Consider the following 72,089-nt stretch of genomic DNA (forward strand, 5'->3'; position numbering starts at 1 on the left):
TCAGCCGCCTGCAAGCGAAACAATCGCTGGCTGAGGTCGCTTCGTTCTCAACCTAAAATGGCGGCTTTCCCTAGGCGATTCGTGGCTTGCAACGTACCCTAGTGTGACGTCATCCCCGTCACAACGCGCGAGGTCAAATCACGCGCACCTGTCCAGACGAAATTCACAGCGGCTGGAAATCACGGGTTATAGCGAAAACGGGCACCTCAGCGAGCGAGCTTAGCCTCAATTTTGTAATTGATATCTTTTCCCCGTAAAAACCAAGTCTCGTTCTCAAGTGCGACCTACAAACAGTAAATACAATTTGCTAGCAGAAGACATATTCACTCTCTTGCCTCTGTCAACTGGATAAACAGAGGTTTCTACTAAAACAACTATGTTTTTGTACTTTTATTAGTTTTCCATGTTACGAAATTCATTCACTGAATATTAATGCTTTTCACCTGGGTGATAAGGTTTATTCATTTCATGATGAGGACCATCTTTGATAAAATGTTCCCAACTGTATGCATACCTGACGGGCTGCATGGGCTACCATAATGATACGATGTCTTACATTTTTTCTCAGGAGGAATAACATCATTCCAGCTTTTGTTTCTATTTCCTTTCTGACTTTTTGGATGGCATAAAAGCACATACATTCACAAGATGAAAAATTCTACGAGCGTTTAACGTTTTAAATAATATTAAAGCATACACAAGCCTTATTGGTAAAAAAATGCACTCTTGATATTTTCCACTTGAAAACTCATTAGTTTTAGAGGCGTCAGAATTCCAATATGTTCATACCTTTCTTGACAAATCTCCAGTGGTGTCACTTGGAAGTTGCATCATGATAAGTAGTGTAAACCACTGGTATTCCAAGTGAGTGCCAAGAAACGTAACAGTTGAAACACACAATTATGTAGCCATGATTGAGCATAAAAATGCAATAGCCAAGATATAATCCTAAAGTTATCGTCCACCACAACAGTACCATTAGTAACACTGCTACAGTAGACGATAGGTTTGAGCCAATCATTTTACTGATAGAGGTCACGTGACTAAAATCTTGACTGCTTCCGGTGCCGTGAAGGGTTATTATTCCTAATTAAAACTAACAAACCAATACATATTTGAAATTTAAGTTGTAATTTATTTAAGCGCAAATGTCTGTTCAGTATGATACCACTGACAAACTATGTCCAGACAGCTTAAGACAGAAAGAACCAAATGTCAAACACCACAACCTGTAAACCATCAGTTTAGAAGATGGACGCCAGGCAAGAGTCAGTGTTCGAGCTCAGCCTATGTTACGTACTTGTTATTTTATGTTTCCTATTGCCTGGCGAAAACGGCACCTTATTTTTTTTACCTTGGTCAAATAAATTATATTAAACTTACATTGTAACTTGCAAACACCGATAATTGTGAGATGTTATTAAAAAGAAGCTTGTGGCTTATTATGGATTCACGTACGTCGTTCGGGTAAATATATTTATACTTGTTTTTAAACACAAACATTTATTTATATCTCATAAGAATATGATATAAGTATAATCTAAGTAAGTAAGTGTGTCATATTTTTATTTCATTTGGTGTTTGCAGAAAACTTCAGATACCAGGAACAAGACGACAACCTGTCCGGCATCGGTGATACAGGTGGACGACGCCTGCAATGAAGGGAAACACCGCCATTGTCTAAACGGGCAAGCATGAAGGACACAGCTATGATAAGATTTTTAACGTGCCCTGTCGATCACTTAGGGCATGGCCATTCAATGTTTACGTTTTGATCATGAACTTAAATTTCACGCCCATAAATATACCCTCTACCACCTTAATATTAACGATCGTAGCTAACTTTCCATATCTTAGATTTGAATATTTGTAAATCATCATAAACAGAAACACAATCTGCACTGTCTTTTCGTCTCTATAGCGCCGTGTTAAATCGCCATGGCACACAGTCGATAAACATATGCAATACTTGAACAATAAACTTCCGCTGCGGACTAAACGTTAGTAGTCTTACGACAATAACTGTACAGTGAGGAAAAGTAAATCTTTCTGACCGTTCTGATCAGATTTCATTTTCAAATAGGCTGTCTGATGTCATAAAAGTTGCGTGTATGTGACATGCATGGGTGCATAATAAAAAAAATCGCCGTTATTCGCATGAAGTTCAACATGGCAGAAAAAGTCGAGAAGCGCTGTAACAACTTTACTAATCTCAACATATTTCGCAATGCGTACCACTGTATAAAATATGAGTTACACGATGTTAAAGCTGAGATGATTAGGGTGGTGATTTTTATAATTTTGAGTATGCGCACTCAGTGTTTGACATCTTAATTCACAGTTTAAAAGGGACATTGGCTCTAAGAGAGTGTGAAAAGTGAGGGACCATATATGGTCCCGTGGCACCAAGAGGGTTAAACTCATGTTGTTAACAACTACAACTCAGACTCATGAGATAAAGTCGTATCTCTAAACATAACTGTGTGTGCGTGGTCTTGCTGGGTCAAAGTGAGTCAAAGATTGCAGATGATAAATCTATATGTACCGTAAAGTCCTGATGAAACGCTAGAGTGTAGGCCTAACGAGATACACCATAGGCCTACATCTCAAGATGAACAATGCACACTGGCATACAGCCTATTGCGAAAGGATTGTAGAACGACACATTCCCTACAATCTTACAGTCAACCTTGCAAATAATATTTTCAACGAGCAACAAAATTACATGAAATGTTTACCCCGAAGTTGAAGCGCTCTTAAAACGTTAGCGTTTTGCTTTGCCACTCGTCGTGTCTAATTCTAATATTATATGTACATTTTTTTATATCGGTAAACGAATGAAAGTCCGTTATAGCGCTGGCACGGGTATCGCGATACACCAATATCACAAGCGTCAACGCCAACATTGAATGAACGTCAGGACAGATCCCCTAACTTACCCGTGTATACGACATCCATTTGTACAAGGCTTTCATTTGAACAAAACTACCTGATACTGGTCAATTTCAAATTATGCTTATCAATATAATATTGTATATACCAAGCCTGTCTTGAATAAATGCAAATCAGAACAAGGTTGTGAAAAAACATAATACCAGTGCGATTACTTATAGATGTACGGTAATATAAATCTGCATACAAATCATCTCCTGGATAGTTTGCTTTATACTACACGCTGGCGGTGCTGTTGACCAATCATATCTTAACAGTCTGTGGTTTTGTATGTCAGTCGAGCATCCGTAAAGGGCCGCTCAATGCATATGACCGCATTTGAAAGATTGCTCCGAACACTCACAAACATCCCCGGAGGTGATAGAGCCGATCTTTTCGCATCGGGTGCAGTATCAATCTACACCGGTTAAAATGGCGGCGATGCTGAGAGCGGCTGAAAATGTGCTTTGGAGTGATACATTTTGGTTCGCTAACGGGACATCATGGAAAGATTTGGAAAGCACAGACCCAGATATATATTACCCAAAGTTCTCCGATATGAACAAATCGTTTTTCGTTGGGTTTCTGCTGCTGGGACTCAGATATATTTACGAGAGGTAGGTAACCAAGGCAGCATCAGTCACTGTCATTTAGAGTCATCACCATTCATCCATCGCGATCACGCTGACTCCACGCTCGGTATATATTTAGACCAGTGATTCATCTGATGTTTAGTTATAATATCTCTCAGAAGATAACATTATTTGCTTCAGCATTTGCTACACATTTGCACAGCGGAACCAAATTATTTGACGTTAAATTTAATTCATGAGGCCGAGATGAACACTGATTGCTGATGAAAACCCCAAACCCGTTCTTCAGGGTGTGGCGCATTACGGGGTGGTGTTCGGTGATGTGTGTGGGGGGTGCTGCGCCTGCTGTTATGCATCTGATGATGAGTGTGAGATTTTGTGGGTGGGTGGGTTGTTAATACTATTGACAGTGTGATGAGGAAGAACATTGTTCATCATAATTACGCAAGATTTTTTTTTCTTATTTTCTTTAGTTTAAACTAAGGAAGTCCTTTCCAAAGGACACATTTACATTTCACATTTTACAGGTTGTAAATGCCACTGTTCTTTCCTGTGTTCATGCTACCATCTTCTCATTTGCAATCATGTTGGGTTTGCTTAAATTTGTATCCTTGAGTATTTTATTTATTTAGGTAACTCCTAACCTAATATTTCTCGTGTTAGCTTTATGACAAGGACCCCTTGATTTTATTATCTATTTTGAACACTGACTTGTCCATGTTACCACTTTCTCATCTTCTTTTTCAAGCCAGGTATAAATAAAAATCTAAATTAATTTCAAGATGGAGGTACTGCCCAAGCATTGACAATTACTTATGAAGTAGACATCTTAGTGTAGACATGGTGGAGATAAGCCTGTCTTGATCATCGGTTAAACTAGGGAGCACCTTTAAAAAAACAGTACCACAAATTCTCGTCAGGACGATCTCTGCCGTAGGTCAGGTGTCTCAAAGACACGCAACCAGTTTTTGTGAGAATCCATTGCATGCAAACTGGGATTGTTAGCCTGCCAGCTAACGAATGAGCTACGTCCACTCTGTTAAACTAAGTTCAAATTTACCTAGTCATCCCTACAACGTTACGTAACTGAATGAAAAGGGTCAAATAAGTGACAGGACACTTATGAAGGCCACTGGTGGCCATGGTTTCTCGTGACTTTAGTCTACAGATGCTTAACAGGTGATCCCAATGCCATTTGGCACACTCGTCTCATTCCGTCATCTACAAGATACTGAGTCGTGAGGAATGCGCCGTTATGGTGCGAACTGAAAACGGTTCCAGGCGTCAGACGTCGACCTCACGGGTATGCCAGAATGACATGGTATTTAATAATTTGTCGGGTGATATTTGTGATAGAGAAGTGTGGTAGGGAACACTGTTAGGCTAATGTGGATCAAAGTAAGGAACAAGGGAGGAATAAGCATGGGTAGTGACGCCACAAGGGTGAGTCCGCTTCTGAATCATTACTGAATAAATGTAGCAGGTGAAAGTGGCTAAGGATAGAGTTCGGGGTAACCTACCCTAACACCGGCAACATTTGGATGTGTTCAGCACCAATATAATATACCTAGTAAACTGCCTTCCTGTGCATAATAATGAAAATAAATGAATAAAAAAGATAATATATGTATATTAGTTCACATTTTTAATCATTTTAGCCATTTTAATTGAGAAAAAAAAACGAAATAAAAAATATATTGAAAATAAAAGTGCTTTCATAAACTAGAGCTTGCTATAAAATGTGCTGCCACAGACTATATTTAGTTAACAAATATTCAAAACTCTCAACATCACTGGGCTTAATCAACAACATTGTGTGTGGAGAGAATAGATCACTGAGAGGAGCTTATGCACACTCAATGACCCCTGACGTCACAGGGCATTGTTTCACCATTGTGATTCACCAGAATACTACTAATTACGTCATAGGATGTTGTGACCTGTTTGAAAAGTTTGTGGTGCTGTATTCTAAAGATAGGCCCAAACTAGTGCTTCGCCTTGCCTAACTATGTGCTGTATCAACGTAATGAGGTTATTATGATTATTAATACTTGTTTGCATGGAGAGAAATTGAAATGGTCAAGGGTGGCCTCTATGGTGAACTAAAAGGTTGCAATGATGATCTAAATTTGTTTTCTCTCACTCTGAACATCTCAGTTTCTCTATTCTGCTTAACATGATTCACTCATACCAGGTTAGATACAACAGTAGCAACTGAGAAGAACTTGCAAGATTTAGTGATGTTCCAATATCTAATTAGGAACTACCGTATTCGACATAATAAGCGCCAGGGCGCTCTCCAAATTAGAAATAGGGGGCTCTTATTAGAATATAATTTTAGTGAAAGAGTTGAAAGATCGTAAATTTCGTGGTTTATGCTGATAGCCCGAAATGATACAAAAGAAAAGTATGTGCATATTATACACGACAGATATATTTTTCCAGGATTTAATTGCCCGTAATTAAGGGTGCATATAACACACGAGTGCATATTATACACAAATAAATAAGTCTTGTGTAAGTCTAATTGTCACCAATTAGAGATTCTTTAATGTATTGTATACCAAATTGATGTTCATTGTACACAAAGACTGTGGATGAGCAGGGGCAGTGACTTTCCTTGTACGGGTAAGACACGGCCACTTCTCTATTGGTCAAGTGACAGCCTAGTAGCAACATAAGGACTACCGGTAGGCGTTTTCTCCCCAAATCTGGTTAGGTGACATAAACCACTGGACCTAAAGGAGGTCTCGCTGGATAGAACTGGTGGTGTCTGTTGTAATGTGTTCACCTTGTTTACTCTATCTCTTAGACTTATGTGTTTAACAAGATTTTCTTATTACTGCTGTTGACAAAATACAAAATATTTGAATGAAGTTTAACACATAGGCTAAAGTACACTGATGTAGGTGACAGTTGTCTTTGTATCAACTGTGTGTGTCATTGAGAATTTTGAACACTAGACTATGGGGTGGATGTATCTGAAGTGATTGGGTCATGATAGAAAGACTGACTCGATGATAGACAGGTTATTCAGATTAACTGACTCTTTGGTGACTGAATGTAAGCTACCCATAATAATGCTGATATTCATCAGTAATATTCATTAAGAGTGCGCGGTATTACTATTACCGGTATATCGGCAAATTGAGGTTCATTCTTGCCATGATACATATCACAATATCATATTTTAATGCTCGGTATAATGGGTGATTTCAAACAGTGATTTCTATCATGTGTTTAATGTGATACACTTGCCAAGTACTTGTACCAGTACCTTTGAAATGTTTCTGTAATTCCAAAATACAAGTTCACATTCTGGAGTTCTTCTGTGGCAGTGGTGTAACACCAAGCCATCGCTGTCCCGGAGCGTGCATCCTTACGTGTTTATTTTTAAATGAGTAAACATTATGATGTTCGAGCATCTACTTTTTTTCCATTCATGAAACTTCAATTCTTGCATTGCTTCTGAATTCAAAATGTTTAATTATACAATATCTTTTGATACTTACCACAATAAGGCCTTGTGCATCGTAAAATATTGTGATACATGTTAAACGTCCAATACTACTTTACTATGTTTACTTTACTGTGACAATTCTGAAAATTGTTATTCTTATAAAATCTGATTAAGCTGACACGCCGTTATATAACTGGAAAACTGTTCTAGGCGGCGTTAAAGTTCCAGCGGTAGAAATTAACGGTTTTACTAATTGTTAAGAAAGGCAAATGTCCACCAGTCCTTTTTTATACCTTTGATAACTATTGGTCAGTTTGGCATGGATGCAGTGCTAATTTCTAATGTTGCGTCAATCCAAAATCACTCGCTCTCACTCACTTAAGAGGATGTGGCTTTACTGCTTAGTTTCACATTTCAGGAGTGTAAAAACACCTCAGAATTTACGAAATAAAGAACTTTGACAAATTTTGAACAAAATAATGTAATTTCTTCCCAATTTGCCTGCCAAGGACACTTAGCTTAGAGTCCTAGATAAACCCCTTATATGAAACATGTAAACCCACATTCAGGTACTATGACATTGTGTAAGCCATAAGAAAACAAGTCATGACTGATGGTGTGCCATACCTGGGACACCCGCTGATACCCTGAGAGTGAGCAATGGTGAGTGAGTGTTGTGTTGCATCACAAACATTGTTTGTATACGTTTATGAGCACCTGGGTGCTAGCTTGTAGGCCACTCAAATTGAGATATGGTCACCAATGTTTTGTACTCAATAAGGCAGATGAATGAAATGTTCTTTTGCATGTTAAGATCTATTAAATATCACACAACTCTTTATAAATTAGACTATATAACAGTTTAATCAGGGTTCACCATTGCAGTAGTCATTATTTGTATGTGAACAATTAGGACCCCTACAGTTCACCTAGGACCCCACTGAAGAACAGACCAGGGTCCAAGGCCCCTGAGATTAGGGATGTCATGTTAAACCCTGGCCTGTTCTGCAGAGGCCTATTTCTATGACCTGATGAGTTTTGCTTATATGTCCTTATGTGAGTCACTAATTAAGTCTAGTCAGCTGACACCATCTAACTCCTGGCTGTGGAACGTCATGCTGTCACCCACAGCTTAAAGTTCAGGCTTCATTGTGATACTGTCCAAAGTGGGGCAGCACCAGGCCAGTTCAAAGGTATGTTGGTAGGATGCTGCTAGTAAGCAAAAGAATGAAGGCCACCTGATCTACCTATCTATGTGAGCACTCCTCCTAGTATGTACCTAGCTTAATCTGGATGTCTCAGATTATACAAGACAACTGGTAGCCCCTCACACAACACACTGGTAGCCCCTCACACAACACACTGGTAGCCCCTCACACAACACACTGGTAGCCCCTCACACAACACCTTGGGTAGCCCCTCACACAACACACTGGTAGCCCCTCACACAACACACTGGTAGCCCCTTACACAACACACTGGTAGCCCCTTACACAACACACTGGTAGCCCCTTACACAACACACTGGTAGCCCCTCACACAACACACTGGTAGCCCCTCACACAACACACTGGTAGCCCCTTACACAACACACTGGTAGCCCCTTACACAACACACTGGTAGCCCCTCACACAAAACAACTTGGGAAGCCCCACACACACAACACCCTGGTCAGTCCATTACACACAACACACTGGGTAGCCCCTCACACACAACACCCTGGGTAGCCATTAACACAACACCCTTGGTAGCCATTAACACAACACCCTGGGTAGCCCCTCACACAACACCCTGGGTAGCCATTAACACCACACCCTGGGTAGCCATTCACACACAACACCCTGGGTAGCCATTCACACACAACACACTGGGTAGCCCCTCACACACAACACCCTGGTCAGTCCATTACACACAACACACTGGGTAGCCCCTCACACACAACACCCTGGGTAGCCATTAACACAACACCCTGGGTAGCCCCTCACACACAACACGCTGGGTAGCCCCTCACACAATATGCTGGGTAGCCCCTCACACACAACACCCTGGGTAGCCCCTCACACACAACACCCTGGTCAGTCCATTACACATAACACCCTGGGTAGCCCCTCACACACAACACACTGGTAGCCCCTCACACACAACACCCTGGGTAGCCCCTCACACACAACACGCTGGGTAGCCCCTCACACACAACACCCTGGTCAGTCCATTACACACAACACGCTGGGTAGCCCCTCACACACAACACGCTGGGTAGCCCCTCACACAACACCCTAGGTAGCCCCTCACACACAACACCCTGGGTAGCCCCTCACACACAACACCCTGGTCAGTCCATTACACACAACACGCTGGTCAGTCCATTACACACAACACCCTGGGTAGCCCCTCACACAACATCCTGGTCAGTCCATTACACACAACACACTGGAAGCCATTAACACAACACCCTGGGTAGCCATTCACACACAACACCCTGGATAGCCCCCCACACAACACCCTGTGCAGCCCCTCACACACAACACACTGGTGGCCCCTCACACACAACAACCTATGCAGCCCCTCACACACAACACACTGGTAGCCCCTCACACACAACACCCTGTGTAGCCATTCACACACAACATGCTGCGTAGCCCCTCACACAACACACTGGTAGCCCCTCACACACAACACGCTGGGTAACCCCTCACACAACACGCTGGGTAGCCCCTCGCACACAACACACTGGTAGCCCCTCACACACAACACGCTGGGTAACCCCTCACACAACACGCTGGGTAGTCACTCACACACAACACCCTGGGTAGCCCCTCACACACAACACACTGGGTAGCCCCTCACACAACACACTGGTAGCCCCTCACACAACACACTGGTAGCCCCTCACACACAACACGCTGGGTAGCCCCTCACACAACACCCTGGTAGCCCCTCACACACAACACGCTGGGTAGCCCCTCAAACACACAACACACTGGTAGCCCCTCACACACAACACGCTGGGTAGCCTCTCACACACAACACGCTGGGTAGCCCCTCACACAATATGCTGGGTAGCCCCTCACACACAACACCCTGGGTAGCCCCTCACACACAACACCCTGGTCAGTCCATTACACATAACACCCTGGGTAGCCCCTCACACAACATGCTGGGTAGCCCCTCACACAACATGCTGGGTAGCCCCTCACACACAACACGCTGGGTAGCCCCTCACACACAACACCCTGGTCAGTCCATTACACACAACACGCTGGGTAGCCCCTCACACACAACACGCTGGGTAGCCCCTCACACAACACACTGGGTAGCCCTTCACACAACATGCTGGGTAGCCCCTCACACACAACACCCTGGTCAGTCCATTACACACAACACCCTGTGTAGCCCCTCACACACAACACGCTGGGTAGCCCCTCACACAACCAACTGGGTAGCCCCTCACACACAACACGCTGGGTAGCCCCTCACACAACACGCTGGGTAGCCCCTCACACACAACACGCTGGGTAGCCCCTCACACACAACACGCCTGGGAGCCCCTCACACACAACACCCTGGTAGCCCCTCACACACAACACCCTGGTAGCCCCTCACACACAACACCCTGGTAGCCCCTCACACACAACACCCTGGTAGCCCCTCACACACAACACGCTGGGTAGCCCCTCACACACAACACGCTGGGTAGCCCCTCACGCACAACACGCTGGGTAGCCCCTCACACACAACACGCTGGGTAGCCCCTCACACACAACACGCTGGGTAGCCCCTCACACACAACACGCTGGGTAGCCCCTCACACACAACACGCTGGTAGCCCCTCACTCAACACGCTGGGTATCCCCTCACACACAACACGCTGGGTATCCCCTCACACACAACACGCTGGGTAGCCCCTCACACACAACACGCTGGGTAGCCCCTCACACAACACGCTGGGTAGCCCCTCACACACAACACGCTGGGTAGCCCCTCACACACAACACGCCTGGGAGCCCCTCACACACAACACCCTGGTAGCCCCTCACACACAACACCCTGGTAGCCCCTCACACACAACACCCTGGTAGCCCCTCACACACAACACGCTGGGTAGCCCCTCACACAACAAACTGGGTAGCCCCTCACACACAACACGCTGGGTAGCCCCTCACACAACACGCTTGGTAGCCCCTCACACGCAACACGCTGGGTAGCCCCTCACACACAACACCCTGGTAGCCCCTCACACACAACACCCTGGTAGCCCCTCACACACAACACCCTGGTAGCCCCTCACACACAACACGCTGGGTAGCCCCTCACACACAACACCCTGGTAGCCCCTCACATACAACACCCTGGTAGCCCCTCACGCACAACACGCTGGGTAGCCCCTCACACACAACACGCTGGGTATCCCCTCACACACAACACGCTGGGTAGCCCCTCACTCAACACGCTGGGTATCCCCTCACACACAACACGCTGGGTAGCCCCTCACACACAACACGCTGGGTAGCCCCTCACACACAACACGCTGGGAAGCCCCTCACACACAACACGCTGGTAGCCCCTCACTCAACACGCTGGGTAGCCCCTCACACACAACACGCTGGGTAGCCCCTCACACAACACGCTGGGTATCCCCTCACACACAACACGCTGGGTAGCCCCTCACACACAACACGCCTGGGAGCCCCTCACACACAACACCCTGGTAGCCCCTCACACACAACACCCTGGTAGCCCCTCACACACAACACCCTGGTAGCCCCTCACACACAGCACGCTGGGTAGCCCCTCACGCACAACACGCTGGGTAACCCCCCACTCAACACGCTGGGTAGCCCCTCACACACAACACGCTGGTAGCCCCTCACTCAACACGCTGGGTATCCCCTCACACACAACACGCTGGGTAGCCCCTCACACACAACACGCTGGGTAGCCCCTCACACACAACACGCTGGGTAGCCCCTCACACACAACACGCTGGGTAGCCCCTCACACACAACACGCTGGTAGCCCCATGTTGGATGTCTCCCCATAACCTTGACATAACCATGTGTTGGCTTCGTGATTTTAAGTAGGTGGAATGATGTTGAGGTAAGTTTGTGTTGGTGTTTGAGCATGATAAGGGTGATACAATCGGATGTGTTGGCAAGTGTAGCAGAGTTATTAACTGACAAGCTTTTCAGCGTCAACATTCCATGTCAGATTGAGGCATATCTGTGTCACTATTTGGTTATCCTGGGAGACCTTCACATGTACTTCATCAGAGATGTTCTGTCCCAAATTATGAATTACGAAATGAGATATATGTAGTTTTACATTCTGCTCAATGCTGGGCTTCACAGGAAGCTAGAGTTTTGGCTTTGGTTAAGTTTTGTTATCAGTATCTTGTGGCCTAAAAGTTCAGCTAGTGCATGACTCTTTAAGTCTAAATTGGGCTCAAGTACTGCACTGGTCGTGATCATGATGACTCCCACCTTCATTGTATTGGCTGGGTGAAACCCTTTACATTTACTTATTGTGAAACTTATATGTTCTTATTGAGTTGAATTGATGAACATCCTGTACCCTTCCATGTCTACTGTGGGAGTAGCCTAGGACCATCTCACTCACTTACATCAGGTTACCGTGTTACAGTTGCAGGGTTTACACCACGCACAAATGTGCGTCCAGTGCACACAAATGAAAAAAATGGCCGCAGATCCCAAGGGACGCACAATAATGTTCATTGTACCCAATTCTTGACAAGAAATATAAAGTTCCTGTAATTAAAGTAATTATCAAATCTTACAGTTCAGTACACTACACCATTTCATTTTTTTTACAGGACCCTCATATTTCCTGTAAGGACCATATAAATTTGTAATTGGGTCCGAGATTTGTAGGTCACGGTAAAACCCTGCTGTTCTCTTCAAAGAACTCATGTTTTATGTTAGTAACTTGAGGAACAATGTATTTTGATGCTATGCATATTGATGGACCATGGCACCTGTTATATACTGCCAGGAAGCAGCACGCGAGTAGTGAGGTATGTAATGTACTCCCTCTCCTTGCACGCAACAGAAGCCATCCACCTCAATCACACTAGCAGTAATTGATAATTGATGTATTGAGTCACAGCGAGCTTCTTATCAGCTTCTCCTAATCAGCTTGACATGGATAAAAGGTTGGTAGGTTGATCATGTTTAGTTTCTACTGGTTCAGTTATACAGTGGATGATATTAATGGGATGGCTGGCAAACACTGTGTTAGTTACAGGGCCTTTCAGCTAAAACTTTAGTGTAGTTGGCATTAGGGGTGAAAGGATACAGCAAGGTCACGATACGATATGTATCATGATATGATATGTATCCCAATACACATTTACCTTAAATCGCATGGAATCTTCTTGACCGTAATATTTCAAAAGGAAAACCTAGCTGCAGACACATTTTCGTGGCAGCTATTTTTAGTAGAGAACTAATCAAAGCACATTTCGTAATATTTGACTGACAAGAACGCTGAGGAATCATTCAACAAGTAGTAAGTAATGTATTTTCACGAGTTGTATCAATACAGAAAGAAACGTATTGTCACATGAAAACCCGCAATGCACTGGTACACGGATGTATTGTTTCACCGTCAGTGGGCATGGTCAGCAAGTACTGTTCAAGTTGCATGCATGCCATTAGTGTACCCTTGTAATGTGTATATAGGACTTTTCTCTGTGTATGGACAGTGGCCTTTATACGAATAAAGACTCATCTTCCCGAGGCATGCGTGTTAACTGACTTAAAAAAACAGTTTCCATCTTTGCTGAACGAGGCTGGAGTTATGGAGTTATATTTTGGCTGGACTAATTAGTATATGCATAGTCCAATCAAAATTGACATCCGGTTTGTAAACTGATGTGCAGAATTCAGTTGATTGACGGATTTTTTAAGCATGGGTTCCGCCAACTAGACATCAACAGTTATTTTCCAAATCCTTTCATGTTTCTAATCAAGGTGCTCACATCATTTGATGCACTGAGCGAAGTAAGACCCGTTTTATTACAAGATAGAACTTGACTTGCGTCTTGAATGGGTGACACCATGTCGTTTGAAGTAAATGCAAGTAATATGAGAGGTGGAATCTGATTGGTCAATAGGACGAACATAGAAGGGACATAATCCGTAATAGCATGGTGGCGCTATGCTATTTCCAGATGCATGTACTCGACTTACTGGATAAAGTTGAATTTTAGGGTACTCTGCCGATATAGTCATAACTCCTATACTTTGAGATAGACCTGTGATACGTGTGACTCTTTCACATAGCCTGCATAGCATGCTTGGGACAAGCCAATTAATCGTATAGTTATACATGCTCTTACAATAGTTAATAATTGTCGTCTAATCCTCTTATGTGGTTGTTGCCCATCAGTAGTGTGTAGACGACATTGTGGTTGTTGGAGATTAGATATATTTGCAGCTACAGCTGCAAAATCAGTTATTTTTTTTAATTTTCTCAGACACTTTATTGTTTTCGATAAATCCCAGGCCCCCACATTCCCAATATTATAGCTTCATGGCATGTTTCCCGTTTCTGAGCTGTGTTTGTTGAGCTGTGCTTGCACATTCAGTTAACAGAGGCTATCTGTGGCCATGGTGAGGAAGGTGAAACTGACACTGAATTATAAACCCTGCGTGTAGTCAGTCCTTCGTCTGTGGTGTTGGGTGAATGATTGAAGAAACAATGAATCAGCTGTAGAATTGTTGTAGAACCAACCCCTCATCATGCTGTTGTACATGACTTAAGTATACCTAGAGGAATTGATTGTCACTACATGGTACTATTCATATGTTCATCATGGATAAGGGTACTGCTTGAAATGAGGTTATCAACTGCATGAGATAGTTGTCTGAGTTGAGAGGATGACTACTTAAGTGTTTTTGTCATGGAACTTGTATCACAATCGCTTGTCATATGATCTCTGTCTGATGAGATGTACTTGACCTGTTGTAAGCATCACTGTGCTCCGTGCAGTATTGTGTAACAGTGCATCACAGTAGTTGAACTATATACTCAGTTGAAAATACATAATAGTCACTGAGTCACTGCACAGTCTTAAATCAATGTCCGGGTACAATTACTGTGGGATAATATCCAGTTCACCAGGATAGAAATACAGTGTGATATAGGTACAGTGTGATATAGAGGTTATCACGCGAGTGTGTTTGGGGATGGTAAATATCCTGCATTAGGAATAACCATTGTATTTAGCGAGCCTTGGCGAGCTAAATACATAGTGTTTATTCCCAAAAAAGAGGATATTTACCATTTCCCAACACACAAGCGTGATAACCTCTTTATAATATAATGTCATTCTTTAATTCTGTGCTTCAAAATCGCTTTCCATCTCTCACAAACATTACCGAAACATCGCGAGTTTTCCTGGAATGCGAGCATTAATATTTATTACGTCACAGGGTAAGTGATGTGTCAGTTGGACAGTGACAGTAGCCAATATAGTTCCAACTGAAATCTGTTTCTTATACAGTGGCGATGCAACATATACGCAAAACAACAATTGTTTTTAATTGCCTTTCGCGGCAATCCATCTGTCCGTCTGCTAGAGTAACTGCCCTTTGTCAAAGGGAAGCTACTCTAACCCTAGTCTATGAGATGTCACGGCCGCGGTCAGAGGTTGTTGACAGTCGGTCTGTCCTGTCATAACGTTAAGAAGTGTAGTCAGATGTACACACAGCGACAAAACGAAACAAGGTAACAATTCAAACATATTTTGGCCAAATCCAACTATTTTAATTTGTGGAGAAGGTTTCAAGCCGCAGAGGTCTACAAGCACAGATATGGCTTCTGATCCCGCTTTGCTAGGCCTCGTGCCCTCGCAAAATTGTTTCTAAATTTATTGTCTCCAAAGTTGCCAAACGTTGCCAAATGCCACAGTTAGACACTGATTTTCAGTATATTAGACTGTTCTTTTGATAATGATAGCAATTATCCCTGTAGTTTCTCCAGATTCACGATGGTTAATTCTGACTCGATCACCGAATGACAAGGGTGACGCCATGTTTGTTTATAAACACTGAAAGTAGTCCCTACTTGACCTTTGATATTTGCATCTCTATCCGCATATGACCCCATCGGATATCGTTTTTAACCGTTGGCTTTATCCTGCCGAGAAACCTACCCATTATATGATAAAAGAGTATATCCACTTTAATCAAGATACAGTTAGAGTGGAATAAAAATCCATGTCTATTTTAATCATCATAGATCATAGGCAACTGCAAAAAACTCAAGGATGTGACATTTCCAAGTAAATATGTCAATAATACAGGTTTGAGATTCCTGAGTGTCACGAGTGGATTATCCATCTTGGAGTAGAGTAGACATTTCCAGGGTACAGTTACACAGTGACACCGATGTACTCATTCAAATGACCAGCTGCAGTCTGGTTCGCTGGGTATGCTGCGCTGGCACTATCAGATTATTCTCGCTGACAATTACTGACAAACAACGTCAACATCTGCACCCCTTTTGATAATAATTCATATTACCAGTATTACTTACCCATGAATACATCTCCTAGTTAATAACACTACACCTTTATTAAACAGTGTTTAATAACATAATGTGCTGACAGGACTATTTTGGGCATCAGCTGGTCATCAGCCTGGTTCCCTGGGTATGTTGCGCTGGCGATACACTGACCCAGGCAATGACTGCACAATGGCCGCCTCTACTAGACGAACAAACATGGCGGACACGATATGTATTTACTATAGAAAAACACTACGGGTAGTTAAAAAAAAAATCTTAGCATTTTCATAACTGCTCTTGCATTGTATAAGTAACAAGAATAACGTCCATTGTTACTTTTAGTGAAGGAAAACATTATTCAAGCTGTTTTGAGACTCGAAAGTGGTCGTCACATCGGTGAAATGTAAACAATGACACACACACCATTTTCAACAGTGATATGTGCGTTAATATTTCGTGTCAACTCACTGTTGTCACAAAATTGTATACATAATTGATAATACATGGAATTAAACGACCATGTTAATGAAATAGGGGGTGCATCTTCATTTTAGCACTTTTTTTCTTGACGCAAATTTCACCGATTATGCCCCTTTTTCTCCCATTGTAAAATGGTGGGTTTAGCTGAATTATTGAACGCCCAGTATAAATTACTATATAAAACAAACACATTTGATCCATAATAATAGAATTTAATGACAGGGTCTGTCATTGGTTTTGATATTTGGCCTCTGGATTTTATTCACATGAAAAGCCATTTATTTGGCATTTGTTTTCTTATTACACAATGAAATTAATCATAAATAGATCTAATAATTTTGGAAAATAATTGATTAATTCCAGTCTAGTGTTTTTTAACTGTGTGTGCTTGTAAAAATGTATGGCATAATAATAAAAAATATGTTCATTATTTTGAATTAATTTGGTACAGTGGCATACATGTACATGTGTTTTCTCTTTTTCACAGGATGAAAAAAAAGAAAAATATAAGAGTAGTCATGGTGTGGCAATTAATCAATTGAACATGCTGAAGACACTTCAGCGTGAAGTTGTAGAAAACTTTATTACAAATTACACCACTGGCAGGTATTCTTGTGGATATGGAAAATCACTATGCCATGAAATTCTACCAGATATCATCGCCTTGTTTGAGATCCAAACACCCAAACACCCCGAAAGTGCCCACTGATTTTGTCAAGAAAACCAGAGGAATCCATGTGTGAAACACACACTTTTAAGAGCTGTAGTTTATCAAAGACATATTTGATAAAAAGCAAAGCAGTTGTTAAAATTTAATAATGTTCCCCTCTGTCTATTGTCCTAAACATGATATTTGGGGTGGGGGAGGTGGGGTGTCACCAAGTTATGATGGTACATATTATATATTATCAAAATTCAAATAATTCATTCTAAGGAACACACATGCAAGTAACAAATTTAAATAACCATAACTTTCATGCAAATTAAAAATAATTGTAATTTAAAATGTATCTATCTATCTTAATGTACCAATCTACATTAACTCCAAAAGGTTTTCAACAATCAGATATCTGAGAAAATTCCATCTTGTTTTTTTTACTGCAAAATGAACAATCTAAAAGTATCTTTAGTATGTAAATTACAATGCCAAATTGGTCAACAAGTTCAATAAAAATTCTCCTGAATTCAAAGCAAAATCAGTGATTGTGTGTTGAACCAGGTATGGAAGCAGTACTGTTAAATCATATGAGTGTGAAGCAAACAGATTCAAATGCATCATTTTATCCACTGGCTGAATAAATGATGACATCATATTACATGTATGTGATTTATTACTTTTGTCATATCTACATGTGTATCATGCTCTGAATTACGTCAGTATATGCGTTGATACTGGCTTTAAGCCCTCAAAATTGTGGTACTCTAGTCAAGACAGATTTCCTAGGTAATCATCAGCCTTAACTCAACAGTTCACAAATAAACAGTGGAAAGTACACATGTCTCCAGCTTTCTTCCTTAAACATATATTTTCTGTGCACCTGTAATGTTATGTGTTACAATCATGATCATACTGGGTTTTTTTTTCCCTATGTTTGAACAGTAATGTAACTTAACTTCTTTTATTGAGTACTTTATTTGTAGATAATTTCGACCACATATATTTCATCTAACATGATGATTATGATCATAAATATTTTTCAATAATAATGCCACTGTATCAAATTAATTCAAAATTATGAACATATTCTTTATTATTATCCCCGACTTGTTTACAAGCACACACATAGTTAAAAACACTAGGTTGGAATCAGGGGTCCGGAAACCGTCATATGCGCCGGACATGTCCGATTGGGAATCTCAAATGTCCGGTTTAAAATATTGCTTACCGGACATTTAAATTTTTCTGTCCGGACATTTTAAAAAGTTTTGTCCGGACATTCTTAAATTTTGACCGGACATGATCAACAGTTAGGACTGAGCAGTTTCTGTCTGCAGTTGTAACACAATGAAGATTATCTACACTGACAAGCTTTGTTTGTTTTGATTGTTGTAAATGCTAATGTCCGATTGGGATTATAAATTTTCCGGACCCCTGGTTGGAATGAATCAGTTATTTTTCCAAATATATCAGATCTATTTATGATTAATTTCATTGTGTAATAAGAAAAAAAATGACAAATAATTGGCTTTTCATTGGATTGAATAAAATCAGGAGGCCAAATATCAAAACCAATGACAAACCCTATCCATTTTTACGAATCAAAAGTGTTAGTTCTTTCTAGTTATTATACTGGGCGTTCAATAATTCCACTAAACCCACCATTTTTACAATGGGAGAAAAAGGGCATAATTGGTGACATTTGCGTCATCAAATTTGCTAAAATAAAGATGCTAACGGTGTTTCATTAATGTGGTCATTTAATTCATTGTATTATCAATTATGTATACAATTTTGTGACAACAGTGAGTTGACACAAAATATTAACACACATATCACTGTTAAAAATGGGGCGTGTGTCATAGTTTACATTTCACCGATGTGACGACCACTTTCGAGTCTCGTAACAGCTTAAATAATGTTTTCCTTCACTAAAAGTAACAATGGACGTTATTCTTGTTACCTATACAATGCAAGAGCAGTTATGAAAATGCTAAGAACATTTTTTAACTACCCGTTCTAGCGTTTTTCTATAGTAAATACATATCGTGTCCGCCATGTTTGTTCGTCTAGTAGAGGCGGCCATTGTGCAGTCATTGCCTGGGTCAGTGTATCGCCAGCGCAACATACCCAGGGAACCAGGCTGATGACCAGCTGATGCCCAAAATAGTCCTGTCAGCACATTATGTTATTAAACACTGTTTAATAAAGGTGTAGTGTTATTAACTAGGAGATGTATTCATGGGTAAGTAATACTGGTAATATGAATTATTATCAATAGGGGTGCAGATGTTGACGTTGTTTGTCAGTAATTGTCAGCGAGAATAATCTGATAACTGTGTTGTTCTTCACTCTGACCTGCTACTTAACAACTAGTGTTTTAGTGGTTTGTTTGTGTGCCAACAATGGGCCAGGACTCACAATCTAGGTAAAATTGACATGAAACATTATCCATGATTCTCTCAAAAATATTTTTTAAGACTTGAAATGGTTTAATCATGGAAATAAACTGTTTCCTATATTGGCTAGTGAACAATCCCAATTAGCACCCCTTCCAATTGTTCAATGTACACAAGACTTATTTATTTGTGTTTAATACGTGTGTTATATGCATCCTTAATTATGGGAAATTAAATACTGGACAAATATCATGAATATATCTGTCGTATATAAACATTTCAGGCTGTCAGCATAAACCACGAAATTTACGATCTTTCACCAAAATAATATTCTAATAAGAGCCCCCTATTTCTAATTTTGAGAGCGCCATGGGTGCTTGTTATGTCGAATACGGTAAATATTTTCCCACACATTTTATGGAGTGTTGGAAAATATGTCGATGCTTTGTAACTGATAAAGCAACACTTCATCACTGTCCATGTCATTGTATACTGGGAGTGAAACAGCCACTAGTCCTCCCGCCATAGACTAGACAGCCGAATGTTGAAAGGACTACTGGTGTAGATGTTTATTGAAAAGGTTGCACTGCATACCTGTGTAACATTCAGAATGCTTTGAATGAGTAGCCTTGACATAACGTTATTTTTGTTGTGTAACTGCTTCATGTGTGTTAGCAGAAGGCTTGTAACTGTTTAGTAATCAAATACTAACTTAACAATGAACTTGTTTCCTTGTTTAAGTTTGTGGGTCCAGCAGCGAGAATGTATGTTGAGATGATGGAGGTGAACTTCTCTATCATGTTTATAAATGTACAGGACCTTTCAGGGAAGATGGGGTTTCTTGACCTGAGTGACCGGGGCGTGACCGCCATGGTTTATTCACCAGGTAAACATGCTACAGGGTATGCCATCTGCCTGGAAGTCTGGTGAATCAACAAAGTTCACTTTCCTACATCCTTATACCTAATCACAGGCATCATACACTGCATGACTGAAGAAATGTTTATAATGTTCATGAAGCATTTATCTTGCTTGAAATACAGGATATTTGGGGGACCAGAAATGGTCTATGACCAATAGCCGTTACCATTATGGTCACTGACACACTTCTGAGAGATAAGTACTGATGGCACTAAGTGTTGGTACGTTTACCTGAGGTTTGACATGCCCACTGTACAGGGATTCAGATCTCCTCCGGTCATCGGCCATGGTTAGATAGTTATTTTACATGTCCACTGTATGTACTACACACAGGACGTTATGACAAGTTGACAATTGCACTTCAGTTTGTACTGTTGATAAAACATTACCCAATACAGTATCATGATTTACAGTTTCAGTTACATCCTGTTTTTCAGTTTGATGAGATACTGTGCAAGAATCAACAGTCAGTGATATATATATATGCGCTTCCTGCAGTGGTTGCTGAAAAAAACCATTGAGGTGCTGCGATCTGCAGATCAGTTCACAAGATTTGGCCGAAATTAATCAATGTAAATAATATTTACTAAAACTGATTAAAGACAAGCCAGATATACAATGAACTCTTTCTCTAACAAAAAAGTAAAATAATGTACAATTATAAACTTTATATGAGGTCAATACCTGTTTATATGGATCTGAAAAAAAGCGATATTGGCCGAGGATGAAGTCTATGGTTGTTTTATAATTAAATAAACATGATAAAGAGACAAAAGCAGATTCAATGTATCAATAGCGGTTTTCTCTGTGCTTTGGGTGAAAAAACAACACAATTGTCTGCATGTATAAGGTTCAGTCCCCTCTGCACAGCTGTATTGTTGGAAAATAATGCAAACATTTTGGCCAAATCCAACCGTTTTATACTTGGGGAAGATCCCAAGCCGTGGAGGCCGATTGGCAATAGACAAGGGCAGTTTGTTTGTAAACAAAGAAAGTACTACCAACACGACCTTTTATATTTGCATATTTATCCCTATGTGACCCTCCTACAGATACGGTTTTTATTGGTTGGCTTTATCTTGCAGAGAGACCTACTCATTATTTGTATCAACATGTACTTTTTCTGATACTCTTGCAGTAAAAATGTATCAACAATAGATAAATACAATGACATCTCCCTAACTAGCGGAAGGTCCGGGGTTCATTCCCCAACTGCGTCATACTAAAAGACATTAAAAGATGGTACTTGTTGTTACCCTGCCTGGCACTCGGCATTAAGGAGATAAAACACGGACTGGTCGACTCAGAGTCAGTATACTGTGTCTGAGTGGAGTATTCATGTTAAGTTGCGGCAGGGTATCTCAGTGGGCTAACACTATAAAATCGGCATTTGTCCAGACTAGTACAAACAGTCACGCACGCACGCACACACATGCATGCATGCACACACATGCATGCACGTCGCTATATAAGTGTAATAAATCTTGGACACAGTGTGAAACCCTATTTCACCTCACCTCACCTACATGTGACCTCCCTATACCTGAACCCTACACTCAATAATGGAAACGCGAGATATAAAGTTTTCAAAGGTGACCTGCTGGACAGTTTGTCAGTGAGCTTTTCACTGCTCATTTACTGATAGTTTCAGGAGTAGACAAACACATACTCAAATATTGTGAGAACATGTAGAATGAATCAGCATTCCCGTTTACTGGTAATTACCAGTTTTTACCGGTAAAATTAGGCTTAGACAGGTAATTCATGTGACCGGCAAATAAAGTACCTTATTAATCTTTTTTGTTGAACAAAACATCAGTGATATTCATATACCGTATTCGACGTAATAAGCGCCCAGGGCGCTCTCAAAATTGGGAATAGGGAGCTTTTTTTAAATATTATTTTGGTGAAAAAAACATAGTTAAAAGATAAATTTCTTGGTTTATGCTGACAGCCTGAAATGTTTATATACGACAGATATATTTTTCAAGAATTTATTTGCCCATAATTAAGGGTGTATATAACAAACTAGTGCGTATAATACGCGAATAAATAAGTCTTGTGTACATTGATCAATCGGAAGGGGTGCTAATTGGGTTTGTTCACTAGCCAATATATCAGCAAATATCGCCGTGGGCGCTTATTAAAGCGGGGTGCTTATTACGTCGAATACGGTAAGTACATTTTTCAAATATAGTCAGCTTGTCTACAAGGAAGGCAATACTTGATGTCATATGTGCATGTTGATCATTTGACCTGAATAATGGCTGGTGTTCCAAGTGAGTAGCTCCAGCAACTGATATCACTGTTTGTGATGGACTATGAGCATGTAATGACACCTGTTGATAAGGGCCAGTGCTGCTGTACAGCATTGTAGTGACAGGCATTGTACTAGCCTACACAGGAGGCTCACACCATTTGTCACTCTCCTGTGGATGGTCATGCAGAACATGTAGGGCATCAGTCACTCATTAAAGGAGCTGGAACTTGCTGTGCCACCCGTGTGTCCCATAGGCATTGTAGGCTTGCTTGAATTCTTTGATCATTGTTTAAGTTAAAGCATTCATTTTACATTCTGGCATTGTAATTAATTTCGGATTGTGTATGTAACGTGGGCACAAATAGAGGCAACCTACACTGGGTTGTAGGGAGTCGTGTAACACATGATGTACCGTATTCAACGTAATGAGCGCCCCACTCTAATAAGCGCCCATGGTGATATCTGCTAATATATTGTCTAGTGAACAATCCCAATTAGCACCTCTTCCAATTGATCAATGAACACAAGACTTAGTTTTTCGTGTATAATATGCACTTGTGTGTTATATGCACCCTTCATTATGGGCAATTAAATTCTGGAAAAATATATCTGTTGTGTATAATACACACAGACTTCTCTTTTGTATCATTTCAGGTCCTCAAACGTAGAAATTTACGATCTTTCAACTCTGTTTTTTTTTCACCAAAATTATCTTCTAATAAGAGCTCCCTATTTCTAATTTTGAGAGCGCCCTGGCGCTTATTACGTCGAATACGGTAATGGCTGCTGAGGATACTGAAGAAAGTGTTGTGTGGGGCTACTACACTGAGTGAGACTGAGTTTGTTGTTAATTAGGATGCACTGAAACACTGTAGCAATGTATTAGGCTTGTGTAATGTATTAGGGATGCCAGATATGTATGGCAATGTATTAGGGGAGCCAGATATGTATGGCAATGTATTAGGGATGCCAGATATGTATGGCAATGTATTAGGGATGCGGGATATGTATGGCAATGTATTAGGGATGCCAGATATGTATGGCAATGTATAAGGGATGCCCAATATGTATGGCAATGTATTAGTGATGTCTTATATATATGGCAATGTATTAGGGATGCCAGATATGTATGGCAATGTATTAGGGATGCCAGATATGTATGGCAATGTATTAGGGATGCCAGATATGTATGGCATTGTATTAGGGATGTCTGATATATATGGCAATGTATTAGGGATGCCAGATATGTATGGCAATGTATTAGGGATGCCCAATATGTATGGCGATGTATTAGGGATGCCCAATATGTATGGCATTGTATTAGGGATGTCTGATATATATGGCAATGTATTAGGGATGCCAGATATGTATGGCAATGTACAAGGGATGCCCAATATGTATGGCAATGTATTAGTGATGTCTGATATATATGGCAATGTTTTTGGGATGCCAGATATGTATGGCAATGTATTAGGGATGCCAGATATGTATGGCATTGTATTAGGGATGCCCAATATGTATGGCAATGTATTAGGGATGCCAGATATGTATGGCAATGTATTAGGGATGCCAGATATGTATGGCAATGTATTAGGGATGCCAGATATGTATGGCAATGTATTAGGGATGCCAGATATGTATGGCATTGTATTAGGGATGCCCAATATGTATGGCAGTGTATTAGGGATGCCAGATATGTATGGCATTGTATTAGGGATGCCCAATATGTATGGCAATGTATTAGGGATGCCAGATATGTATGGCAATGTATTAGGGATGCCAGATATGTATGGCAATGTATTAGGGATGCCAGATATGTATGGCAATGTATAAGGGATGCCCAATATGTATGGCAATGTATTAGGGATGCCAGATATGTATGGCAATGTATTAGGGATGTCTGATATATATGGCAATGTATTAGGGATGCCAGATATGTATGGCAATGTATAAGGGATGCCCAATATGTATGGCAATGTATTAGTGATGTCTGATATATATGGCAATGTTTTGGGGATGCCAGATATGTATGGCAATGTATTAGGGATGCCAGATATGTATGGCATTGTATTAGGGATGCCCAATATGTATGGCAATGTATTAGGGATGCCAGATATGTATGGCAATGTATTAGGGATGCCAGATATGTATGGCAATGTATAAGGGATGCCCAATATGTATGGCAATGTATTAGTGATGTCTTATATATATGGCAATGTATTAGGGATGCCAGATATGTATGGCAATGTATTAGGGATGCCCAATATGTATGGCAATGTATTAGGGATGCCCAATATGTATGGCAATGTATTAGGGATGCCAGATATGTATGGCAATGTATAAGGGATGCCCAATATGTATGGCAATGTATTAGGGATGCCAGATATGTATGGCAATGTATAAGGGATGCCAGATATGTATGGCAATGTATTAGGGATGCCAGATATGTATGGCATTGTATTAGGGATGCCCAATATGTATGGCAATGTATTAGGGATGCCAGATATGTATGGCATTGTATTAGGGATGCCCAATATGTATGGCAATGTATTAGGGGTGCCAGATATGTATGGCAATGTATTAGTGATGTCTTATAGATGTGGCAATGTATTAGGGATGCCAGATATGTATGGTAATGTATTAGGGATGCCCAATATGTATGGCGATGTATTAGGGATGCCCAATATGTATGGCAATGTATTAGGGATGCCAGATATGTATGGCAATGTATTAGGGATGCCAGATATGTATGGCAATGTATTAGGGATGCCCAATATGTATGGCGATGTATTAGGGATGCCCAATATGTATGGCATTGTATTAGGGATGTCTGATATATATGGCAATGTATTAGGGATGCCAGATATGTATGGCAATGTATTAGGGATACCAGATATGTATGGCAATGTATAAGGGATGCCAGATATGTATGGCAATGTATAAGGGATGCCCAATATGTATGGCAATGTATTAGTGATGTCTTATATATATGGCAATGTATAAGGGATGCCAGATATGTATGGCATTGTATTAGGGATGTCTGATATATGTGGCAATGTATTAGGGATGCCAGATATGTATGGCAATGTATTAGGGATGCCCAATATGTATGGCGATGTATTAGGGATGCCCAATATGTATGGCAATGTATTAGGGATGTCTGATATATATGGCAATGTATTAGGGATGCCAGATATGTATGGCAATGTATAAGGGATGCCCAATATGTATGGCAATGTATTAGTGATGTCTGATATATATGGCAATGTTTTGGGGATGCCAGATATGTATGGCAATGTATTAGGGATGCCAGATATGTATGGCATTGTATTAGGGATGCCCAATATGTATGGCAATGTATTAGGGATGCCAGATATGTATGGCAATGTATTAGGGATGCCAGATATGTATGGCAATGTATTAGGGATGCCAGATATGTATGGCAATGTATAAGGGATGCCAGATATGTATGGCAATGTATTAGTGATGTCTTATATATATGGCAATGTATTAGGGATGCCAGATATGTATGGCATTGTATTAGGGATGTCTGATATATATGGCAATGTATTAGGGATGCCAGATATGTATGGCAATGTATTAGGGATGCCCAATATGTATGGCGATGTATTAGGGATGCCCAATATGTATGGCAATGTATTAGTGATGTCTGATATATATGGCAATGTATTAGGGATGCCAGATATGTATGGCAATGTATAAGGGATGCCCAATATGTATGGCAATGTATTAGTGATGTCTGATATATATGGCAATGTTTTGGGGATGCCAGATATGTATGGCAATGTATAAGGGATGCCAGATATGTATTGCATTGTATTAGGGATGTCTGATATATATGGCAATGTATTAGGGATGCCAGATATGTATGGCAATGTATTAGGGATGCCCAATATGTATGGCGATGTATTAGGGATGCCCAATATGTATGGCAATGTATTAGGTATGTCTGATATATATGGCAATGTATTAGGGATGCCAGATATGTATGGCAATGTATAAGGGATGCCCAATATGTATGGCAATGTATTAGTGATGTCTGATATATATGGCAATGTTTTGGGGATGCCAGATATGTATGGCAATGTATTAGGGATGCCAGATATGTATGGCATTGTATTAGGGATGCCCAATATGTATGGCAATGTATTAGGGATGCCAGATATGTATGGCAATGTATTAGGGATGCCAGATATGTATGGCATTTTATTAGGGATGCCAAACATGTATGTTTCATTGTGAGTTAGAAGCGCTTGACATTGAAACCTGTTGTACTCTCTAGCCTGCCCCTGTTTTATTGTGAGTTAGAGGTGCTAGACATGGAAACCTGTTGTACTCTCCAGGCAGTATTATTGCTTCAATGGGCAGTTAATAAATGCATTTCTTTTTCAGATTTATTGTTGTTCCAATTGCTAAAAGCCTCGGCCTTAAAGAGAGAAATGTCCACCTTGTGCCAAACCAGAATTTGGAGGCCATGTATAGAAGTATCAAAGGGAAGCAGCTGTCGAAGACAGACATTGAGGTGAGAAGGGACCTGTGCTTAACTGTATTGTAGAGGCCAATGTAGAACATGTCTGAGGGAGCATCTGTCGAAGACAGACATTGAGGTAAGAAGGGACCTGTGCCTAACTGTATTGTGGAGGCCAATGTAGAACATGTCTGAGGGAGCATCTGTCGAAGACAGGCATTGAGGTAAGAAGGGACCTGTGCCTGACTGTATTGTAGAGGCCAATGTAGAACATGTCTGAGGGAGCATCTGTCGAAGACAGACATTGAGGTGAGAAGGGACCTGTGCCTGACTGTATTGTAGAGGCCAATGTAAGACATGTCTGAGGGAGCATCTGTCGAAGACAGACATTGAGGTAAGAAGGGACCTGTGCCTGACTGTATTGTAGAGGCCAATGTAAGACATGTCTGAGGGAGCATCTGTCGAAGACAGGCATTGAGGTGAGAAGGGACCTGTGCCTAACTGTATTCTGGAGGCCAATGTAAGACATGTCTGAGGGAGCATCTGTCGAAGATAGACATTGAGGTAAGAAGGGACCTGTGCCTGACTGTATTGTAGAGGCCAATGTAAGACATGTCTGAGGGAGCATCTGTCGAAGACAGGCATTGAGGTAAGAAGGGACCTGTGCCTAACTGTATTGTAGAGGCCAATGTAAGACATGTCTGAGGGAGCATCTGTCGAAGACAGACATTGAGGTAAGAAGGGACCTGTGCCTGACTGTATTGTAGAGGCCAATGTAAGACATGTCTGAGGGAGCATCTGTCGAAGACAGACATTGAGGTGAGAAGGGACCTGTGCCTAACTGTATTGTAGAGGCCAATGTAAGACATGTCTGAGGGAGCATCTGTCGAAGACAGACATTGAGGTAAGAAGGGACCTGTGCCTGACTGTATTGTAGAGGCCAATGTAAGACATGTCTGAGGGAGCATCTGTCGAAGACAGGCATTGAGGTGAGAAGGGACCTGTGCCTAACTGTATTGTAGAGGCCAATGTAAGACATGTCTGAGGGAGCATCTGTCGAAGACAGGCATTGAGGTGAGAAGGGACCTGTGCCTAACTGTATTGTAGAGGCCAATGTAGAACATGTCTGAGGGAGCATCTGTCGAAGACAGACATTGAGGTAAGAAGGGACCTGTGCCTGACTGTATTGTAGAGGCCAATGTAAGACATGTCTGAGGGAGCATCTGTCGAAGACAGGCATTGAGGTAAGAAGGGACCTGTGCCTGACTGTATTCTGGAGGCCAATGTAAGACATGTCTGAGGGAGCAACCGTCGAAGACAGGCATTGAGGTAAGAAGGGACCTGTGCCTGACTGTATTCTGGAGGCCAATGTAAGACATGTCTGAGGGAGCATCTGTTGAAGACAGACATTGAGGTAAGAAGGGACCTGTGCCTGACTGTATTCTGGAGGCCAATGTAAGACATGTCTGAGGGAGCATCTGTTGAAGACAGACATTGAGGTAAGAAGGGACCTGTGCCTGACTGTTTTCTGGAGGCCAATGTAAGACATGTCTGAGGGGAGCATCTGTTGAAGACAGACATTGAGGTAAGAAGGGACCTGTGCCTGACTGTATTCTGGAGGCCAATGTAAGACATGTCTGAGGGAGCATCTGTTGAAGACAGGCATTGAGGTAAGAAGGGACCTGTGCCTGACTGTATTCTGGAGGCCAATGTAAGACATGTCTGAGGGGAGCATCTGTTGAAGACAGACATTGAGGTAAGAAGGGACCTGTGCCTGACTGTATTCTGGAGGCCAATGTAGGACATGTCTGAGGGAGCATCTGTTGAAGACAGGCATTGAGGTAAGAAGGGACCTGTGCCTGACTGTATTCTGGAGGCCAATGTAAGACATGTCGGAGGGAGCATCTGTTGAAGACAGACATTGAGGTAAGAAGGGACCTGTGCCTGACTGTATTCTGGAGGCCAATGTAAGACATGTCTGAGGGAGCATCTGTCGAAGATAGACATTGAGGTAAGAAGGGACCTGTGCCTGACTGTATTCTGGAGGCCAATGTAAGACATGTCTGAGGGAGCATCTGTCGAAGATAGACATTGAGGTAAGAAGGGACCTGTGCCTGACTGTATTCTGGAGGCCAATGTAGGACATGTCTTAGGGAGCATCTGTCAAAGATAGCTGTAGTTACATAAAGGTAGACAGAGACATGCCCAGCAAGACCAACCAGTAGCCAGACTTTGGCTGGGCCAATGCATTAACATAGGCTACAACACAGTACTAAGGCCACCTATGGAGGGTCATGATAAATTTAGACAGCTATAGGGGAGCAGTATGAATAAAAGGACACACATTTGGGGGATCATTGCAAGTAAAGTAGAAACTGTTGAGACGGTTACTAAATGTTTTAAACTTTACAAAAACTCCCCTTCCACCATTCCCTTAGTTTGGAAAACATTGGTGATTTGTCTGCATGCTCTTGCATGATTATGTGATTGATGTGACTTTTATACTTATTACTTCTTTTTTACATTTCAGAAAGCACAAAAACAAACTGATATGACAGAAAAACAAGTACAAAGATGGTTTTTCAAGCGTAGACTGAAAGATGTGCCAAGTAACCTCTTCCGATTCCGGGATCAGAGGTGCGTCTTTGCTCCCATACTGCACCCGCGTTTTGTCATCATGCGTATCACAACTGACTTGTATCTCTGACTGTAACTTGATAATCCAACTGATACTTGGTAGATGTTTGAACCAGGGGTCCGGAAAATTTAAAATCCCAATCGGACATTTGCATTTAGGCCACGCCCCCTTCAAATGGAGTATTTTAGTACGACTTTTCACACACATTACAAGTTTACGTATTCATAATATGATGAATTATGAATTGTTTCAATTTAAATTGTTTAATTCACCGGACAATTAATAACAAATAATATCATTTTAGATTTACATGGAAAACATACGTTTGTTTCTGTTATAATAACGATCTATTAACGTAGTGAACGGTCTAATTAATATTCATGAGTTATATTCATGAGTCTGCTCAAGTGTACGCGTTGTAACATTTGGATCGAGACTATTATCCCATATTTGGTTATCACGTGACCTCACGGGAAAAGGTTTTTTTTAAACTAAAGATTTTTTTAAAAACAAGACAGATAATTTAATCACAAATACTAAAATATCGTTGATAGCAATAGTTATTTGAATACTTTTTTCATCTGTACTTAATTATTGACCATAAAAAAATTGGATATCGATCGTCCGAGAAAGCAAAATGGCGGTCAATCAAGATTCAATATACGACTAGCTACTGAAAAAAATAAAATCTGCAAATCCTCATTGTATGTCAACCAAGTGAAAGCCGTTAGCCACGACTTACAAAATGATCGTCCAGACTTTGAGGGTTTGGCAGATCCGCTCGACTGATCTGCATCGGTCGACTGGGGGTCGTCACGCTTTCGCTTCTTGTCTGAGGTTACGTATCGTAGCAGTGTGAGGATAATGAGGTACATCGATGATGCAAGGTATTAATGTACAGTTGTAAACACCTTTCACTCAAATTAACAAGATTTTCTCAGTAATTAATCCTCGATTAATCAGTGTCAACTCAGTTTATTGCCTATTACAGTGATTGACCGATTGGACTATCATGTAGGTACGATGTATTTACAGCAATCAAAACAAACAAAGCTTGTCAGTGTAGTTAATCTTCATTGTGTTGCAACTGCGGACAGAAACTGCTCAGTCCTTATTGTTGATCATGTCCGGTCAAAATTTAAGAATGTCCGGACAATACTTTTTAAAATGTCCGGTAAGCAATATTTTAAACGGACATTTGAGATTCCCAATCGGACATGTCCGGCGCATATGACGGTTTCCGGACCCCTGGTTTGAACAAGTGTTTCATTTTGACCAATTATGTTATTTTTTAACCTTTTCCCTCCACACTGGTATGCAATATTCCTTTTTGCCTCGATCATATGACAGTGAAGAACAATGTATAACAATCACCTGAACACACCCTCCAACCACCTCGCTCCCAGCATGCTCCTGTACATCTCATCACCATTTCCTTCATCGTCCGTATTGGATGGACGTGTTTTGCTACGCTCCCAATTTATGATTGGAATAGACTTTGTTTGTTGTTTGTGTTTGCTGGTCTATTTTCTTAAGAAGAAGAAGAAGAAGTTTATTCATGAATGAATGCCATATGGCCCAGAGTTCATTTACAGGTATAATATATAGTATGTACATGCACAAATTTTCTTACATTCATTTCTGGTAGATAGAAGACTGATAAATTTTGGGACAGATGGTTGCACATGGTAACATTTTGGAATTAAATTTTCTCTACTACTTTTATAAAAAGGACAAATTAACAAATAATGGTATGATCTACAAGGGGTGTAACCGTGTTCATTAAAGATTTCCCCTGACCCACTTCCGATGGACCTAGTGGAATGAAACTTGGCATAGGTATTAGTCTTTCTCCACATAGGAACCACCAAGAGTTACACACTTCTCCCATCATTGAATGCAACTATGGAGACCTCCCTTGTAAAAGCCCTCATTTTGCGTCTCAAACCAGGACTTGACTCCAGAAATCAGTGTTTCATCATCTGTGAAACGTTTTCCCTTCAAAAATGACTTCATGGTTGGAAAGAGGTGGAAGTCAGATGGTGCAAGGTCAGGAGAGTAAGGAGGATGTGGAAGGATTTCATAGCCACAGGACCGCGCTTCTGTCTGGGCAGGAGACGGACACCCTTGGTCAGCATGCCACGCCTCTTAAGCTTGATAGCATCCCGCAATTTCCGCAGCTGTGAAGCTCCATAAGCTCCTGTAATTGTGGTACCCTTTGCCAAGAAATCCATCATCACTACTCCGTGCTGGTCCCAAAACACAGTGAGCATGACCTTGCCTGCAGAGGGTTGGACACGTGCCTTCTTTGGGGGTGGTGACTCCACATGCTTCCATTGCATCGACTGAACTTTAGTCTCAGGATCATAGTGATGGACCCATGTTTCATCCTGTGTGATAAGTCTATCAAAAAAGTTTGCCTGTTTTTTTTGGCACATGTCCAAAAGATCCTTTGAGCAATTGACTCGTTCCTGCTTTTGGGAAGGTGTGAGCAACCTGGGAATCCATTGTGAAGACACCTTATGCATGTTCAAATTGACATGGATGATTTTTTCCACTGATCTTGACATCTTGTGCTAACTGGCGAACAGTTATACGTCGGTCTGCCAAAATGGCGGTCTCCACTTGATGGATAGTGTCCTCATCAATGGCTGAATGGGGGCGACCAGGAATGGCAGCTGTTTCCACAGATGTCCGACCACACTTGAACTGGCGTTGCCAGTGTTTAACAACATCATATGATGGGGCATCTTCCCCATAAGTTGCTTTCATTTCATTGAAAGTTTTTTTTGGTGTGCGACCTTTCAAATATAAAAACCTAATCACTGCTCGGTATTCTACTGGCTCCATTGTCACACCCTACTCGATCACAACACCTGTAAAAGTGGTAAGATTAATAGTCCGGTGCTGCAAATTCAGACATAACCCATAGATACATGTGTCATTACACATGTGAAATTTCAACCAAATATGATAACCCTAAGTGGTTTAGGGGAAATCTTTAATGAACACCCCTTGTATTTATCCCTTGTGTAACGTTATTCAGGGTTCCTGGCCATATTTTATCATTTAATATATAAAAGGCTACTTACCTTCCTCACTTTGTGTTCTTTGTATGTTTTCCAGTACTTGTCTTGTTCCATCCACCTTTTGTGTCATTGTTATTGTCCATTTCTCATAAAAATGTATGTTTCATGTTGATACGCAGCTTCTCTCTTCCGCCATTGCCCCATTCTGCATGTGAATGTTCTGCTTTGGTTTCTGTTCTCGTGTTCCTACCTCCCTCTATTAATACACTCACATGCCCAGCTCCAGGGTGACCAGCCTTGGTTGTTCGGCTTCACCTTGCTTATCAACTGTGTTATCAAGCGACCTCCGCCTGGCCTGCTCCGTATTACTCTTGAAGATTCCGGGGTAGAATAGGTCTTCAGCAACCCATACTTGACGTAAAAGGCGACTATGCTTGTCGTAAAAGGCGACTTACGGGATCGGGTGGTCAGGCTTGCTGACTTGGTTGATACATGTCATCGATCCCAATTGCGTGGATCGATGTTCATGATATTAATCACTGGATTGTCTGGTCCAGACTCGATTATTTACAGACCGCTGTCATATAGCTGGAATATTGCTGAGTACAGCTTTAAACAACAAACCAACCAACCAACCGTATTAATCACAGCAGGCGCAGCCTCTTCAGGCACTGCATCTTCAACCTCAGGCGCCACCTATTCAGAATTTGCCGACCTCATTTCGTTCATGTCAGTTCAGTGAGCTTACCACTTCATCACCACAAGGTACATCTCAACTTCCATCATCACCCACAACCTGAAATAACTGCCTGCCAGTGGCTGGTAACTTTTCTGTCGGGCTGCATGAAATTTTCTTCCACCTGCCCGATGGTCTAACATATTCAGTTTTATTATAACTCCTTGTAGATTCTCAAGTAATTGTTTGCATTATTTCAACTGAATGAAGACGCGATTTGCCCCTAAGTTTTTGCGATTTTTCAATATTTATCAGGTCTGAATGCGGGTGGGTAACTTTGAAGATGGGCAGGCAACACTCGTGGGTCACCTGCCTGACTGTCTTGTTGGGTTATAAATTTATTTCAAACGCTGTCCTGCAAGGCATTCCAGATCACATTAGCCATTTCCCTTGTAGGGTTTTGAAGCCTCTGCAGCAGTAAAGCAGCCTGTCTACTCTTCAGATCCCGTGGATCATGGATCATCGAGGAGCCTGTCCTGCCTTCGGCTATATGCTCCTTTGATCACAAACTTACTACACTTACCTACGCGGTCCCTGTTCATTACTTGGTTGATGGCATCATAATCAGTATCACTCAAGGGTTTGCTTCCCAAACCTGCCATCACACTGTCTTGATTTGAATTATGGTTACGCTGTCACTGATCTGGTCTACCCATTCAACCTGGCAACTTCCAGGTCTCACTTGACTTTCGGGATACCTACCTGCATGTCCTGATTTTTCCAGCCCATCGTCAGTACCTCTTCAACATCCGGCAATACAAAGGGAAAGTCCTGTTGTAAGGCATCTCTATGGCCCTGTGGTTTTCACCCGTATTACACCAGCGGGGATCCCATTCAGCTTGTACGTCAAGGAATGCCTGATGAGCAAACCCTCATCTCAGCTGCTTCACAGACAGGTCAGATTTACACTCCGTCTCCTTCAGCAGATCCGTTTCGACTAGTCAAAGTTAACACTCTACAAGACCCTTCAATTCATAGGGGGACTTTTTGACACACGTCAAGAACTCCTTGTTCCATGTGCACAGTGGAACTTGCTTCAACCTTTGATCCATGCAGGCCTGTCTCCTGGCTTCAAGATTCACAGGTGTCAATGCCTGCTTAGGGCAGGACTCAACCCATTTAGGGCATCTGCAGCTAGGTCTTACTCCAGCCGTGGTTCGATCAAGACATGCCTGACAACATTCTATGACTCCCCGCCTTGCTGCACCATCAAGTCGAATGTCTTGTATGGGTCTCTTTGTCCGTCCTCGCTTGACTCATCACCTCTTCGTTAATGCATCGAATGGGGGAGCCCATCTCAGGGAACCTCTGACTTTGGACCGCACATTTATCCACAGGCACATCAACTGCTTGGAGTTTCTGTTGGCCATTCAGAAGTGGCAAACAATCCTGCAAGGAACTTGTCTCCTGATAGTGACGGGCAATGTCACAGTTGATCATTAAATTAAATCAATCGGCTGGAATCCACTTACTTACAGTGTCTCCTGTCACATTCACATTCCAGAGTCTCAAAGACAACATCCTGTCACATACTGGGCATCTCCAATATTCTCGCCGACGCTCGCCCCAGTCAGTCTTCTCCCACAGATGGCAGTTGCAACCGAACACTTTCCGGACAATTTGTTGACTTAACCGCCACATGCTACAGCCACCAGCTTCAGACGATCTGGCTTGGGATCACGACGCTCCACCATTGAGTGGAACGGCCGACACGTATATGCATTTCCACCTCTAGTGCTCCTTCCCCGATTTCTGCATCCGCAGTGGACATCCAGCTTCTTTTAGTAGTGCCTGATTGGCTCAGTTGGATGTGGTTCCACCACCTGTTCCGACTCACAGGAGAGCCAGAGAGTCATGAGATCTACATTTGTGGTCCATTTGCAGGACGCGCTGATGGCCAGGGTTTTTTGACGGCAGCGGCTCTCACTATCCGTCAGACACACCGCCCATCTTTGGCATCTCTGTATGACCAGAAATGGTTATCTTTCAAGAATTATTGCCGTCAACATGATTTGGATCCTTTTTTGGCGACCACTCCATTCAAAGCATACTTCTTAGTCTACTTGCGACATTGCCAATTTCATCTCAGCGATTAAGTCCTGATCTACCCATATCTCCACTGCTCCGCAACTCGCAGCTTTACTGAGGGTTACCGTAAGGTCAATAAGCAGCTGAAGTTTTGCACCCGGGCCTGGGATCTTGGTCTGGTTCTTCAATACTTCCTCATTTCTCAGCGGTGGAATTGGCACCTCTAACTCAGAAAACTGCCTGTCATAGGCCACTGCAGCACGTGTCAGTGAACATCACTCACATCAAGTGGAGGTACATCTTGGCATGTTGGATTGGGGCGATCAGGTAGCCTAGTGTTTAAAGCGTTTGCTCGTCATGTCGAAGACCCGAGTTCGATTCCCGACATGGGTACAATGTGTGAAGCCCATTTATGGTGTACCCCGCCATGATATTGCGTAAAACCAAACTCACTCACTCTCTCACTAATGTGGGATTGTATCGCCACTAACCAATAGCCTGGCCAGTCAGATTGTGCCTTCACTATTGCCCCACTGAATAGCATCTTTGGGTCTAGTGACACAGAGGACGTTCACTTTGCCCAGTACGTGCGTTACGCTGTTACATTGATGTCACTCGGCATTTTCGGCATCAATGTAAACGTCTTTTCCTCCCGACTGTGAAGGATGATCACAGGTGTATCTCCAAGAATACGTTATCCTTCTGGTTGCACTCCACTATTCTCTGGGCTTACTCCCATGCTGGACTAACTTGAGCCTCCATTCCGCTTAAAAATGTGGGCATTGGCGTCCACAATGACACTCCATACCAACAGCTCCATAGCAGACATCGTCCAAGGTTGTTTTTGCTTAACCAACACTACCTTCCCCAACTTCTAACTCAGGGATCTGTCTGTTGAGTCGACCGAATCCACCGGCTGAGTTCACTCGTCTTAGTCTTCGTCCCCCAACAACTAGTCTCAACTCCATGTAGCCATTGACGAGGTGGGAACAGAGCTACTGCCATCAAGGACGCCCATACCTGTACTTCTGCATGTTTTGTCCTTCTTTCTATGGAATAATTGCCTTAACTCAGGGTGGGAATGAGGCAGTGCTTATTCCCCGTTAAATGAACAACAAGTCAAAAAGATCAGACAAAAGACAGCTGGAGAAGCTGGAAGGATCAAGTCTCTGCATCTCAAGGTCATGGTTTTGTATTGAAACTAGAGCAACCTGCTTATTGTTTGTTTTGGTTGTTTGGTTGTTGTTTAACGCCACACTCAACAATATTCCAGCTATATGACGGCGGTCTGTAAATAATGGAGTCTGGACCAGACAATCCAGTGATTGACAACATGCATCAACCAAGTCAGCGAACCTGACCACCCGATCCCGTTAGTCGCCTCTTACGACAAGCATAGTCACCTTTTACAGCAAGCATGGGTTGCTGAAGATCTATTCTACCCCGGATCTTCACGGGCCTGCTTATTGCTAGTTCTTCTTTCATTATCATTGATCATGTCAAGGGACAATGCTTTGTCAGGTGGCCATTCTGTTTCAGCTCTCAACCAAAACTTGGCCCAGACCACCATAAGTCATTGTGGATGAGTTGTGAAACCAACAGACCTCTTGTTAAGACATCTGCAGGATTTTCTGCAGATGGTACGTGTCGCCATTGAGATGGATTTGTAGTGCTGTGTATTTCTCCAACTCTGTTGGCAACAAACGGTTTGAAAGTACGACTATTGTTTCTTATCCAGAACAAAACATTCTTACTATCTGACCATAAGGTAACTGTTTCAATCTCAATCTGGAGGACTTTGACCACTTCAGAGACAAGTCTGAGGCCAAGTGCAACTGCCATCAGTTCAAGGTGTGGTATGCTACAGGCTTTCAACGGAGCTACATGACTCTTTGCAGCAACTATCCTGCTTGACTTCTTTCCGTCCATGTAAGTATAGATGGCGTAAACAATGGTGCCATATGCATCCTGTGATGCATCAACAAAGGTATGAATCGAGACTGAACAAACCTCAGCATCAAGGCGCAAATATCTGGGTACCTGAACACCTTGTACTTCCTTCCATTGTACCAACCATGTTTCTATTTTCTGTTGCAGTTGTTGAGGCTGTTCATCATCCCAATCGTGTCCTGTTAACCACATTTCTTGTAACAGTATCTTTACAGTAATGATAAATGGTCCTATGAATCCAAGATGATCAAATAGTTTTGCAATGAAAACCTCTTTTAGTGGTTTCTTCTTCAAGAAACTTTCCTACTTATAACATATCTTTTTCAGCAACCAAGTGCTTTCACCGATGGTAAATGGCCCTTAAACAGATCAATTTCAGAAGCCCTATCTTCTTCAGGAATGTTATCAAGGACATTCAGGGAATTGGACAACCATTTCCAAGCATGCATTGAAGCACTGGACCATAACTGAGTTAATTGGTTGTACAGTTCTATACCTTCATCCACATTCTCTACTGAGTCCATACTGTCATCCATGTATGTGGATTTAATGACGGTCTCTGCAGCCATAGGCAGATCTACAAGATGTGCCTTAGCATGTTCCTGGGTAACATACTGAGCCAAGAAAGGAGAAGAGGTGTTCCCAAATACAAGACAACTGAACTCGTATGCCTCAGGAGGCATATCTGTATTCATAGATCTCCAGTGAAATCTGTGGTAAGGTCTATCTTCCAGTGATATTTTGATCTGCAAGAACATCTCTGCTATATCACAAATGAGAGCTAATGGTTTTCTTCTGAACCTTATCAGCACATCAAAGAGCACACTATGAAGCTTCATGCAATGATGTGTCCTGATACTTTGCCAAAGCATTAAAAACAATACAAGACATTTGTTGTGGTCTTATCTGGGCACAATATCGGGAAATGAGGAAGATACCACACATCTTCTCTCGATTCCTCATGATCTACCTTACGGATATAACCTCTTTCAACATACTAGGCTAGTGCTGTGTCCTGGTCTTTGGATAACTTCTCTTCAGTGCTAAGAAACCTACGAAATGCCATGGCATTATCATTTGGCAATTATTGGACGTTATTCCAAGGAATACCAATCTAGTATCGGCACACGTGTGTCTCCTGTCCTTTGTGAAGAGCTTGCTCATCATCTGGTAGAAGGTGTTTCAGAGGAGTCTTCAACTCTTCAACTTCCCAAAATGACTTCTCCAATGAGCACAATTCACTGGACCCTTGACGATCTGGGGTAGAATAGGTCTTAAGCAACCCATGCTTGCAGTGAAAGGCGACTATGCTTGTCATAAAAGATGACTAATGGGATAGGGTGGTCAGGCTTGCTGACTTGGTTGATACATGTCATCAATCCCAATTGCGTGGATGCTCATGATATTAATCACTGGATTGTCTGGTCCAGACTCCATTATTTACAGACCGCCGACATATAGCTGGAATATTGCTGAGGGCGGAGTTAAACAACAAACAAACCAACCAACTATTCACTGTCTTTGCTGTATGTGTGGTATGTATATGCACAGTGCGTTTGGGATGTTGCCTGACTGCTTACATTGCCTATGCATGTCCACCCCAGAGGCGTTCTCCTTGCAATAGTATCACCTACATCTCCACAAACATCTTCGAATGACTGATGTAATTGCACATGATCAATACCTATCAGGAGATCGATGATTGGACGTCGCCCAACACTTGGAAAGTTTATGTTTTTCAAGTGACTCCATCAGTGTCTGCATTTTTGCCAATCAATCACTTGCAAGTCGCCCGTGACCCTAGTGGTCAGTGCTGTCATTTCCATATCCACCCTACCATCTTCACTTTCAATTCCAAATACACATGTACCACTGGCTTAGTCTCAAATGTTTCTTTCTTACCATTCAAGACACTCACAGATATTTTCTCTATTGCCCCCTGCATCCCTAATTCTGAAGCTACATCAGCATTAATGTATGACCTGGTACTTGCACCATCCAATAATGCGTTGGCACGGATCCTTTTAGTTCCATTCTGCAGCACTACTGGGACTGTCTGAAGTGCTGTGAGCGTTTGGTCAGATTCCAATGGCATAGTTGCATGTGCTCTTTCAGAAAAGCCCTGGTTTTGTTTGTGAGCCTAACTGAGTATCCTCTATATTCACAAGTAAACTATTTTCTGCAAAGTCCAGATTGCCATGTGCAATGTCTGTTCTGGGTATGTTATCACATAAGAGTCTATTGTGGGTTTTCGTACACTCATTGATCCCATACCGATATGCATATCTACATTGTGAGCCAAGATGATTACCTCCAAGACAACGAAAACAATTATTTCATTTTCTTAGCAGTGTTCCATCTCTCAGAAATATTCATATTCTTGAACACATAGCATTTCCATAACACATGCCTTGCATGTGACCTCCCTCTTTGACTTTCTATTTAGCACACACTGACAAATGAGCAGGACTCTTTCCTTTTGAACTCTAGTCTTATGCTTTTATCAGGAACACCATGTATTGTTTCTGCAGCTATCGTTTGGTATTCAGCTTCCTGAAGTACCCATCTCTCAGAGTCTCGACAGACTCTTGCCTATCTCTGTCATGAAGCCATCTTTGGTATTGTGCGATCATTGACTCAGTCATTTTCGTATGTAAAGTGGCATACAATGACCCATTACCAAGCTCTTCTACTCTATCTGCTTCTTTCAGATTAACAACTGCAATGTCCAAGACATCAGCAATTCTTTGAACATCTCTGGCATTGCCTGGGCGAATAGGCTTCAAATTTGTCACTTCTTCTAACTGTAACGCTGCTTGACACCTCCTACCACCATACTTTCTTTCTAGGCGCTCTAATGCAGTGTCATAAGCTACAGGACTATGCCCCAAACCTTGTACTGCTTTCAATAGCTTGTATTCAGCAGTGGCTGGTGCTTGGTCTATGCATGTCAGAAATGCAGCTTTCCAACTTTCATAGGATTTCATATCACCAGAAAATACGGGGATAGAAACATGTTTGAGTTGTTTCCATAGATCAGTTCCTTTTACATAACAGTGTGACTCTGTTTCATAAGGACGTGTGCGTTCCTGCGGTGTGCTATGAACATCATGCCCAGTGGCTTTATTGTGTATACTTTGCTCACTTCCTGCAGCCTGTTGCTCAGGACTATATATTCTATTGAGTCTCCGACTTGACATGGAAGTCACATCTGACCTATTATCTAAGTGACATTGTTCCTGATCAACTACAGCATTAGTTTTATCTTCAAGATGACTGATCTCTTGGTCTGTTTTAGTGACATTTTCACCTCGCTGATTCTTTGCATAAGCCAGTGTGAGTTTTGCTTTCACCTGACTTTCATTCACTATATCTATGTCATATCTAATGTCTATTCGAGATTGTTGGTCAGGAGATTCGAGTAAATTGTACAGCTTGTTTTTGGCTTTTGTGAATGTTGACTTAACATTGGCTTTTTGTTGTTTCAGTTTTAAAATGTTCTCCAGTTTTAACAGAGACCTGTTTGTTTCTTTGGCCAGAGACTAATCGCTCTTTACAGAGCCTTCGTCCTATAGATACGACATTAATTTGACTTACCGTTTGGAAACCACACTCTGCAACCATATGGGAATGAGGCAGTTCTTATTCCCCGTTACATAAACAAGTCAAAAAGATCAGGTCGGACATTTAATGAGACAAAAGACAGAAACACAATCCTTCCTTGCAAAACTGAATAAGTCCCCTCAAAATGACACTTTTTCTGTATATTCAACGAAAGTGTGAATAATTGACCACTTTCTGTTATAAAGTGGTATTAACTTCCCGATAATGGAAGTTAACGGTACTCCAAATCAATCTCCAGACTGGCGTTCTAAGGTTACAACGAATAAATGTCAACTAAAATGTTTTGCAATTCAACATAGTGGTTTGTCACATACAGAACATGAAAAACACGAGATTAACAAAAAAGAACATGCGCAAGTGGTATGATTGGGCGAGCACTTTCAAGTTAATTCATGAGTGTATTTGGGCGAGCTATAACAAAACAAACCGAGAACAGCTGTTTCCTTCTGTTCACAGGGTACTATGTGTTGTGAGGGCAACTACGGTTCCTGATCGTTTGAGTACCTCCAGATGCAACTTAATTTCAGACCCAGCCTTACCTGTATTACAGGACTAGTGAAGTTGAACATACCCATGGGTTGGAGACAAAGTGGCTGTCTAGTCTAGTCTGTGCCCTGGCCCGACCACCAAGTCGGAAAAGGGGTATTGCGATTGTAGAAAAGGTAATGATTAGCACAGGAGCATGCTGGGAGCAAGGTGGTCAGAGGGTGTGTTCGGGGATGGTTTTACATTTTTCTACACTGTTATATGATCAAGGAAAGAAGGAATATTGGATTCTGTTGTGTCAGGATAAGTATATAAACAAGGGGAATACTCTGTTTTAAACAAGTGTTTTGTTATGACCAAAGTCTATGTTGACTGTTTCAGCTGGCAGATGCTCTTCTACTTGATGTCCTTCCTATATGGAATGTTCGTTTTGTGGGATGTGAGTACACTAGCTTATATACATGTCCTGTGTCACTCATAAAACATTTGCCCTCTTTCCCACCTCTAATACCTCATGAATTGTTTGTGTTAATTTCTTTATTGAATGATATCATAATGTATGTTTATTAAGAGGAAGGACGTCTATGGGAAGTGGATGATCACAATATCTGCAATGTATTGATGGGTGAGGGACACCATGTTGTCTGTGACCGACACCTCTCCCTGTTGTCTGTGACCGACACCTCTCCCTGTTGTCTGTGACCTACACCTCTCCCTGTTGTCTGTGACGGACACCTCTCCCTGTTGTCTGTGACGGACACCTCTCCCTGTTGTCTGTGACCAACACCTCTCCCTGTTGTCTGTGACCGACACCTCTCCCTGTTGTCTGTGACCGACACCTCTCCCTGTTGTCTGTGACCGACATCTCTCCCTGTTGTCTGTGACCGACACTTCTCCCTGTTGTCTGTGACCGACACCTCTCCCTGTTGTCTGTGACCGACACCTCTCCCTGTTGTCTGTGACCGACACCTCTCCCTGTTGTCTGTGACCAACACCTCTCCCTGTTGTCTGTGACCGACACCTCTCCCTGTTGTCTGTGACCAACACCTCTTCCTGTTGTCTGTGACCGACACCACTCCCTGTTGTCTGTGACGGACATCTCTCCTTGTTGTCTGTGACCGACACCTCTCCCTGTTGTCTGTGACCAACACCTCTCCCTGTTGTCTGTGACCGACACCTCTCCCTGTTGTCTGTGACCGACACCTCTCCCTTTTGTCTGTGAGCGACACCTCTCCCTGTTGTCTGTGACTGACACCTCTCCCTGTTGTCTGTGACCGACACCTCTCCCTGTTGTCTGTGACCGACACCTCTCCCTGTTGTCTGTGACCGACACCTCTCCCTGTTGTCTGTGACCGACACCTCTCCCTGTTGTCTGTGACCGACACCTCTCCCTGTTGTCTGTGACTGACACCTCTCCCTGTTGTCTGTGACCGACACCTCTCCCTGTTGTCTGTGACCGACACCTCTCCCTGTTGTCTGCCTGCAGAAGCCGTGGCTGTGGGACACAACACATTGCTGGAAAGGCTGGCCTAAACAGGTATGATAATCGTCGTTCATGATGACAACACATGCCTTTTCGAAAGTCATGGGAAATATATAAGCATAAGTCTTCTTCAAGCCATAGTAATGGTCGTGATCTCTTGGATAACTTAAGGGCAGCTAATATTAGTCCACACAGATGGGAGTGGCTTCTCTTTGACTATATGCCTTTCACTAGTTGTGAACCTTGCCATGTGTTAATGTAGTGAAATTGCTGAGCTCTACCTATAATTCATTTGGGTCTCATTCGTGTCAATGATTTGTCTTTGGTTATCATTAAAATAAACTACAATTAAATACTGCCGGTGTATGATGGTGGACTGTGCCTGTGTATGATGGTGGACTGTGCCAGGTGTATGATGGTGGACTGTGCCAGGTGTATGATGGTGGACTGTGCCTGTGTATGATGGTGGACTGTGCCAGGTGTATGATGGTGGCCTGTGTCATGTGTATGATGGTGGACTGTGCCAGGTGTATAATGGTGGACTGCCAGGTGTATGATGGTGGACTGTGCCTATGTATGATGGTGGACTGTACCAGGTGTATGATGGTGGACTGTGCCAGGTGTATGATGGTGGACTGTGCCTGTGTATGATAGTGGACTGTGCCTGTGTATGATGGTGGACTGTGCCTGTGTATGATGGTGGACTGTGCCAGGTGTATGATAGTGGACTGTGCCAGGTGTATGATGGTGGACTGTGCCAGGTGTATGATGGTGGACTGTGCCTGTGTATGATGGTGGACTGTGCCAGGTGTATGATGGTGGACTGTGCCAGGTGTATGATGGTGGACTGTGCCTGTGTATGATAGTGGACTGTGCCAGGTGTATGATGGTGGACTGTGCCTGTGTATGATGGTGGACTGTGCCAGGTGTATGATGGTGGACTGTGCCTGTGTATGATAGTGGACTGTGCCAGGTGTATGATGGTGGACTGTGCCAGGTGTATGATGGTGGACTGTGCCAGGTGTATGATGGTGGACTGTGCCTGTGTATGATGGTGGATTGTGCCACGTGTATGATGGTGGACTGTGCCAGGTGTATGATGGTGGACTGTGCCAGGTGTATGATAGTGGACTGTGCCAGGTGTATGATGGTGGACTGTGCCTATGTATGATGGTGGACTGTACCAGGTGTATGATGGTGGACTGTGCCAGGTGTATGATGGTGGACTGTGCCTGTGTATGATAGTGGACTGTGCCAGGTGTATGATGGTGGACTGTGCCTGTGTATGATGGTGGACTGTGCCAGGTGTATGATGGTGGACTGTGCCAGGTGTATGATGTGTGCTCTGTGTTGCAGCATGTCACCAATGATCTGTACTACTTTTATCTGGTGGAGCTGGGCTTCTACTGGTGCCTGCTCTTCACACTTTTCTATGATGTCAAGCGCAAGGTAGGTCAATAACAATAATTAGGAATCTTCCATTCAATCAAATACTGTTGAAAGTCACTTACACAATTATCATGCTTTATCAAAATGTAAGATAGCTGCAAATTACTTGATCACCCTGCTGTTTTTCAGGACTTTTGGGAAATGGCTACACATCACTTGATTAACATGCTGTTGTTTTTCAGGACTTTTGGGAAAAGGCTACACATCACTTGATTAACATGCTGTTGTTTTTCAGGACTTTTGGGAAATGGCTACACATCACTTGATCACGATGCTACTGTTGTACTTCTCCTGGATCACTAACTATGTCCGTGTGGGGACACTGGTCCTAGTTGTGCATGATGCTTCTGACCACTGGATGGCCGTAAGACATTGCCTCTTCTTTGTCCCCTGGCACTACCTCAACTACCTCCAGTACATCCACTACATCCACTACCACCACTACTACCCTCACCACCTCCTCTTCCCTCTCCCTTACCAACCTCCTCTCCCTCCACCATCTCCTCCACCACCACCACCACTACCTCTTCTACCTCCTCCTTCTTCACCACCTCCTCTCCCTTCTCCCTCCACCACCTCTTCTACCTCCACCTGCTCCACCCCCTCCTCTCCCCCTCCCTCCACCACCTCTTCTACCTCCTCCTCCTTCTTCACCACCTCCTCTTCCTTCTCCCTCCACCACCTCTTCTACCTCCACCTGCTCCACCCCCTCCTCTCCCCCTCCCTCCACCACCTCTTCTACCTCCTCCTCCTTCTTCGTCACCTCCTCTTCCTTCTCCCTCCACCACCTCTTCTACCTCCACCTGCTCCACCCCCTCCTCTCCCCCTCCCTCCACCACCTCTTCTACCTCCTCCTCCTTCTTCGTCACCTCCTCTTCCTTCTCCCTCAACCACCTCTTCTACCTCCACCTGCTCCACCCCCTCCCTCCACCACCTCTTCTACCTCCACCTGCTCCACCCCCTCCTCTCCCCCTCCCTCCACCACCTCTTCTACCTCCTCCTCCTTCTTCACCACCTCCTCTTCCTTCTCCCTCCACCACCTCTTCTACCTCCACCTGCTCCACCCCCTCCTCTCCCCCTCCCTCCACCACCTCTTCTACCTCCTCCTCCTTCTTCACCACCTCCTCTTCCTTCTCCCTCCACCACCTCTTCTACCTCCACCTGCTCCACCCCCTCCTCTCCCCCTCCCTCAACCACCTCTTCTACCTCCTCCTCCTTCTTCACCACCTCCTCTTCCTCCCTCCACCACCTCTTCTACCTCCACCTGCTCCACCCCCTCCTCTCCCCCTCCCTCCACCACCTCTTCTACCTCCTCCTCCTTCTTCACCACCTCCTCTTCCTCCCTCCACCACCTCTTCTACCTCCACCTGCTCCACCCCCTCCTCTCCCCCTCCCTCCACCACCTCTTCTACCTCCTCCTCCTTCTTCACCACCTCCTCTTCCTTCTCCCTCCACCACCTCTTCTACCTCCACCTGCTCCACCCCCTCCTCTCCCCCTCCCTCCACCACCTCTTCTACCTCCTCCTCCTTCTTCACCACCTCCTCTTCCTCCCTCCACCACCTCTTCTACCTCCACCTGCTCCACCCCCTCCTCTCCCCCTCCCTCCACCACCTCTTCTACCTCCTCCTCCTTCTTCACCACCTCCTCTTCCTTCTCCCTCCACCACCTCTTCTACCTCCACCTGCTCCACCCCCTCCTCTCCCCCTCCCTCAACCACCTCTTCTACCTCCTCCTCCTTCTTCACCACCTCCTCTTCCTTCTCCCTCCACCACCTCTTCTACCTCCACCTGCTCCACCCCCTCCTCTCCCCCTCCCTCCACCACCTCTTCTACCTCCTCCTCCTTCTTCGTCACCTCCTCTTCCTTCTCCCTCAACCACCTCTTCTACCTCCACCTGCTCCACCCCCTCCCTCCACCACCTCTTCTACCTCCACCTGCTCCACCCCCTCCTCTCCCCCTCCCTCCACCACCTCTTCTACCTCCTCCTCCTTCTTCACCACCTCCTCTTCCTTCTCCCTCCACCACCTCTTCTACCTCCACCTGCTCCACCCCCTCCTCTCCCCCTCCCTCCACCACCTCTTCTACCTCCTCCTCCTTCTTCACCACCTCCTCTCCCCTCTCCCTCCACCACCTCTTCTATCTCCACCTGCTCCACCCCCTCCCTCCACCACCTCTTCTACCTCCTCCTCCTTCTTCACCACCTCCTCTCCCCTCTCCCTCCACCACCTCTTCTACCTCCACCTGCTCCACCCCCTCCTCTCCCCCTCCCTCCACCACCTCTTCTACCTCCTCCTCCTTCTTCACCACCTCCTCTTCCTTCTCCCTCCACCACCTCTTCTACCTCCACCTGCTCCACCCCCTCCTCTCCCCCTCCCTCCACCACCTCTTCTACCTCCTCCTCCTTCTTCACCACCTCCTCTCCCCTCTCCCTCCACCACCTCTTCTATCTCCACCTGCTCCACCCCCTCCCTCCACCACCTCTTCTACCTCCTCCTCCTTCTTCACCACCTCCTCTCCCCTCTCCCTCCACCACCTCTTCTACCTCCACCTGCTCCACCCCCTCCTCTCCCCCTCCCTCCACCACCTCTTCTACCTCCTCCTCCTTCTTCACCACCTCCTCTCCCCTCTCCCTCCACCACCTCTTCTACCTCCACCTGCTCCACCCCCTCCTCTCCCCCTCCCTCCACCACCTCTTCTACCTCCTCCTCCTTCTTCACCACCTCCTCTTCCTTCTCCCTCCACCACCTCTTCTACCTCCACCTGCTCCACCCCCTCCTCTCCCCCTCCCTCCACCACCTCTTCTACCTCCTCCTCCTTCTTCACCACCTCCTCTTCCTCCCTCCACCACCTCTTCTACCTCCACCTGCTCCACCCCCTCCTCTCCCCCTCCCTCCACCACCTCTTCTACCTCCTCCTCCTTCTTCACCACCTCCTCTTCCTTCTCCCTCCACCACCTCTTCTACCTCCACCTGCTCCACCCCCTCCTCTCCCCCTCCCTCCACCACCTCTTCTACCTCCTCCTCCTTCTTCACCACCTCCTCTCCCCTCTCCCTCCACCACCTCTTCTATCTCCACCTGCTCCACCCCCTCCCTCCACCACCTCTTCTACCTCCTCCTCCTTCTTCACCACCTCCTCTCCCCTCTCCCTCCACCACCTCTTCTATCTCCACCTGCTCCACCCCCTCCCTCCACCACCTCTTCTACCTCCTCCTCCTTCTTCACCACCTCCTCTCCCCTCTCCCTCCACCACCTCTTCTATCTCCACCTGCTCCACCCCCTCCCTCCGCCACCTCTTCTACCTCCTCCTCCTTCTTTACCACGTCCTCTTCCTTCTCCCTCCACCACCTCTTCTACCTCCACCTGCTCCACCCCCTCCTCTCCCCCTCCCTCCACCACCTCTTCTACCTCCTCCTCCTTCTTCACCACCTCCTCTTCCTCCCTCCACCACCTCTTCTACAATCTAGTAATTGACAAGTATCGATGAGAATTGGGTGTAGGATGTTCTGTAGGAATGTTTAATGTCCAATGCTATACATGTGGCATCAATGTTCTGTAGGAATGTTTAATGTCCAATGCTATACATGTGGCATCAATGTTCTGTAGGAATGTTTAATGTCCAATGCTATACATGTGGACATCCATGTCCTGTAGGAATGTTTAATGTCCAATGCTATACATGTGGACGTCCATGTCCTGTAAGAATGTTTAATGTCCAATGCTATACATGTGGCATCAATGTTCTGTAGGAATGTTTAATGTCGTGTGCTATACATGTGGACATCCATGTCCTGTAGGAATGTTTAATGTCGTGTGCTATACATGTGGCATCAATGTTCTGTAGGAATGTTTAATGTCATATGCTATACATGTGACATCCATGTCCTGTAGGAATGTTTAATGTCCTATGCTATACATGTGGACATCCATGTCCTGTAGGAATGTTTATTGTCCAATGCTATACATGTGGACATCTATGTCCTGTAAGAATGTTTAATGTCGTGTGCTATACATGTGGCATCAATGTTCTGTAGGAATGTTTAATGTCCTATGCTATACATGTGGACGTCCATGTCCTGTAGGAATGTTTAATGTCGTGTGCTATACATGTGGACATCCATGTCCTGTAGGAATGTTTAATGTCCTATGCTATACATGTGGCATCAATGTCCTGTAGGAATGTTTAATGTCCTATGCTATACATGTGGACGTCCATGTCCTGTAAGAATGTTTAATGTCGTGTGCTATACATGTGGACATCCATGTCCTGTAGGAATGTTTAATGTCATGTGCTATACATGTGGCATCAATGTCCTGTAGGAATGTTTAATGTCATGTGCTATACATGTGGACATCTATGTCCTGTAGGAATGTTTAATGTCATGTGCTGTACATGTGGCATCAATGTTCTGTAGGAATGTTTAATGTCGTGTGCTATACATGTGGCATCAATGTCCTGTAAGAATGTTTAATGTCGTGTGCTATACATGTGGACATCCATGTCCTGTAGGAATGTTTAATGTCCAATGCTATTCATGTGGACATCTATGTCCTGTAAGAATGTTTAATGTCGTGTGCTATACATGTGGCATCAATGTTCTGTAGGAATGTTTAATGTCCTATGCTATACATGTGGACGTCCATGTCCTGTAGGAATGTTTAATGTCGTGTGCTATACATGTGGCATCAATGTTCTGTAAGAATGTTTTATGTCCAATGCTATACATGTGGCATCAATGTTCTGTAGGAATGTTTAATGTCGTGTGCTATACATGTGGACATCCATGTCCTGTAAGAATGTTTTATGTCCAATGCTATACATGTGGCATCAATGTTCTGTAGGAATGTTTAATGTCGTGTGCTATACATGTGGACATCCATGTCCTGTAGGAATGTTTAATGTCCAATGCTATACATGTGGACATCCATGTCCTGTAAGAATGTTTAATGTCGTGTGCTATACATGTGGACATCAATGTTCTGTAGGAATGTTTAATGTCATGTGCTGTACATGTGGACAGCCATGTCCTGTAGGAATGTTTAATGTCGTGTGCTATACATGTGGCATCAATGTTCTGTAGGAATGTTTAATGTCCTATGCTATACATGTGGACATCTATGTCCTGTAGGAATGTTTAATGTCCCATGCTATACATGTGGCATCAATGTCCTGTAGGAATGTCCTGTGCTAAACATGTAGATGTTGTCTCTGTTCAGGCAGCTAAGATGGCCAAATACCTCAAGAAGCAGATGCTCTGTGAAGTGTTGTTCTTCATCTTCATCCTGATCTGGGTGTTCTGTCGTCTGTACCTCTACCCCTTCAGGTGAGCCACTATTACTAACTTCATCCTGATCTGGGTGTTCTGTCGTCTGTACCTCTACCCCTACAGGTGAGCCACTATAACTTACTTCATCCTGATCTTGGTGTTCTGTCGTCTGTACCTCTACCCCTTCAGGTGAGCCACTATTACTAACTTCATCCTGATCTGGGTGTTCTGTCGTCTGTACCTCTACCCCTTCAGGTGAGCCACTATAACTTACTTCATCCTGATCTGGGTGTTCTGTCGTCTGTACCTCTACCCCTTCAGGTGAGCCACTATTACTAACTTCATCCTGATCTGGGTGTTCTGTCGTTTGTACCTCTACCCCTTCAGGTGAGCCACTATAACTTACTTCATCCTGATCTGGGTGTTCTGTCGTCTGTACCTCTACCCCTTCAGGTGAGCCACTATAACTTACTTCATCCTGATCTGGGTGTTGTGTCGTCTGTACCTCTACCCCTTCAGGTGAGCCACTATTACTTACTTCATCCTGATCTGGGTGTTCTGTCGTCTGTACCTCTACCCCTTCAGGTGAGCCACTATAACTAACTTCATCCTGATCTGGGTGTTCTGTCGTCTGTACCTCTACCCCTTCAGGTGAGCCACTATTACTAACTTCATCCTGATCTGGGTGTTCTGTCGTCTGTACCTCTACCCCTACAGGTGAGTCACTGTCACCAACTGGCTGTTAACTGGCACCCTTCTGCTCACTGAAAATTCAGTAGCCTTGGTGAAAGGGCGCTGCATCAGGTGTTTGCTGGAATTTGGAGAGGTGGCAGAGACTTCATCAGTGATGAGAATATTTGTGACAAATGATTGTGTGTGTTTGAAGGTGAAGGTCACTCACTGTGTTATCAAGGCTTGTGTACACAATATTTTGAATACTTCTGATTGGAATTCACTTGCGAATATTTCATCTACCAGTTTTGTAAACATGTCTATCTTTTTTTTCATTTTCAAATGCAGGTTAATAATTTACACAGTAAAGTGAAGTCAAGACAAAATTATGGTCAAAACTGCCAAACAACATTTCATGAACTCTGTTTCAGTGATGCCAGTGAACTGTTTTATTGTGTTGATATCTGTGAATACTTCATCTCTGTAAATAATGTTACAGGATATTAAAGACGACCTACTTTGAAGTACATGACTATGTTTCGGTGGGGACATGCTTTTGGCTGTTCAACTTTCTGCTGGCTGTCCTGCAAGTTCTACACATTCTGTGGACATACTTCATACTGCGAGTGATAATCATGAAAGTTACCAAGGGATCGGTAAGGCTGCCTGCACCACCAGTGGCACAAGTCACTTAGTCTGGTGTTGTCACATTGCTCTATGTGAACCTCCGTGGCCATTCCACTGTTTGTCAAGAACACTGGTCTGCTGGTCGGAGTCTAGCATTTTTTCTTAAGGACCATTAAACTAAATAACAGCTGGTCCTGTGATCTGGTGTTATTTGGGGGTGAACAAAGTAATTTAAATTTGTACATGTTTTGAAATCAGCAATAGCTTGACTCTAAACTCTTAAGCAAAACCTGCAACCAACCTAAACAACCCTCCATGGTACAGTGGTTACCTTCTTGACTGGTTTCCTTTCCAATTGCGCTTTGAAGTAATACCTTTTAAAGCCTTATTTGGTCTAGACCACTGACATATTTAGGTCAGTGTCGGCAAAGCTACAGATAAGCAACGTATTTGAGTAAAATATCCCCCAAAAATATTGAAAACCAAATTAATTTCATTAACTCGTGTACAGAAACACATGCATTAAATGAAAAACTCAAATGTATAAAAACATCACACGTAAATACCCAATGAAGCGAATTCAGGTGAATAAACAGGTATAACGCAATTGGACAATAAAAGTATGAAATTTGTTTTAAAACATCATTAGACATGATGATTTACCATTTAAAATGTATTTCCTGCTTTCAAAAGCATTGTTTTATATGCAGAGATTAAGATTACTGAGTGTATTTTCTCATAAACTAAGCCGGAAATAGCAATCAGCTGTGCACACGTTTCCTCCCAATCTACCGGTGATTCAGTTAAACCGTACCCAATGATACAACTTCAAAGAATTTTGATGCAATGGTCGGAAGAAACTTCCTGCGCTACATGTATTTTGATTGTGAAAACGTTATGTTGACATTGAATAGTCAAACTGCCTCAAATATGACTTTTCGCGAGTCATGGTATGGCCTTTATGACATGTGTATCCATTCTCTTGCAACTAAAGTTTGTTTCAAGGCATCAATAGCAGTAATCTGACCGTGGTTGCTGTAAATAACGGTGAGTTGTGCAATCTAGCCTACCGATCACTTCGCATAGGATTTCGCCGAAATTATTGTAAACATTATTATAATTATTGAATGAAATTTTGAATATAATTAATAAAATATATTGCAAACATTAGACCAGGTAAACAATGAAAAACATTTTATTACCAGATATTATAATAATAAGATTAAATTGCATACTTCAGTTCGGATTTGTTGACTGGTATTTCCGGTGTTACGTGATCGCAGTGATCAGCTGATAAAGTTTTCTGAGATGGGGGAAAACATCGTGTCATTGGAAAACTTGAGTTTATTAAAAATGTTAGTAAATTTGGGGAGCCATGCTTTACCGCGCTCTATAACCGAGTTAGCGCTATATCGAAGAGCGCAATAACGAGGGACCACTGTAACCCAATTAAAATAGAAACCCTAGAGTAAAAACTCAATTGCTCAAAAAGTTTTTTGAAGCCCTGGTGTGAGACACTGCATTCTGTAGCAGCATCCCGTGCTTGTTGTCGGGGCGGGCTGATGTGGAGGGAGTGGGTGCAAGTGAATGACTTGGATGGTTTTGTGCCATCATGATTTCAACCACTGGCATAGAACTGACAACTAGTATAACTAGCGGGCCACACTGCTGCAGCTGGTGTATTGGAGTCAAACTGCTGGCACTCACTTTGACGCGGACACAAGGTTATTTGGGTTTTTCCAAATAGTGCTGTGTTTTCATTTTGCAGTCTGAATAGCTACACTGAGAAGTTAATGAAATATGATGAAATCAAGTAAACTGAGAAACTTGGCATGTGCAGTCCTTGCCATGGAGATGAAACACCTTAATTACAGGTTGTCTTAGTGGTCTGATGGCCAAGTAGGTCTAGCTTCTGCAATAGTCTGTTTTTGAACAACTAAATGAATGCACATTTCACTGATGTTTCAGATCGAGCGTGATATACGCAGTGACACAAGTGATATGGAAGATATTTCATTCAGCGAGAGTGACGAAGAATGTTCCAACAATACTCCAAGCAAACCAGTGATGAACGGCGTGACAATACCCCGTCTGATACGAAACCATGACAGCTAGGTGAAGTGTGGCACTCTACCTCAGGGGAGCACGCCAGTCCTGGAGAGGCTGCGACGCTCTGTCCACCGCCTGCACAGTCTAGACTTCACCTCTTTGTCGTTATGTGACTCATGCTACTAGTACACCAATGACAGCACCATAGAGTGTTCAAGTTGTTTACCTTGAATGCATATATATTCCTTAATGCTGTCAAGGGCTGGCTTCAGACTTATGTAGTGCCATTGTAATCAGAACTTGACATGTACAGTTAAGAATGGGCCTGCATGGTAGTTTTCATATTAGATCACAAGAAGTTAAGGTTTATGCATGTGTGTTCCTAAATATTTATCATATTTAAGATGATTTTGTTTGAAAAAAGAAAATGAGGAGAAAAGTCAAGTTTGAGGCTGTAGTGTCAGCTAACGTTCCATCTATATAATTTCTACATTAAACTCAGGTTCAAATTCTGATTGAACAAGCTGACGAATTTAGTATTTCATGTGACCAATATTATGTCAAGTCTCCAGGCTTAGTCTCCTCCTTAACATAACCACAAATATTCTGTTGCTTGTTCTGCTTATGTGTTGAATGCACTGCCGAGGACTATTGACCCGTTGACATGTTGGAAAAGTGACACACTGTCACAGTGTTGGATGTCCCATGTTCGGCATATCTTGTACTGAAGACAACTGTGCTATAGATGGCACCATCAAGGAACTAGACTTCTAGTTTGTTGCAGTAGATCATGCTCAAACCTTTACTTTCCTGTCTGCAAAATATAGTAATGGAGTTTTTCATTTCAATTCTGATTGATTGATCGTGTTGTGCAGACCATAGATTGTAATAGGGCTATGACTGCTTTGTGGAACATGGCCCTGGTTTGCAGGGGTGCATGTCACATGATATGTATGCACAGCAGCAGCAATATTTTTCTCAGTCCAAATGATTTCTGAAATGTGAATAGGGGAGGTAACTCTATTGTATTCAAGTGCCTTGGAGCTAGCTTTGGTTGTTTCGTATCAATCTCAGTTGTCAGACTTTGAAACCCCCAATATCTGTGGACATATTTCTCTATGATGTCTGATGCCATGTATAACTAAGAGAAAGTCTGTTTTAATTGTATTACAGTGATACAATTTGATTTTAAGGATGTGGTCCTTCTTGAAGATATCCTGCATACAGAAACAAGAGAGAGGAACCACATTTCAGTTTTAACAAAGAGCATAAACCACTACCAGAAAAAAATGTTATTATGTGAAAATAATGTCAACCATCTTCAAGGCAGCTTTTTACTTGGACTTATTAAAGGAGATTTTGAGAGAGGGACCACATTTGAATTGAAAATAAAGGCAAAAAAGTTGTAAAATATTATTTCCATATGCCGATTGAAAATGTTTAGCTATTTGTTCATTGAAGTCTGACTTTCACATATTTTAGTCATATGCTGTTGAAATCATGCATTTGAAAAAGTTACAAGAAAATAGTATAATATGCAAAGAATGAGTATAACCTTTCCCTTTGACATCAATAGGTCAAGCACAAGTCAATGTAAAGATGTAGTCATGGGAAAGTAATCCTTACATTTTTAATTATACATTTCCTGTTCATGAAGTTTGTTCACAAGTATGTCCAGGTTTTGGTGTATTCAAATGTATTCACTCTGATTAGTTAGATATTTGGAGAATAGAGTTAGCTCCCCTGGCCACAGCCGGTACCAACAAGAATTTTGGACAGATATATTAAGTGCATGAGCCAATCCTGGTGTTTCCGGACAGGAATCCTGAACACTGCCTGTACATGCTGAGCTGGTTAACTGCATGTAACAGTGTGTACACCTGATTATTAATTTGATAAACATATATCAATCAAATTTTCAGTCAATTTATTTCTGCAGAATGGTATTTTACTTGTTCCCCTGTGGGCCAGTATATGGTGTTATGTGGAGATGTGGGGGCTCCTGCGTCCCTGGATGTACTCTGGGAAGGGGTGTAGGGGGAGTGAGGGTGATTTGTGTCCGTGTAATCTCTGATGCTTTGTAACATGCAATATACAGTGTGACTATAATGATGATGATGATGAACCACGTCTATAATGCTACATAATGTTCCCTTTATACTTAAATTCATTTAAATACTTTTTCTCAGATTTATGTTGAACCAACATGTTTATTTTAGATCTGGAAAACACAATTTTTACTCCTTCTCAAATGTTTTCTACGTCATTACCAGTTAGTCATATTGTTATACAAGTATTGTATTTGTCATATGACATCCTAGCTTTGGAATACTAATGGCCTACTGCTTCCAATTACTGTTGCTTGGATTTGTACCCTTCAACGACTCTTCTCCTTGAGAAGCACAGGCATGTTTGAATGGTGTGTCTGTGTGTTTGTGTGGTGTGTCTGTGTGTTTGTATGGTGTGTCTGTGTGTTTGTATGGTGCGTCTGTGTTTGTATGCTGTCTGTATGTTTGTATGGTGTGTCTGCGTTTGTATAGTGTGTCTGTATGTTTGTATGGTGTGTCTGCATGTTTGTATGGTGTGTCTGTGTTTGTATGGTATGTCTGTATGTTTGTATGGTGTGTCTGTGTGTTTGTATGGTGTGTCTGTGTTTGTATGGTGTGTTTGTATGGTGTGTTTGTATGGTGTGTCTGTATGTTTGTATGGTGTGTCTGTATGTTTGTATGGTGTGTTTGTATGGTGTGTCTGTGTTTGTATGGTGTGTGTGTTTTTGTATGGTGTGTCTGTGTTTGTATGGTGTGTGTGTTTTTGTATGGTGTGTCTATGTTTGTATGGTGTGTTTGTATGGTGTGTGTGTTTTTGTATGGTGTGTCTGTGTGTTTGTATGGTGTGTCTGTATGTTTGTATGGTGTGTCTGTGTTTGTATGGTGTGTCTGTATGTTTGTATGGTGTGTCTGTTTGTATGGTGTGTCTGTATGTTTGTATGGTGTGTCTGTGTTTGTATGGTGTCTGTGTTTTTGTATGGTGTGTCTGTATGTTTCTACCATGCTACATGTTTTTACACTGCTGGAGAGATGACTGTGTCATGTGCCTGACTTAGTGCAATGTGTCAAAGATGTGACATTCCACATATTACCAAACATTTAAGTAGTGTTGTCAGACCAGGCAGTAGATAAATTTGCATAACATGCATGAGTAGCAACTTTACCTATGCTATTGTGAATCATCCGATACTTTCGTTGAAGATACTCCATTCTAACTTTTGCCTCAATGCATATGTGACAACCTATGGGCAATCTACTTTTACAAAATGATTTTGTTGTATTATGCTACAGTGTTGCAAGACTGAACGCTATGAACATCTGTATGATATTGTTGTATTATGCTACAGTGTTGCAAGACTGAACGCTATATGAACATCTGTATGATACTGTTGTATTATGCTACAGTGTTGCAAGACTGAACGCTATGAACATCTGTATGATATTGTTGTATTATGCTACAGTGTTGCAAGACTGAACGCTATATGAACATCTGTATGATACTGTTGTATTATGCTACAGTGTTGCAAGACTGAACGCTATGAACATCTGTATGATATTGTATTATGCTACAGTGTTGCAAGACTGAACGCTATATGAACATCTGTATGATACTGTTGTATTGTGTTACAGTGTTGCAAGACTGAACGCTATATGAACATCTGTATGATACTGTTGTATTGTACTATTGTGCTACAGTGTTGCAAGACTGAACACTATATGAACATCTGTATGATATTGTTGTATTGAAACTATTGTGCTACAGTGTTGCAAGACTGAACACTATATGAACATCTGTATGATATTGTTGTATTGTGCTAGTGTTGCAAGACTGAACACTATATGAACATCTGTATGATATTGTTGTATGGTACTATTGTGCTAGTGTTGCAAGACTGAACACTATGAACATCTGTATGATATTGTTGTATGGTACTATTGTGCTAGTGTTGCAAGACTGAACACTATGAACATCTGTATGATATTGTTGTATGGTACTATTGTGCTAGTGTTGCAAGACTGAACACGATGAACATCTGTATACCTGTTTTTCTACAGTGATGTATTTGATAGTGTTATGATTTGCTTTTGTACAAGTTGTTTTGTCCAAGGCAATGAGATAGGAGTTTGTGCGGTACATTAGTCAATTTATTCTGCTTTATTTAGGTTATTGTAGGTTGACCAATCCCTAACTAGAGATCCAGGAATAAGGAAAAAACCTATGCCTTATCATGTATGGGATGTGTATGTAAATTGATGTTAGCAACGTTAAAGTTCCTATTCCTATGTATTCCTATGATATTTGTTATAAGCACAGTTCATGATCGTGATTGACAGGTGATGCAATATCTACACGTCAGCCTCCCTGCTAACTCTAGCACTATTATATGTCTGCAGGTTCACTGTTTTAATTCAATGTTTGGTCTGATATGGATATCACTGTAAAGTGTTCTTCTGCTGTACGTAGGTTATCAACTATATTTCATAAAAGGCTTATTTGGCCAAACATTCCAGAACTCAAAAGAATGGGGAACGTTTGGCAACTCTTTATTTAGTGGAAACCATGTACAAATGCTTGAAAATAATATGTCAGTAATGTGATGCCAGATTTTACTCCGCAATATATGGGCCTGCCGCTTTTTGACCATTGTCTGATGGGAGTTTCTGGTGCTGCTTCCCTGTGGAAGATGAAATATGGCTTAGCACGTGATAAGGAGCTTGTCTTTTCTTAGCTATATGTGATGTATTCAAGCTGAATGTACATGGCTTTCTACTAGATTCACAGATTTCTACTACAGGTAGATATGACAGTTTGTGGGAAAACGCATATACTACAGTTTCAGAATGTTTATGTTGCAACAGTTGCCACCACGCTTTCCTCTGCCTTAGCTGTGGATGACTGATGAGGATGTGCGGATCTCTTGACATTCTCCTGCACAGATGTATAGACAGCTGTGTCACAGGAGGCATCAACACATTGGGCTGTTGTAGTGGGGAAAGAGGGTCAGGTCAAAATGGGGACATCTCAGAAAGTCAGGTTTTGAACAATTATCTCGTGATGAGCAGTACACCTGTGTATGGACGTTGAGTGTGTGTGTCTGGATGTAGAGTGCATGTGTCAAGACAATACACCTGTGTATGGACGTTGAGTACACCTGTGTATGGACGTTGAGTGTTTCTGTCTCTGTTCTGTGTGTGTGTCTGGATGTAGAGTGTATCTGTCTGGACGTTGAGTGTGTGTGTCTGGATGTAGAGTGCATGTGTCAAGACAATACACCTGTGTCCGGACATGGAGTACACCTCTGTATGGACGTTGAGTGCACCTGTGTATGGACGTTGAGTACACCTGTGTATGGACGTTGAGTGTTTCTGTCTCTGTTCTGTGTGTGTGTCTGGATGTAGAGTGTATCTGTCTGGACGTTGAGTGTGTGTGTGTCTGGATGTAGAGTGCATGTGTCAAGACAATACACCTGTGTCCGGACATGGAGTACACCTGTGTATGGACGTTGAGTGTTTCTGTCTCTGTTCTGTGTGTGTGTCTGGATGTAGAGTGTATCTGTCTGGACGTTGAGTGTGTGTGTGTCTGGATGTAGAGTGCATGTGTCAAGACAATACACCTGTGTCCGGACATGGAGTACACCTCTGTATGGACGTTGAGTGCAGACAGAGTGCAACTGTTGTCAGTGTAAATAGCTATTTATGTTATCATGAAATGCTTTACTGTAATTGCAACATATCGAATTGGGGTACTGAATGATTCATGCAAGTGTATTCTCATATAAGAAAAAATGGTACACTATCCAGGAAACATGAAACAATTTAGGTGATATCAGGGTCTGAATGAAAAGTTGACAAAACCAACAAAGTGTATTCCAAAGTGAGCAAGCATCTTTTCTGGTTTATAGGGTGTGAGCCCTGTGGTACAAGACCTTGTTAGAGGTAGGGCTGTAACCATAGTAACGTCAGCATATAATACATCATCTTCCCGAGGCAAGAGAATTAACTGACTATAAAAGAATGATGGTATTATGGAGTTACGTTTTGGCTGGACTAACGAGTCTATGCATAGTCCAATCAAAATCGCGCACCGAAATCGAAATCCGGTTCGTAAACTGTCGTGCAAATTTCGGTCGATTGCAGCATTTGCAAAACATGTGCACCGCCAACTCGTCAGCAGATATTTTCCAAATCTTTTCATGTTTTTAATCCAGGTGCTCACGTGATTTGATGCATTTCGCGATGTAAAACCCGTTTAATCACAATATAGATCTTGATTATCGACATGATCGTCCTGAACAGGCGCCAACATTTGGTGTGAAGCAAGTGATACGATAGGTGGAATCTGATTGGTCCACAGGAGAGGCATAGAAGGGACATAACTGGTAATAGCCACTGGTGGCGCTACGTTCGAGCCCAGTAATTCCAGCTTAGTTCGGCAAGGGTGGAAACTGGACTTTTAAAGTCAGTTCACTCTCTTGCCTCGGAAAGATGATAATACGTGAAAACTCCACACTTTTCAACATCAAAGGAAACAAAGCCTAATGAAGTTGATTACTGAAACACTGGCTTAATGTCTCTAGTAGTATTCCACAATTATATCCCTGCCATTTTACATGTCACCTTGATATAAACTTATATTGTGGCACAGAATATCACAGCGCACTGAATGTTCAATACATCGTTACGTCCCCTCTCAAGTGGGCTCTACCTGGGTGACATTGACACTGTTCCTCCACACCCATGCCTTAGTTAGACTAACCTTAGAATTACTTTAAGTTGGATCAATGGTTGGAAGTTGTAAGTTACCCAATATATGGTACTGCAGTTGATTTGTCCTGTATTGGGTTGCCTTTTACAAGAAGGACAAATACTAGACTTTTACATCAATTGAATGACTTTATACCCATGTCTTACTCAGTGATGGGCTGGTCCCTTGTACATTCGGTGGTCCAGAAGATTGTGACTGGTTGAAAAACCTGTTCTTGAGCTGGATGGCACTTTTAGTATAGCTGTCACTGCACAACCCAAAACAGCTGCTTAGAGTGAATTGAGTTTCAAATTGTCAGTAAATATTCAATGCCTTTGTAAGTGATGGCAGATAATTGTACTGAGTGGCTTCATGCCTTCTTCGCAGAAGGCTAGCTTGAGGTGTACAAGCAGTTTGTGCCCCCCCCTAGCCACTGTGTTGGTTCTGCTTCCCAACATACACTGTACACATTGCCAGTTATAGTTAGAAATAGACTTGAGGAACATACTTTGTTCCAGTGATTGTCATGTGACACGGAGACCAACCATCAGGCGATGTGACCGGAGGTGAAATGGAGGTGAATGTCGTGTACAAGGTTTTTGCAAGATTATTGAATACCCCACTCAGACAGTATACTGACTCCAAGCAGACCAGTCCTTGTTTTAGCCCCTTAATGCCAAGCACCAGGTAGGGTAACAAGTACCATCTTTTAACAACTTTTCGCGGTAATCAAACCCCGGACCTTCTAATCTCTACCACGTTTTTAATACCATACATCTGCCTCTTGAAATGTCGGAACATTTAATTTTCTTGATTAAGTGAAATACTTGATGACTGCTGTGCAGATATTTAATGTTACATGAATAACGCGTTTTTATAATGTTTGATAATGTGAGAAAGCACCAACTGGGCTCATGTTCATATCTTGGGAAATGCTGATGTATGTTTATATGTATGTTCCTTTTGCATGAATGTGACACTCAAGTATATAGGTAGTAAGGTCATGACATTGGCTGTTGTTCAATTACTGGTGGTTTTACCAGACCAAATATATCTTCTAAGCATATCCAAATATATGCCTTTTTGATTTAAGTAGCTCTACCCTTCATTTGTCTTTTGACAACTCCAGCATAATACATGTTGTAGTGTACCTCCCATCCTACTGGTCCTGAGCTGAGACAACCATGCACAACATGGTTAGCGATGAAGCACAGGGCACAGGAGGAGGTGGCCCCTGCACCCAACCTTCAGCTCTCACCATCATCCACATCACCTTCAGTAATTCAAAGTCAAAAGAACATTCTCATGATGAAACAATTTAATCATTTTGGATGTTATGGTTTTTGAAACATGAATTTCCTTGGTTGTGAGTTCTAGGATTTGTAGATGGTTTTATCAGTTAAATAGTAACTCATTTCAGTGTTCCACTGTAATTTCAATTTGACCTTGGACTAAATACTTGACTGAATTGCTGAAAGTTGTGGCCGGTGAGCCGCAGTGCACGAGGGATCCTACTTTTCCTTGGAGCTCAATGGAGAATTAGCTTTATAGTGTAAAAGGCAAATGATTTTGTGATATAATTTGATTTTACTGAATCTGTTATGTTTATGATTGTTGACAGAAGTTAAATATGCTTGTGAATGTAGTATAATTTATCAAGATTATTTTCTTTTATACTTTTTATTGCATTATTTACTTGGGTTTATATTTAGAAGTGTTTTGTAAGTGAATTGTATGGCTTCCACCTTGTTTTTGAGCGCTTGTGATGACCAAAGTATGATTTATTTCTACACTTTCTGCACGGGTATTTCATCACAGCACATCCTATCATCACTTAAGTAATTACAGTGGAGGATGGAGTGGACTAACATTACAAGGTTTCCTTTGTCCATTGCGTGATTGGTGTATTGTAAAAAAAAATATGAAACAATTTTACCTTTATATTTCCCTGTGTGTTCAAAAGATTCACAAATATACAGAAGTTGTCCCCAATTGCCATTTATTAATTACAATATGTCCCAATCCATCTGGTTGGCTGCTGTAATCTTTGTAGAAATCCTCCAAGATGATGTATCCTTATGCTTTTAAGTCATAGGATTCTGTCTTATATATTCCACCAGGGCTATCATAACCCTCTTGCAGCTGTAGGGTACAAGGCTATCATAGCCCTGTAGCTGTAGGGTACAAGACTATCATAACCCTCCTGTAGCTGTAGGGTACAATGCTATCATAGCCCTGTAGCTGTAGGGTACAATGCTATCATAGCCCTGTAGCTGTAAGGTACAAGGCTATCATAACCCTCCTGTAGCTGTAGGGTACAATGCTATCATAGCCCTGTAGTTGTAGGGTACGAGGCTATCATAGCCCTGTAGCTGTAGGGTACAAGGCTATCATAACCCTGTAGCTGTAAGGTACAAGGCTATCATAGCCCGTAGCTGTATGGTACCATGGACTAGGATGTAGAATTGCTTCTGCATGACTTGATGGTATCGCAGAGAGCTGATGGTCTGACTCACCCACAGTTGTTAAACTGTTCTATGTATTGTATGTGCGGAAACCCTGGTCAAGGGGGACCTTTTGTAATTCTTACACTTTTGTATCTATCGCATTGCAATAAACATGGTCAACTTTGACAGACTCAACTTTTTTCAGTCACATCATATGTAGAGCAACAATAGACATGCCGTCATCAGTCACCACTTATGTAGTGCAACAATAGACACGCCATCATCAGTCAACACTTATGTATTGCAACAACAGACATGCCATCATCAGTCGCCACTTATGTATTGCAACAAGAGACATGCCATCATCAGTCACCACTTATGTATTGCAACAACAGACATGCCATCATCAGTCACCACTTATGTATTGCAACAACAGACATGCCGCCATCAGTCACCACTTATGTATTGCAACAACAGACATGCCATCATCAGTCACCACTTATGTATTGCAACAACAGACATGCCGTCATCAGTCACCACTTATGTAGTGCAACAACAGACATGCCATCATCAGTCACCACTTATGTATTGCAACAACAGACATGCCGTCATCAGTCACCACTTATGTATTGCAACAACAGACATGCCATCATCAGTCACCACTTATGTATTGCAACAACAGACATGCCATCATCAGTCACCACTTATGTATTGCAACAAGAGACATGCCATCATCAGTCACCACTTATGTATTGTAACAACAGATATGCCATCATCAGTCACCACTTATGTAGTGCAACAACAGATATGCCATCATCAGTCACCACTTATGTAGTGCAACAACAGACATGCCATCATCAGTCACCACTTATGTATTGCAACAACAGACATGCCATCATCAGTCACCACTTATGTAGTGCAACAAGAGACACGCCATCATCAGTCACCACTTATGTATTGCAACAACAGACATGCCATCATCAGTCACCACTTATGTATTGCAACAACAGACATGCCATCATCAGTCACCACGTATGTATTGCAACAGCAGATATGCCATCATCAGTCACCACTTATGTATTGCAACAACAGACATGCCATCATCAGTCACGATAACAAGAATACGGGGACCTATCCTTCCCCCAGAATCACCACTGTATAACAAGAATACGGGGACCTATCCTTCACCAGAATCACCACTGTATAACAAGAATACGGGGACCTCTCCTTTCCCCAGAATCACCACTGTATAACAAGAATACGGGGACCTATCCTTTCCCCAGAATCACCACTGTATAACAAGAATACGGGGACCTCTCCTTTCCCCAGAATCACCACTGTATAACAAGAATACGGGGACCTATCCTTCCCCCAGAATCACCACTGTATAACAAGAATACGGGGACCTATCCTTCCCCCAGAATCACCACTGTATAACAAGAATACGGGGACCTATCCTTCCCCCAGAATCACCACTGTATAACAAGAATACGGGGACCTCTCCTTCCCCAGAAACACCACTGTATAACAAGAATACGGGGACCTATCCTTCCCCAGAATCACCACTGTATAACAAGAATACGGGGACCTATCCTTCCCCCAGAAACACCACTGTATAACAAGAATACGGGGACCTATCCTTCCCCAGAATCACCACTGTATAACAAGAATACGGGGACCTATCCTTCCCCCAGAAACACCACTGTATAACAAGAATACGGGGTCCTATCCTTCCCCCAGAAACACCACTGTATAACAAGAATACGGGGACCTATCCTTCCCCAGAATCACCACTGTATAACAAGAATACGGGGACCTATCCTTCCCCCAGAAACACCACTGTATAACAAGAATACGGGGACCTTTCCTTCCCCAGAATCACCACTGTATAACAAGAATACGGGGACCTCTCCTTCCCCAGAAACACCACTGTATAACAAGAATACGGGGACCTCTCCTTCCCCAGAAACACCACTGTATAACAAGAATACGGGGACCTATCCTTCCCCAGAATCACCACTGTATAACAAGAATACGGGGACCTATCCTTCCCCCCCAGAAACACCACTGTATAACAAAAATACGGGGACCTATCCTTCCCCAAGAATCACCACTGTATAACAAGAATACGGGGACCTATCCTTCCCCCAGAAACACCACTGTATAACAAGAATACGGGGACCTATCCTTCCCCCAGAATCACCACTGTATAACAAGAATACGGGGACCTATCCTTCCCCCAGAAACACCACTGTATAACAAGAATACGGGGACCTATCCTTCCCCAGAAACACCACTGTATAACAAGAATACGGTAACCTATCCTTCCCCAGAATCACCACTGTATAACAAGAATACGGGGACCTATCCTTCCCCCAGAATCACCACTGTATAACAAGAATACGGGGTCCTATCCTTCCCCCAGAATCACCACTGTATAACAAGAATACGATGACCTATCCTTCCCCAGAAACACCACTGTATAACAAGAATACGGGGACCTATCCTTCCCCAGAATCACCACTGTATAACAAGAATACGGGGACCTATCCTTCCCCCAGAAACACCACTGTATAACAAGAATACGGGGACCTATCCTTCCCCAGAATCACCACGGTATAACAAGAATACGGGGACCTATCCTTCCCCCAGAATCACCACTGTATAACAAGAATACGGGGACCTATCCTTCCCCCAGAATCACCACTGTATAACAAGAATACGGGGACCTATCCTTCCCCCAGAATCACCACTGTATAACAAGAATACGGGGACCTATCCTTCCCCCAGAATCACCACTGTATAACAAGAATACGGGGACCTATCCTTCCCCCAGAATCACCACTGTATAACAAGAATACGGGGACCTCTCCTTTCCCCAGAAACACCACTGTATAACAAGAATACGGGGACCTATCCTTCCCCCAGAATCACCACTGTATAACAAGAATACGGGGACCTCTCCTTTCCCCAGAATCACCACTGTATAACAAGAATACGGGGACCTTTCCTTCCCCAGAATCACCACTGTATAACAAGAATACGGGGACCTATCCTTCCCCAGAAACACCACTGTATAACAAGAATACGGGGACCTATCCTTCCCCAGAATCACCACTGTATAACAAGAATACGGGGACCTATCCTTCCCCCAGAATCACCACTGTATAACAAGAATACGGGGTCCTATCCTTCCCCCAGAATCACCACTGTATAACAAGAATACGATGACCTATCCTTCCCCAGAAACACCACTGTATAACAAGAATACGGGGACCTATCCTTCCCCCAGAATCACCACTGTATAACAAGAATACGGGGACCTATCCTTCCCCCAGAAACACCACTGTATAACAAGAATACGGGGACCTATCCTTCCCCAGAATCACCACGGTATAACAAGAATACGGGGACCTATCCTTCCCCCAGAATCACCACTGTATAACAAGAATACGGGGACCTATCCTTCCCCCAGAATCACCACTGTATAACAAGAATACGGGGACCTATCCTTCCCCCAGAATCACCACTGTATAACAAGAATACGGGGACCTCTCCTTTCCCCAGAAACACCACTGTATAACAAGAATACGGGGACCTATCCTTCCCCCAGAATCACCACTGTATAACAAGAATACGGGGACCTCTCCTTTCCCCAGAATCACCACTGTATAACAAGAATACGGGGACCTTTCCTTCCCCAGAATCACCACTGTATAACAAGAATACGGGGACCTATCCTTCCCCCAGAATCACCACTGTATAACAAGAATACGGGGACCTATCCTTCCCCAGAATCACCACGGTATAACAAGAATACGGGGACCTATCCTTCCCCCAGAAACACCACTGTATAACAAGAATACGGGGACCTATCCTTCCCCAGAATCACCACTGTATAACAAGAATACGGTAACCTATCGTGTCCCGGAATCCCCACTCGAGGATAAAATATTTAGATAAAATATCAACCAAATGTTGCTTTTTACAATGAAATACATTCATCGGTATGATTCCATGAAACAAATGTCAGTCTGCTGCTGAAGCGGGGAATTGTGCATTTTTTCAAAACAAAAATATAGATTGCAGTTTCTATGGAAACGACATCCAGTGATTCGTCAGAGAACTGACAATGATCTGAACTTCATTAAATGTGTTGGTTGGTCTGGACATGGATTATTTATGGATCTGAGAATTAATTATCACGTGCTACCTGTACTACCATTCCAAGTAAAACCCTTATTTGGATATGGAATCGAATGACATTGGTTGGCAATACTAAAGGGAATGTTAGTGCGCGAGGACCGGCTGTCTAATCGTTGAAATGGCTTGTTAAAACGTGGAGTTGATATCAGATCTGCATTATGTGCGAGGAGCAAAGCGCCGGGGATTTGGACTAACTATTTCAAATATCAGAAGTGAGAGTCCAAATGCTCACACATTGCCAACACTCAAAGAACCTTAATTAGCACCCACATTGTTAAAAAAAACCACATTGTTTTCATGACCCTACTTAAAAAAAGATTTTCAAGAACTGTTCATGACTCGGAGAACACTGTGATGCACGTGAAACGTACCCCCTGGGCCATTCAAAAATAAGCGTTTAAACAAATAGGAATTTTATCTATTCTTATATCATGTTGTTATTGTGTTGTTTGGCCTCAGTCAGTGAAAAAGGCGAAACGAAAAACCCTAAATTATCATCTACTTTTTCTACTGTAAGTCCATGTATCATAATGCTACCGCTCTTGTAATTGTGTGTGTCCATCCCTAGTCCTGTTGTGTTGGGGTAGACTGACATTTAGTCCCAGAAATAAAGTACTCAATATAAAATAAAATCCAAATGGAGCCAAGAACAAGAACAATACTTCTAGACTTGAGTTGGACTCCTATTTTGATCTGTTTGCTGGGGTCTCTGAGACAGACTAATGTGTGGAGTGGGGTGGGCGGGACAGGGCGTCTGAATATACAGACTAGTACCCTGATGCCAGGCAACCATGAACTTGTCACTAGATGCATGATTGTGTAATTCTTACTGAAGGGATATCAGTCCAGATCTCTTGCTTATGACCGGACTGTACATGAGTTCCACGCGGTTACTGTTGTCGTGTGAGAGGCCCAGCTTCAACCTTAGCCGGAGGACGGCATTCGCTCACTCAAATAGTGATTTTTCATTTCCCGCTATCGAGCTCCTACTGAAGTTGATCACATGTCCAGTGTGGGGTAATTGTGAGAAAAGTGCAGTGTTTTATACAGTATAACTGCTATTAGTTTACACTATAATGGACTCCTTGACCGCGGTGTTATCGTTTCAAGCACATTAATGAGATTGTATTTGTTTATAAATTTCAAAGCACGGGCTTTCTACACTCGCATTAATTTCATGGCGCACTTTTTGCGAGGCACTCATAATAATTTAATGATTTACAGTATATGCAAGATATGGTGCGTACGTATTAATTAGAATATTCACTTGCATCTTTTTTCATTCCAGGCAGTCATATCCGGCATTTACCTGGGTTTCAAGCCTCTCTGTGGAACAGTTTCAAAATGGGCCAAAGCTGCATGGTTCTACTTCTTGGTATCCGAATTCCACCAGCCTTGCCTCAGCTAACATTGATCTTATTGTCATATCGGCATACCAACTTATGTCTTCTTGGCAATTTATGAAGCCAGAAAGAGGTCTCAAATAAATATACATGTACTCAGATACAAATCCTTTGGTTTACCAACAGGAATATAATCATTTCAAAGCGGTGTTAAACCCAACCCATTCCTCGGTGTATGGCTGAAAAATTGCTGATACGACGTTAAATATAAACTTTAAATACTCACTGTTTCCATCACTCCTAATCCTACTACTAAGTCTGAGACACCTGACTCATGTGTTGACTGTCTGCAGTCAAGGTACATCATTGCTGAATTACCATATTGCCCAGAATTAGCAAGATGTGCTTTTACCAGTCCGAAATGACGATGTCAATAAATATGTTTAAATCATAAACCACTATTGTGTCGGCGTTGCGCGATATCTGCAAGGCTTCGATCTTTATGTCAGAGCGACCAGTGTTTCTTGTTCCATAGTTGCTAAATATGATTCGTTAGAGGATTGGTCAATGCCATTGACTAAACCATTTGATTGTTTATCAACTTTATGTAAACAGAATGGTTTCAGTTAGAGATGGCATTGTAATTAGTGCAGTATAGTCCCATGCTGTTTCGGTTCTTTTACAAGGAGTACTAATCCACTTCATGCCAATAGTTGCCTGGTGGGCGCGTGGTCAATGGGCGTTTACCTACCGTAATTCCTAGAATCTCGCCATGCTGTTGACCTTAGTTCAGATATTATCAGTTATGGTGTCTTTAGTTGCAGTATACGCTGTCATATTACATAAGCAGAAAAAAATAGTTTTCTAATATGACACCGTATACGGCAACTATAGACACAATAACGAATTTATTATGTCGAAAAGTTTACACTCCCTAGTATCCATATCGCACATTTTGCCTATTATCAGAGATTTCCTTATTATCGGTGCTACTAGCAAAGCGTTTGACAGCTATTGCTGATGTCAAAGGGAGACCACTCTTCAAACCTTAGAGGCCAAACCTTGTTGGGAAGATTTAACTATAATCTTTATCAATAAAGTCACGAACGTGATTTAAAAAAACCAGATTGATGTCTTTGCACGTCACAATTAATGATGGTAAAATAATAATAAATAATAAACGTCGATATGTCCAAGATATTGCAGCCACGACGTTAACTTCAACTGTACACGAGACCGACGTCTACCATCACCTTCACACGGAGCCATGCACAGAACAAAGTGCATCCATGTCATAGGCTTACAACACTTTCAGCTCTGTATATAGGCGAAATGAGTTTGTGCGTATAGCATTTGCTATGTACAGTGTAAAATATTCCTTTTCCGCTATGAGGTAGAATTCTTAAGCCATTCCAATCATTCTACAGTAAAGTGAAATGCAACATTATAATAAATGGATACATTATGGACTGGTGTTAAGAACGACTGCATAGTATCACTGACTATGTCGTTAAGACGTGTGGGTCCAGTCTATATACCCACATCTACATGCTTTACAGGCCCATGTTCACAGAGGGAATTGCTCCCTGTCACGTGATTGTGTGATGAGTGTTGGTCAAATCAGCCCGGTATCAGGTGTGACTTCAACGTGACGTCAAGGTGACTTCAAGGTCAAGACGATAAATATGGCCCTTAATGAGGCATGCAATTGCATTATTAGATTTAAAAGGTGTGTTTAATGTAATGACCTTTTATCTTTGACAGACACCTTTTGTTCATGTCTTAGCAAACGTGTTCTTTCTGCATCAGCTCTCCTATTCCAGATAACTAATGTTTTTAAGGAACAATGTGCAATTAATGGAAAAATAAGCAACCTCATTGAAGGCGACGCTCGATCTGGCGTAAACAATATATATACATGTACAATGATTATATCTGAGTCATATTTGAGGCAGTTTGACTATTAAATGTCAACATAACGTTTTTGCAATCGAAATACATGTTGCGCGGGGAGTCCCTACGGTGACTGGTCAAAATCGTTCCATATGTCAAAAAATATCCTGCATACCATCTGTACCAAAGTGCTACGCTTATGGTTCTTATAATTTTAAGTATATATGGTTGAAGCTGCAACTAAAATTGGGTACATTTTAACTGAATCACCGGTAGATTGGGAGGAAATGTGTGCACAGCTGATTGCTATTTCCGGCTTAGTTTACGAGAAAATACACACGCTAATCTTAATCTCTGCATATAAAACAATGCCTTGGAGAGCAGTGAATACATTTTAAGTGGTAAATCATCATGTCTAGTGATGTTTTATATCAAATTTCATACTTTTATTGACTAAGTTTGTTATACCTGTTTATTCACCTGAATTTCGGTGAATGGATACGATAACGCTCATCAATTATTTGGACCCCGAAGGTAGCGTTGTTGTTGTTTTTTAAATGTCCGGACAGAAAAATTGAAATGTCCGGTAAGCAATATTTTAAACCGGGCATTTGAGATTCCCAATCGGACATGTCCGGCGCATATGACTGGTACAATCCCTAAACATCGACTCTACGAAAACTGTTTCTAAATTGTATCAATTTAAGCTGATAAATATAACGAAAATTATAAAAGGAACCGTTGTTTTGCATATTATTATTTAATTAAACATAATAGTGTTTTCTCTTAGTGTATCAAATTTGTTTTAATCGTTAGTATCTTCACTGACTTTATTTTATTTCATAACATTTTTCTTTTCAGTCGTGCAAATCAATACACGTTGCTATGTTTCAAATCTATGTTGGTTTTATCTTCATGTGTGAGCGCACAGGCTTGACTAAGTGAACCACCTCTTAAGCAGGTCGTCTGAGAAGCTAAATTCGATGTACACGGTTGCGTCCCTAAAAAAGAGCATTCATTTGATTTTTATGGTGGGTGAGAAGATTTTTTAACTGACTGGTTTGTTCAGAAATATGCACAAATTAAATAGTTTGTTGGCAGTGGTAAAAAAATGAATAGTTTGTATTTTGGAAAATACCCAAAGAAAATGTTTGTATTGATAGTGAAAATGAATAGATTGTTTAATGGTGCTCAGTAAATAATGATAGTTGGATACAGCTGGGAAAAACATAGGATGCTCCCTTAGGGGTGCCAGAAACGTATCGGATTCGCTCGATGTTTCTTTGTTTATCAGCACCACGCCCAAGACTCGATTATTTACAGACCGCCGTCATATAGCTGGAATATTGCTGAATGTGGCGTTTAACAAAAAACAAACTAACAAATCAGAGCAGCGCTGACCCAAAGTCGCTGACTCTCACGGGCACGCTTCTATTGTATCCTGTAGCTCAGGTAACTGGTAAACATGAACCACCCGGCCGCAGGGGTGCACAGAACAGCGGATACACATTTGTGTGTGAAGACATGTCAGGTTGTGGACCAGTCACGTCGACTGGTAAACTGGATAATTTAAGCTGGCTTTGTGGTATCCTGCAGTATTCTAATGCTTGGCTCTCGGCGAGAGGCCTCGTGTGAATGTCGGTATTGTGGTTAA

General features: G+C 42.5%; 1 protein-coding gene across 3 annotated transcripts; it reads left to right on the top strand.

Annotated features, from left to right (window-relative positions):
• Positions 1 to 3,154: 3,154 nt before the first annotated feature.
• LOC124121268 (ceramide synthase 2-like) lies at positions 3,155 to 55,296 on the top strand. Of its 3 annotated transcripts, none has more exons than XR_007218921.1 (10): positions 3,155 to 3,548; positions 27,644 to 27,773; positions 30,250 to 30,356; positions 42,592 to 42,649; positions 43,697 to 43,747; positions 45,050 to 45,142; positions 45,378 to 45,506; positions 50,357 to 50,431; positions 50,498 to 51,057; positions 51,578 to 51,710. XR_007218921.1 is itself a non-coding variant. In XM_048387291.1 (10 exons), the coding sequence occupies exons 1-10, from the start codon at positions 3,364 to 3,366 to the stop codon at positions 53,818 to 53,820; spliced, it is 1,164 nt and encodes a 387-aa protein (XP_048243248.1). In that variant the 5' UTR covers positions 3,155 to 3,363; the 3' UTR covers positions 53,821 to 55,296. The 3 variants fall into 3 exon arrangements, 1 of the variants encoding a protein (XP_048243248.1); XR_007218922.1 differs by having other exon boundaries at positions 50,498 to 51,123; positions 51,578 to 51,611; XM_048387291.1 differs by lacking the exon at positions 50,498 to 51,057 and adding an exon at positions 53,674 to 55,296 and having other exon boundaries at positions 50,357 to 50,463; positions 51,578 to 51,734.
• Positions 55,297 to 72,089: the final 16,793 nt, after the last annotated feature.

This window comes from Haliotis rufescens, unplaced genomic scaffold (assembly GCF_023055435.1).
Source record: "Haliotis rufescens isolate VD_foot unplaced genomic scaffold, xgHalRufe1.0.p SCAF_10, whole genome shotgun sequence".
Taxonomy (NCBI): Eukaryota; Metazoa; Mollusca; class Gastropoda; order Lepetellida; family Haliotidae; genus Haliotis; species Haliotis rufescens.

Excerpts from the sequence above, each read along its gene's own strand:
- LOC124121268 (XM_048387291.1), top strand. The coding sequence starts at position 3,364 with ATGGCGGCGATGCTGAGAGCGGCTGAAAATGTGCTTTGGAGTGATACA. Across the intron at positions 50,464-51,577 it reads CTGTACCTCTACCCCTTCAG|GATATTAAAGACGACCTACT; the intron begins GTGAGCCACTAT and ends ATAATGTTACAG. Across the intron at positions 51,735-53,673 it reads TGAAAGTTACCAAGGGATCG|ATCGAGCGTGATATACGCAG; the intron begins GTAAGGCTGCCT and ends CTGATGTTTCAG.